The sequence below is a fragment of the Callorhinchus milii genome, unplaced genomic scaffold (genome assembly GCF_018977255.1).
Source record: "Callorhinchus milii isolate IMCB2004 unplaced genomic scaffold, IMCB_Cmil_1.0 Scaffold3, whole genome shotgun sequence".
Classification (NCBI taxonomy): Eukaryota; Metazoa; Chordata; class Chondrichthyes; order Chimaeriformes; family Callorhinchidae; genus Callorhinchus; species Callorhinchus milii.
This window is the reverse complement of record NW_024704744.1, coordinates 2,997,511-3,069,362: the sequence shown is the minus strand read 5'-3', so window position 1 is coordinate 3,069,362 and position 71,852 is coordinate 2,997,511. Positions and strand designations below refer to the sequence as shown.

At 47.2% G+C, this 71,852-nt stretch overlaps 1 protein-coding gene and 1 non-coding gene across 2 annotated transcripts; one reads left to right on the top strand and one right to left on the bottom strand.

Annotated features, from left to right (window-relative positions):
• Window positions 1-13,077: 13,077 nt before the first annotated feature.
• trnag-ccc lies at window positions 13,078-13,151 on the bottom strand. The gene has a single exon. It is a non-coding gene; the product is annotated as a tRNA-Gly (tRNA).
• A 5,262-nt stretch (window positions 13,152-18,413) lies between these two features.
• Window positions 18,414-66,363, top strand: phactr2 (phosphatase and actin regulator 2). Its single transcript, XM_042333386.1, has 12 exons — window positions 18,414-18,499; window positions 34,512-34,679; window positions 45,535-45,615; window positions 50,074-50,214; window positions 50,547-51,000; window positions 51,888-52,087; window positions 52,690-52,846; window positions 61,582-61,637; window positions 64,443-64,504; window positions 64,952-65,089; window positions 65,595-65,671; window positions 66,030-66,363. The coding sequence occupies exons 1-12, from the start codon at window positions 18,457-18,459 to the stop codon at window positions 66,043-66,045; spliced, it is 1,593 nt and encodes a 530-aa protein (XP_042189320.1). The 5' UTR covers window positions 18,414-18,456; the 3' UTR covers window positions 66,046-66,363.
• Window positions 66,364-71,852: the final 5,489 nt, after the last annotated feature.

Sequence of the window (71,852 nt, the reverse complement as noted above, 5' to 3'; positions counted from 1 at the left end):
ATTCACCGAAATGGAATATTTTGAGTTCCGAGCGTGGAGTCCTGTAGCGTAGTGGTTAGCGCGCTCGGGGGCGAGCGAAGGGACCGGGTTCCATTCCCGGGGGAGGGCCAAACCTTAGACAGGTTTGGCTTTCCGGGGATAATAATCCCTCCAAAAAGAAATGTGTTCACTCAATCCACGGCTGTTTGGGACCCCGCTGTGGGCAATTGGCTTCCACATTTCGCCCTCAAAATATGCAGTCAATCCACTTTACAGTATATGCTGTGAAGCGCTTTGAGACGTCTCCACAATGTGATAAGGCGCTATATCAAATGCAAGGATTATTATTATTATCCTTTGGGGATCATGATTTTGTACGTGTGAGAGAGTGAGTGAGTGTGTGAGTTAATGTGTGTGTGTGTGTGAGTGTGTGCGGGGTTTTTATGGAATCGTCATTTCCTCACGTGGTTCGGAACTTGAGATGAATGGCTATGCGAGAGTGGGAGGGGGGGGAGGGATGCTGTTTATCCATCTCTCATCAGCATGTAACCAAGCTAATGGCCAATAGTCATCCTTAGAGACCTGGTCAGTTTGTGTTGCAGTTTGTATTGCAGGGAAGAGAGTAGACAAGGGCGGTGATAGGGGACAGCAAAGGCTAGATGCTGAGATGTATTGTACAACACAGAGTTCATGCAGTTCCCTGGCGTCTGACGAGAAACCTCTATCTGAGGGTGAGTGAAATTGAAATCAGTTCTGCTTTTCTTATTTCATGGGGGGGGGGGTTATGTTTGCAATTAACATGCATGAACATAAAAGGGTAGAGGAGGTGTTGGTGCTGATTGATCGCTGAGGAAATGTCACTTTGGATGTTATAGTTAATAATAATAATATTTTATATTTATTATCACTGTTTAATAATAATAATCTTTGCATTTGACATAGCGCCTTAGCACGTCGTTCAGACGTCTCAAAGCGCTTCTCAGAATATACTGTTAAGTGAATTGACTGTATTTTGTGGGCAAAATGTGGCAGCCCAATTGCGCACAGCAGTGTGCCACAAGCAGTCATGAAGTGAGTGAACAATGTTTTGGGGGGTGGGGGAGGATTATTATCCTTGGAAAGCGATCGCCGATCGACTAACAATCGGGTTCCTACTGACTGCTAGGTAAACAGAGGTGTGCGGAGAAAGGAAACTTGCCTAAGGTTTCTCCCTGCCCAGGAATTGAACCCGGGTCCTCTCGTTTGCGAGGTGAGCGCGCTAACCACTGCTCCACATTTGGTGTAGCGCCTCATTATTACAAAACGTCTGAAATCTCGTCGCAGGATTTACTGTGGTTTGATTTTTATATTAGAAACACAGTGACCTCTGTGTTTGTTGCTCTCTGGTAACCTGCGCTTGATCCAAAAATCTGCCACTCAGTCAATAATAATAATAATAATAATAATCCTTGCATTTGATATAGCGCTTTTCACGTCGGGAGGACGTCCCAAAGCGCTTCACAGAACACACTGTAAAGTGAATTGACTGTATATTTGTGGGCGAACGCGGCAGCCAATTGCGCACAGCAATGTCCCACAAACAGTCGTAGATTGAAAATGACCAATTTAATTATTGTTTTTTTTTTTTGGAGGGATTATTATTATCCAGGATCTGGGCTTGAAACACATGGATTGGAATTTCGTTTCCCGCTGGGAGATTTCTACCGATCAAACATAATCCCCACTGTCAGCCCTGTGTCCCCTGCTCTCGAGCTTACTGCAGATTGGTTGAAATCACCAAAGCTTCAAAGGTCTTCCCCCCACCCCTGCCCACACCTCTCACTGTCCTCTCCCTACCTGCACGGTCCCACCTCCATTAATATTAATAATCTATGCATTTGATATAGCGCCTTCTCATGTCTTCGAGACCTCTCAAAGCGCTTCACAGAATATACTGTAAAGTGAATTGATTGGATGTTTTGTAAGTGAAATGCGGCAGCCAATTGCGCACAGCAGCGTCCCACGAATAGTCATGAATTGAGTGACCAAATTATTATTATTACTTTTTTTTTAAAAGGATTTGTTACCCCTGGACAAACGTTCCGCAATCGAATGACAACCGGGTTCCTACTTACTGCTAGGTAAACACAAGGCATGTGGAGTAAGGAAACTTGCCCAACATTTCACCCTGCCTGGGAATTGAACCCAGGTCTCTCGCTTGTGAGGGGAGCACTCTAACCACTGAGCTACAGGATTCCACTTCCCATCCCCTCGCAACCTGGCCACTCCCTTTACTTAGCGAGCACCAACCTGCTCCATGTCCCCCACCCAACCCAACCCGCTCCACCATCGGCGGTCAGGCTTTCAGCTATTCTACCCCCCCCCCAACCTCGGAACTCCATCCCGGAGCCCCTCTGACTCGTTCCCTCCTTCACCACATTCAAGATCCATCGCAGCCAACTCCCTGCTTAATGGGCTTCCCAAGTCTTCCCTCCACAGGCTGCAGATGATCCAGAACTCTGCAGCTTGTGTCCTCTCCCGCACCAAGCTCCGTGACCCCATCACCTCCACCCTTGCGCGGTTCCATTGGCTCCCCATCCCCCAGAGAATAGACTTCAAGATCCTGGTCCTTGCCTTCAAAACCCTCCATGGCTGGGCTCCTACCTACCTCTGTGACCTGCTAACCCCATTTCAACCTGTCCGCTCCCTCCGCTCAGCAGGCTCCAGCCTGCTCCATGACCCCGCCCGGCCCACCCCATCATTGGCGGTCGGACATTCAACGTTTCTGCCCCCACCCTTTGGAACTCCATCCCACATTCCCTTCACCTTGCCCACGCCCTTGCCTCCTTCAAGGGCCATATCAAAACCTTCTCTTAAGTCACCCTCCTACCCCTCCCTCCCTGCGCTCCAGCCTCCCTTAAACCACAACTCGGGTCCAAATCCTTTACTGTCCAGCGCCTTGGGATGTCCTCCCAACATGAAAGGTGCTATACAAATGTAATTAGATGTTGTTGTTGTTGCCTTCTAAGGTCCTTGTTATAAGTAAGCATGTGAAGCATTCGAGTCTGATCCGTTGCTGCTATGAGCCAGGGTTGCACCATCTGAATTATTGATGCATTTCATTGCTGCAACCACACGTGAGTCACTCAGTTGACTGCTGATGGGAGAGCCCTCTCACCATACACTGCTTCCCTGCTCTGCAATAACCAACTTTGTGTCTCTCCATGTTTCTGTGGCCTTGTGTACCACAGAGTCCTGTAACATAGTGGTTAGCACGCTCACCTCGCAAGCGAGAGGACCATGTTTGATTCCCAGGCGGGGCAAAACCTAAGGCAAGTTTCCATACTCCACCCGACTCTGTTTACCGAGGAGTAACTAAGAACTCACTTGTTAGTTGATTGGCGGATTATTTTCGGGGGTAATAATCCCTTCAAAAAAAAATTGGTCACTCTGTTTATGGAACACTGCTGTGTGCAATTTGCTGCCACTTTTCACCCACAATATACACAGTCAATCTTTTTACAATATATTCTGTGAAGCGCTTTGAGACGTCTCGAGGATGTAATAGGGCACTATATCAAATACAAGGATTATTATTATTATTATCTCTGCATGTCTCTGTGTGTTCCTGTATATGTGTCAGTTGTCCGTGTGTCTCACATCTACTCAATGGATAGGGCTGAACTTGCCAAGGGGGAAGCTGAGAGAGATCGAGGGGTGTTGGTTGACTCATCGGTCACTATGCCAAAATAATGTGAATAAACAAGGCAATTAAATCTGCTCAATTTATTGCTGGTCTACTATTGCTAAATCTGTTCAATTTAGATCTCCAGATGTCATACTTAGGCCCTGGTCAGACTGAACCTTGAATACTGCCAACAGTCCTGTAGCTCAGTAGTAAGAGCACTCGCTTCGCAAGCGAGAGACCTGGGATCGATTCCTGGTAGGCAAAACCTTGGGCAAGTTTCCTTACGCCCAATAATAATCCCTCAAGAAAATAAATCCACGAATGTTTGTGGGACACTGCTGTTCGCAATTGGCTGCCGTGTTTCACCCACAAATATACAATCAATTCACTTTACAGTATATTCTGTGAAGCGCTTTGAGACATCTAGAAGATGTGAAAAGCGTTATATCAAATGCAAGGATTATTATTCTTATTTATCATAGTTCTGGTCACTGGGACATAAGGGGCTGCCCAGGCCCTAGAGACAGTGCAGAGAAGAGATGTCTCAATGACTTGTTAAGGCGCAATATCAACAACAACTTGCACTTGTATAGCACCATCCACGCAGGGTAGTGTCTCAGAGCGCTTAATAGTGGTGGAGCCTGACTCCGAGCCGGAGTAGGAGGGGAGGTGGCTGTAAGCACGTTTGAAGAGGAAGGTTTTCAGGCAGGACTTGATAAAGGGGAGAAAGAAGGGGAAGGCGGAGGGATTGAGGGAGAGTGTTCCACAGTTTCGGGGCATAGTGGCTGAAAGCGTGACCTCCGATTATGGGGCGGTGGGTGTGAGGGACAAGCAGGTGGCCGGTGCCAGTCGAACGGAAGCACCAAGGGGTGGAATGGGGAGTGAGGAGGTCGGAGAGGTAGGGAGGTGCCAGGGGATTTGAACACGAGTATAAGGATCTGGAAGCTGATCCGTTCGATGATGGGGAGCCAGTGGAGCCTGGGCCAGAACTGGTGACAAATGCAATGATCATTATGATTATTATTATTACTATTATAAACACTGGAATTTCCATGTGAAGATGGGATGAATGGTACTCGCAGTCTGGTTAGGATATTCTTGAGCATGGTGATGGGTTCCCGTTTGTGTCAAGACCAAAATAAAATCTATTCCCACTGCTCTACTGGATAGCCTTTTGTTGGGAGAACCTTGAATTGTCAGGGGCTAGCATTTGGATGGAACTTAAACTTATCTGTGCCTCTTCAGGTGAACGTTAAAGATCCCATGTCACTTGTTGTTGAACAACTTGCTCTATATAGTGCCCTTCACATCAGGTGGCGTCCCGGAGCGCTTAACAGTGGAGCCCGATGCCGAGCCAGGGATAGGGGAAAGGTGACCTGAGGCACCGTCGAAGAGGCAGGTCTTCAAGTGCGACCTGAAAATGGGGTGAGAGGGGGCAAGGCGAAGGGATTGAGGGAGGGAGTTCCATAGGTTTGGGATGTAGTGGCTGAAAGCACGGCTGCCGATGGTGGGGCGGAGTTTCAGGGGGCAAGGAGGCTGGAGCCACTCGAGCGGAGGCAGCATGTAGTGGTGTAGGGAGAGAGCACGTTACAACAACAACAACAAGATTCCATTTATAAAGCGCCTTTCACGTCAGGAGGACGTCCCAGGAGGACGTTAGAGAGATGGTGGGGAGGGTGGGTTGCCAGGGGGTGAAGGGAGTTTCTCCTGGTGTTCTGGCCAACAAATCTCCCAGGTAAAATTTCATTCACATCATTGTTCGCGGGACATTCTGCTGTGTTCAAATTTTTGCGTTCATCTACAAATACCCAGGGACTGATAACTCTTTAAAGTGAAATCCTGGGAAGCACTTTGAGACCTTTCAACGACATGATAAAGTGATGCATCAAATGCAAGGTCCCACACATAGCGTGAAGTGAATGAGTAATTTCACCTGAGGGGATTGATTGCTGGCAAAGATAGCGGAAAGAAACTCCCTTCTTTTTCCGAATGGTGCAGATGGATCATTTTAACGTCCACCTTAGACTGTGATACTTGCATTCGTGACGTGGGATTTGAACCCATTGCAGGATGAGATTGGGAAGATTTTAATTGAGGTCTGTGGGGAATGCGGATTCACCAGCTTCTATGCCAGACACCAGCCTAAAAATACTTTAAATAGTAAAATTCGGAAGTCTAAAAAAAACAGCAGCCAAAACCCCGGCCCCCACATAATGCTTTATATAACACAATCACGTTGACTGTGATCAGCCTGAGGGAGAACCCATTCTCCCTGTGTTAGGGGAGGAAGAGGGGAATGTGCTCGATCACAAATGTATCATTAAGGACAAGTTTATTTCTATGCTTATCACTGCCTGGAATGAATGAATGGAACGTGTTTAGTAATATTGTATTGCCTCCTTCTGCGCTCTAAGATTCTATAGCGGGGGAGTTGAACTAGTTGGTAGCTCTTTCAAAGAACTGGCAAACAGGCAAGATGGGCCGAATGGCCTCCTTCTGCACTGTAAGATTCTATGATTTTATAATTTTGACCCCCCCATCACACCCCGCTTTCCTCCCTGAGCATCTGTCCTGATGTTGCCCTTAACCAGGAGTGGAGTCCTGTAGCCCAATGGTTAGCATGCTCATCTCACAAGCAAGAGGACCCGGGTTTGACTCCCAGGTGGGAAAGAACCTGAGCCAAGCTTCCTTACTCCACACACCTCTGTTTACCTAGCAGTAAACCCGGTTGTTAGTCGATGGGCAGATCGCTTTCCGGGGATCATAATCCCCCCGCCAAAAAAAAATGCGGTCACTCAATCCATGACTGTTTGTGGGACAATTGGCTGGCGCGTTTCGCCCACAAAATACACTTTACAATATATTCTGTGAGGCGCTTTGAAACATCTCAATGATGTGATAAGGCGCTATATTAAATACAAGGATGATTATTATCATTATTCACACCTCTGAACTCGCTCCCTCTTTGCTCTCTTGCCCCTCGAGGAATTGTCATGGGTTTTACTCTCTCAGTCCTATTAAGCAACTTGTACTCATCTACGAACCTCTCCTCCTCCTTCCTCCTCTGGAATGTCTCATTCAAGGCTGGAGATGCTCCAGTTTATCTAAACAGCTCTTCATAGCTCATCTCTCTAACACTGGGGATCGGGCTATCAAGACTTTCAATCAAGGTCACACCCCCAGATCAACAACAACAAGATTCCATTTATAGAGCGCCTTTCACGTCGGGAGGACGTCCCAAGGCGCTGGACAGTTGGGTCAGGACCCGAGCAGGGGGGAAATGGTCAGGGTGAGGGGAGGGAAGGGGGAGATCAGATGCCAAGCTATTACCATTAAACAACTTGGGACGACCTCCCGATGTGAAAAACGCTGTATAAATGTAACTTTGCATTGTTGTTTGTATTGTATTATTATTGCACCTATAATGTGGTCAAGAAGGCAACATTCACATTTGGTTTTGCAAATATCGCCTCCTACTGGTGACCAGAGGTATGATTTGCCACAAGCAGATCTCGTCAGAGTTCACCTACTTCGAGTCAGTGTGATACACGTCTGCTCATTGTAAGGGCATAAAAGGAATGGGAAAAGTGAACAGTCACTAGGATGCTACGTCCTTCAGATGAGGTATTAAACTGAGGTCCCGTCTGCCTGTTCCGCTGGATGTTAACGCTCCCATGGCACTATTTGAAATGGAAGGAAGTTTCTCGCTCCCGGTGTTCTGGCCAACAATCACCCAAAATAAAACTGGTCATTCGATCCACGACTGTTTGTGGGACACAGCAGTGCGCAAACGGCTGCCACATTTCGCCCACACGATAAAGAGTCTTTACAATATATCCTGTGAAGCGCTTTGAGATACCTTGACAACGGGATAAGGCGCTATATCAAATGTAAGGACTATTATTATTATGTTACCAGGACGAGCAGGTTTCAGTCATAAAGAGAAACTGGAGAAGTCTTGGCTTTTTACACTGAAGCTGAGAGCTTTTGAGGGAAGACTTGATAGAGGTATTCACCATTGTGAAAGGTTACAATCAGGTAAATACACTAATAATATAATCCTTGCATTTGATATAGTGCGTTAACATGGCTTCGAGATTATTATAGTGAGATAATCTCCAGTGGTCAGTCACGAGAGACTCAAATTTAAAATCTTCACAGAATATGTAACATTTCATCCTGTATTAGCGTGTATTAGCACTGTATAAACACAAGTCTATTTAAGTTCATCCATCTAACACTGGGGATTAGTGCATTGTGACGATAAACTGTGCTCCCATCTGTGCCTGTTCAGGTGCAAAATGCAACTGTGTCAGCCGGGTTCAGTGGTAGTACTCGTGCCTCTCGCTTCTGAATTAGAAGACTGCGGGCTCAAGCTTCACTTTGATTTCACATTCCAGGCTGATGCTCTAATGCAGTGCTGGGGGAGTGAAATGTTGCCAGAGGTGCTGGTCTTCAGATGAAACGTTAAACCAAGGTCCTGTCTGCCTGTTCAGGTGGATGTTAAAGATCCCGTGACACTGTTGGAAAACAGAAGGGGGATTTCTGGTCAGGTGCCCTGACTGACAATCCCCCAAATAAGTGATTATTCACTTCATGGCTGATTGTGTTCCACAAACTGGGCTACTGCGTTCCCCTACAAATAATAATACAGTCGCTACACTTTACAGTAACTCCTGCGTTGCACTTTCTTCTGAAATACAAGAACTATCATTTTATATCAAATACAATAATAATAATAATCCTTGCATTTGATACAGCGCCTTATCACATTGAGACATCTCAAAGCAACTCACAGGATATACTGTAAAGTGAACTGACTGTGTATTTTGTGGGGGAAACGCGGCAGCCAATTGCACACAGCAGCGTCCCACAAACAGTCGTGGATTGAGTGACCAAATTATTATTATCTTTTGAATGGATAATTAGCCCTGGAAAGCAATCTGCCAATCGACTCACATCCCGGTTAGTAGAGGCGTGTGGAGTAAGGAAACTTGCCTAAGGTTTTTCCCTGCCCGGGAATCAAACCCAGGTCGAGTCGCTTGCAACAGCAACAACAAGCAGTTGCTGTTGTTCCCATTTCATCATGCAACCCTCCAACCTCACACCCCCTCAAACCTCACACCCCCTCCAACCTCACACCCCATTCAGCCTCACACCCCCTCCAACCCCAACTCTTTCCAATCTTATCCAACTCTTTCCAATCTTTTCAACCATGCCTTTGGTCACCTTCCACCCCCTCCCCCAGCTCAGCCCCGGGATCCGTTACTGTGAAGCGCTCTGAGACGCCGTCCGGCGTGGAAGGTGCTATATAAATCCAAGTGGAGTCCTGTAGCTCAGTGGTTAGAGCACTCGCTTTGCAAGCGAGAGACCTGAGTTCAATTCCAGGCAGAGGGCGAAACCTTGGGCAAGTTTCCTTACTCCACACAGAGCCTAATAATAATCCCTCCAAAACCAAACAATAATAAATTGATCATTTTCAATCTACGACTGTTTGTGGGACATTGCTGTGCGCAATTGGCTGCCGCGTTTGCCCACAAATATACAGTCAATTCACTTTACAGTGTGTTCTGTGAAGCGCTTCGGGATGTCCTCCCGATGTGAAAAGCGCTATATCAAATGCAAGGATTATTATTATTATTATTATTATTATTATTATTATAAGTCGTTGTAGTTATCCCCTGCTCCAACTTTGCCCCTCATTGTACCCAAAGTAACCCCCATTGCCCTGATTGTGGACACAACAACAATAATAATAATCCTTGCATTTGATATAGCGTCTTATCATGTCTTCGATACGTCTCAAAGTGCTTCACAGAATACACTGTAAAGTCAATTGACTTATATTTTGTGGGCGAAACACTGCAGCCAATTGCCCACAGCAGTGTCCCACAAACAGTGGTGGATTGAGTGACAAAATTATTTTTTTTTTTAAGGATTTGTTACCCCCCCGGAGTAAGGAAACTTGCCCAACATTTTGCCCTGCTGGGAATCGAACCCGGGTTTCTCGCTTGCAAGGCGAGTGCTCTAACGACTCAACTACAAGATTCCATGCAACAACCACAATAACAAATTATGTGTATATTGCGCCTTTCACGGAGGGAAGACATCCTAAGGCGCTGGACAGTCAGGGATTTGCACCCGAGCTGGGATTGGGATCAGAAGGGGTGGAGGGTGGGGAGGCTAGGGTTAAGAGGGTGACCGAAGGTGCGGTCGAAGAGGAGGGTCTTGAGTCAGGCCTGAAGGAGGCAAGGGAGGGGGCGAGGCAAAGGGATTGTAGGATGGAGTTCCAAAGGATGGGAGCGGAGAGGTTGAAGGACTCACGAGTGACAAATAACACATCCCAGGCAGCAATTTGCACCTCTATAATTCCACGATGGTGCTATTCGTGTGCTACAGCTCCTGCAATTATATTTGTTTTGCTGCCACACTGAAATATGCATAACCTCATCCCCATAAAGCCATTTACTGCACCTGAAAGTGACTCCATTATTTATAGCCATATGAGGAATGTGTGGGTGGGGACACATTATGAGATAGCCATAAGACATGAATTATTAATGATATTCGGAGGCAGATATAGAAAGTATTCAATTATTAGAAAAAAATGATTATGAAACTATTTCTACACTGCACGCATCTGGTTTCAGGATCGAGAAAATAAACAATATTTTTGGACGAGAGGGCACAGGTTCAGGGTTTATTGAAGCCAATTTCTGGTTTGTCCATATATTACTAATGGTAATAATCCTTGCTACTATGCAACCTATAGCCAATTTATGCACAGCGATGACCCACAAACAGCCCTGAAGTTGTGCCCAATTTTATCCACTGTGTTGTGGACTAATCCATATAGAATTAATTACTATCAACATCTCCATTATTGTAGCATGCAACTATCAGGATCATAGAAGGTTAAATAGATGGACCTTGGTCTTTTTCATCCAGCAATTCCTATCTTCCTATCTGGGGGAATTGTCGGCCTGGATACCAGGAGAGAGAAACTCCCTTCTCTGCTCGGGTGGTGTTCATGAGGTTGTGAGTTCAAGCCTAAAGCTTGGGACTTTGTAAAGCGCAAAAGTAGACCACTTGGCCCATCGAGTCTGTGCTGGCTCTCAGAGCAAGGTGTTCATTCAATCCGATTGCCCTGCCTTATTCCCATACCTCTTCAAGCCTCCAGCCTTCATATACCTATCTACTTCACTCTTGAAACCCACAATGGATTCTGCCTCTACCACCTTATTTACTTGGCCACACCTCAACAACTCTCTGTGTGAAAGAGAGCTTCAGAACTTTTCTTTGGGTCAGCCGTGTGTCTGACATGTACGGAAACCCATCAACATGCTGAAGAGTATCCAAACCAAGCTGAGAATTCCATGCATCCCAACTACACATGGAACTGTTATTTCCCCACATTGGAGACTTCGACCTCACATTCCAGTCTAACACTCCAATGTACTGTCTGTGTCAGTGCAGTCCTGTAGATTAGTGGTTACTGCACTCTCACCTCATGCAGAAAGGACATCTCAAAGCATTTCATAGAATATGCTGTATATTTTGTAAGCAAACGCAGCAGAAACTTTGCTCACAGCAATGTCCCACAAACAGCCGTGAAGCAAATGATTGATTTTATTTGGGGGGGTTGTTGGCCAGGAAACCGGGAGAGAGAAACTCCCTTCTCTTTTTTGAACAGTGCCATGGGATCATTAATGTCCACCTGAACAGGCAAAGACTTGTGCTTTGGGGTTGGGCCATTCCATGTCCTAATAAAATCTCTTTTTTTGGTCAGCCGTGTATCTGGCGCATGCGGAAACCCATCACCAGGCTTATGAGTATCCAAACCAAACTGAGAATTCCATGCATCCCCCAAACACATGGAAGTCCCAGAGATTGACTGTTTGTGCTTTAGAGGAAATACAATAATAGCGCCCTTCATGTGGGATAGTGCCTCAGGATGCTGGGATCGCGTGGAGATAATGTTCGGAGGATTAATCCTTGGAAGGGAATAATAGTAATCATAATCTTTGCACGTGATATATCACCTTAACACATCTCAAAGCACTTCACAGGATATACTGTAAAGTGAATTGACTGTATATCTGTGGACAGCCAATTGTGCACAACAAACAATTATGGATTGAGTGACCAAATTGTTTTTTTGAGGGGAGGGATTAATATCCCCGGAAAGCGATCCGTCAATCGACGAACAACCGGGATCCAATTTACTACTAGGTAAACAGAGGCGTGTGGAGTAAGGAAACTAGCTTAAAGTTACGCTCGATCCGAGAAGCAAGCCCAGTTCCTCTTGCTAGCAAGGCAAGTTGCTCTAACACTACACTACGGGATTCCGGGAAGAGCTGGGAATAGTTTTACTCTCCAGAATCATGAAGAATTTTCTTAGCAAAAGCAACAACAGCTTGCATCTATACAGTGTCCTTCATGTGGGGTAGCATCTTGGAGCACTTAGCAATGGCAGAACTTGGTGGGGAGTCCAGGAAAAAAGGGAGGTGACTGTAGGCAGGGTTGAAGAGGAGAGTTTTCGGGTGCGATCTGAACGGAAGTAAATAGGCGGTGAGGCGGAAGGATTGAGACACAGCTTTCAGACAACGAAGTATTGTAAAGTGAATTGACTGTTTATCTTGTGAGCGAAACCCAGCAGCCAATTATGCACAGCAGTGTCCCACAAACAGTCATCCCTTCGAGAGCTGTCTCTTTGTTCAAATCCCTTTTTCTCTCTGGCACCTCCCTACCTCTCGAACCTCCTCACTCGCCAATCCATCACCCGGCACCTCCGCTCAATTGGCATCGGCCTCCTGCTCGTCGCTCGCACCCTTTTCCCCCTATCGGAGGTTGAGCTTTCAGCTACTACACTCCAAAACTCTGGAACACTCTCCCTCAATCCCTCCGCCTTGCTCCCTCTCTCCCCTTTTTCAAGTCCCACCTGAAAACCTTCCTCTTGGACCGTACTAACGATCACCTCATTATCACAAAGGAGTGACAGGCATATGGAAGCCAGGCCACACACAGATGGGGGAAGAAAGAACTATTATATTCACAACAAGCAACAAGTTGTGTTTATATAGCACGCTTCGCTTCAGGTAGCGTCCCGGAGCGATTGACCATGGCGGAGTCTGACAAATCATATTTACATGACGCCTTTCACATTGGAAGGACATCCCAAGGCACTGGATAGTTAAGGGTTTGCACCAGAGCTGTGGATTGGAATCCAGAGAATATACTGTAAGGTGAATTGGCACTATATTTTGTGTTTGTCCCACAAACAGGATCGAGTGACCAAATTATTATTCATTTATTTCTTTGAAGGGAATTATTACCCCCAGGAAAGCAATTAGCCAACCAAAGAACAACCAGGTTCTTACTTACTGCTACGTACACAGAGGCGTGTGGAGTAAGGAAACTTGTCCAATTTTTTGTCCTGCCCGGGAATCGAACCCAGGTCCTCTCGCTTGGGAGGCGAGTGCTCTAACCACTGAGCTACAGGACACCACAACTAATAATCCCTGCATTATAATGCTATAGTGTTTATACATTATTTTTGCAACTAGCATTCTTTAAAATAGCACATCTAAGTTGTTATTGAATTACTACTTATTAAAGATCTCTTAATAAGATAATCGTGTCAAATAGTAAATAACGAGTTATGTGAAAGTCGTGAACATGGAATTTTGTTTTGTGGGACAGTCCTAACACTGAGGTCCCAAAAGTACTTTAACTGCCAATGATGTCTGATGGTACTATCAAGGTTCATCATGTTTCCTCCAGTTCATGTGGAAACCCAGCACTCTATTTATGAGCATCTAAACCAGACAGAGAGTTACAGCGTTGCCACCTACACATGGAAATTGCCGGAGCTGGAATGAAATGTGCAGTATTTCCCCAGAGGGATGTATCCTGATTACCTGATTCAACAAAGTCTGTGTGTATACAGCAATGTCCATATTGACTGGAAAGTCCGTCCTAACCAACAAAAACAGCAGTGACCTATTTATGATGTGGGGAGGAATGTACCAGTGCTGGTCATTTCATCTCAACTGATAATATCGTGTTGCTATGTAGAGACAGCATTGTGATATTGTCTAATAACTATAAAGATTATTTTGTGACTTGCATCATTAAAATAACACATCTATGTTGGTTATTGAATTTTTAAACTTATTAAAGATCTCTTAATACATAAATACTCCTGGAAAGTGATCCTCCGAACGACTAACAACCTACTTACTACTAAGTAAACAGAGGTGTGCGCAGTAACGAAACTTGCCTACCAATTATTCTATATACTGTAGAAACAAACCAAACTGCTGCATTTACATTCCAGCCCTTCAATCACTCCTGGGGTGTGTTATTCTACGTTCAGAGGTTTGTATGTAGAATAACACACCCCAGGAGTGATTGAAGTGATCTAATCCATTAGATTCCAGCCTGTAACTCGCTTGTGGGGTGTGTTATTCTGTATGTTATTCGGCCTAGTGCTCCGCCACTGTCAAGTATTCTGGGACACTACCCTGTGTGAGGGGCGCTTTATAAATGCAAGTTGTTGTTACATAAACCCCTGAACCACTCGATCAAGATTCCAACCTGTAACTCACTCTGGGGCATGTTCTCTATAATAAATAATAATAAATAGTTCTTGCATTTAATGTAGTGCTTTATCCGTCATTCTAAAGCACTTCACAGAATATGCTATAAATTGAAATGATTATATTTTTTGTGGGTGAAAAGCATGTACGGATGGGATGTAGCTTCATCACCAGTTTATTTCTGTACACCGTGGTTCTACAGGTTGTTCCATTTTCCTTCATTTGATGAATGCCTTTTCACGTCAAAACGTCTCAAAGTGCTTCATAATAATCACTGTGATGTGTAGTGACTGTGTATTTTAAGCCTACGCAACAGCCAGTTTCCACACAGTAAAGTCCCAACAGTGAATGATCACTTTTATTTGGGGGGATTGTTGGCCAGGACATTGGGAAAGAGAAACTCCTTCTCCTTTCAGAGAGTGCTACGGGATCTTTAATGTCCGCCTGAGCAAACGGATGAGACAAAGATTTTATCTGGAATAATAATAATCATTGCATTTGATATAGCACTTTATCACATCTTTGAGACGTCTCAAAGTGCTTCACAGAATATACTGTAAAGTGAATTGACTGTATATTTTGAGTGCATCTTTCATGTCGTGGAGATGTCTCAAAGCACTTCACAGGATACACTGTAAGTGGTTTGACTGTTTGTGGGTGAAACGTGGCAGCCAGTTTGTGCACAGCAGTGTCCCACAAACTGCCGTGGATTGAGTGACCAATTTTATTTGAGGGATTGTTGGCCAGAATATAGGGAGAGAGAAAAACTCCCTTCTCTTTTCGAATTGTGCCGTTGGATCTTTAACATCCACCTGAAAAGGCAGACGGACCTCAGTTAAATGTCTCATCTGAAGGACGGCACCTTCAACAGTGCAACACCCCCAACTTAGATCATAAGGTCAAAGGCCCCAACACAGAACTTGAACCTAAAACTTAAAAGACCAATCTTTCTGACCATGTCTATGGTCTCCTCCCATCTCTCCTTTTTATCCCCCCCTTCCCCTCTACACTTTTGCCCACTTTCCCCTTCTCCACCCTGTCTTTATAAAGTGCTCCATCCAGGTTGTTATCCTAGGTGAAAAGGTGCTTTATCAATACAATAACAAGACATTGCATGTATACAGCGGCTTTCACGTTGTGAGGTTGTCCCAAGGCACTGGACATTAGGGGTTTGCACCTGAGCTGGAGGTTGGGATCAGAGAGGAATGGAGGGCAGGGAGGGTGGAGGAGCAAAGATGACTGAAGACTGAAGGTCTTGAGACAGTCCTTGAAGGAGACAAGGAAGGGAGCGAGAAGGAGGGATGGAGTTATAATAATAATCATAATAATAATCCTTGCATTTGATGTAGCGCCTTATCACGTCGTTGGGACAGTCTCAAAGTGCTTCCCATAATGTACTGCAAAGTGGATTGACTGTGTGTTTTTGTGGGCGAAACTTATTGCTGTGAATTGTAGTGTTTACTTGTTGTCGAAATGTACTGCGTGGGAGGTGGGGAGTGGGGGTTAGAGGCGGATTGAATCGTCACCTATTACAGAGCCGTGCGGTGGTGCAGAGATGTAGAGAGAGAGCCTCAGTAAGCCAGTACGTACGCACATCTAGTGTACAGATTCCTCAGGAAAAGATTACAAGTGTAGGGCAGGAAATACCAAACGGATATATCGTTTCACATGTAACCGTTATTGTTACACTGACTCTGAGTCAACTTGCAAAAACAAGTCCCATTCTGTCCATCTTGTGACATTGTTGTATCTCTTTTCAAAATGTATTTGTGTAATTTCCTTTTTGGGGGAAAGAGACAATGTGCCTTTTGTCCTCTTTATCCTTCCCCGAAGCGTTCTTTTCTTTTATCTCTGCTGATGTTCATCCATCTCCCGCACTCACACTCTCAGAAACTCATCCCCGATAGTGCTCTGTATTCCTGATTGTATCTCTCCTTATCTTAGTATAATAATAATAATCCTTGCATTTGATGCAGCGCCTTATCACCACGTCGAGACGTCTCAAAACACTTCACAGGATACAGTATAAAGTGAACTGATTGTGAATTTTGTGGGCGAAACGCGACGGACATTTACACACAGAAGGGTCCCACAAACAGTCGTGGATTGAGTGATCAAATTATTATTTTTTTGAAGGGATTATTACCACCGGAAATTGATCCATTAATCGACTGATAACTGGTTCCTACTTACTGCTAGGTAAACAGGGACATGTGGAGTAATGAAACTGACCTTACTCCGGGACGCTACCCCACGTGAAGGCACTATATAAATGCAAGTTGTTGCTGTCGTTGTTGCCTGAGGTTTTGCCCGGCCCGAGAATCAAATCCCGGTCCTCTCGCTTGTGAGGCAAGTGCTCTAACCACTACACTACAGGACTCTGTGTTAATCTAACTCCTTCACACTATGGGGTTCAGTAATGGCTACTTTACAACCACTGTATTACTGACTATCTCCTCTGCCCATCTCCACCATAGCAGATGTCCTTCCGGTGTGCAATGTGCTATACCAAATGCAGAAGTTAATTTTTTTGTGTGTCAACGTATTGAAGAGGAAGCGTGATGCGTAGGTGAGGTAGACGGGAATTGGAGGGGTGTGGGAGAGGGGATTAGGAGGTTGTGTGGAGTATGAATACCATCTGTAACCCCGTATTGTAATTATATCAATTAAAAGTTAAAATGAAACCTATAATCTTTTTAAAAAAGTGAATAAACAATGACTCCCCTCTCTGAGAAAGGTCCGGTTGGCTCAAAGTCTCTTTCTTTTCTGCTACAGAGAATTTAGCAAGATTCCGCCAAAGTGAACAGCCTCTGACATAAAAGCACAGGAAGATAAAAGCAGCATTTAAGCTTAAAATAACTTAAATAAGCAGCCTTTGTGTTGCAGTGTTGCATGTGCGATGGCAAGAGCTTGGGGGAGGGAATGGAATGGATTGGAGAGAGGGGGAGGAGGAGGAGGAGGAAAGGAGGAAAGGAGGAGAGCGCAAACTCTTTCGCAAACGAGAAACTTTCCAAAAGTGCTGTCGTTTGAGTGAGTTGGAGTCCCGCTTGCGCAGCTCAACGGCGAACAGCGAGGAGGAGGGTGGGGTGTGGGTGTGGGGGGGGAATCTGACAGAGAGGCAGAGAGAGCGAGAGGGGTGGGGGAAGAGGAAAGATATTAAGCAAAGTGTCTGCCTACAACCTCTGACCCTCAAATTAATCTGCATACAGGAATGACAAGCATTTCAACTGAGTGAGTGAGTGAGTGAGAGAGAGAGAGAGAGGGGTTTTTTTTTGTTGCTCTGACTGCTGTCCCGGTCAGGTCCAGGGAGGCAATGCACGGTGCGGGGGAACGAGCCAAACCCAAAGGGAAGTAGTCAGACCCCCCGCCCGCCCCGCGCCCCCCTCTCCCTCTCCCTCGGAAGACGGCGAGACACAGAGAGGAAAGGTGGTTTGAATAACCCCCCGGCACTCGCTACACAGCGCCTTTCACCCCGACAGGACGTCCCAGAGCGCTCGACGGAAACGCGCCGTCAAGCGGGTCGGGCTGTGCGCCCGCGGGCGAGCGCGGCCGCCGACGGCGCAGTCCCGCAAACAGCCGTGGATTGAAAACGACCGATGTATTATCGTTTGGGGGGGGCGTCTTTTTTTTGGGGGGGGAGGGGTGGTGGGGGGGGGAAGGGGTTATCGTTAGGCGCGTGGAGTAAGGAAACTTGACCGAGGTCCGGCCCGCGCCGGGAATTGGACTCAGGTCTCTCGCTCTGACCACTGGGCTACAGGACTCCACCCAGAGGATGGCACATACACCCTGAGGGTAGCTCAGACCCTCAGGAAGCGACTTAGACACAGACACAGACACAGAGGGGGAGAGGGAGAGAGAGAGAGAGAAAGAGAGAGAGAGAGAAAGAGAGAGAGAAAGGCGCTGAGATGTCGGTGCGGAGTCTCTGGGAGAGACTTTGTCCCTCACAGACTTTCTCTGGTGGATTTTCAAGTACAATATAAAAGCCTCTCCCCACCCCCCCACCCCCCACCCCACCCCCTTCCCCCCCTCTCTCTCTCTCTCTCTCTCTCTCACTTTCTCTCTCTCCCCCTTCCTCCCTTTCTCACTCACTCTCTTCCCTCACTCTCTCTCTCTCTCCCTCCCTCCCTCACTCTCTCTCTCTCCCTCTCTCTCCCTCCCTCCCTCCCTCCCTCTCCCCCCTCTCCCCCCCCACTCTCCCCGGGTGTGAGGATGGGTCAGACTTCGATCTCCAGTCTCTCACAGCCCCCAAACGGTGAGTGCAAGTTTGCGGGGTTTTCGCATTCGTTCGGAAGTCTTTCTCTCGTGGTGTTTTGTCTGGGGGGGGGGGGGGATGGGGGGAGGGGATGGGGGTGTGTGGGGGGGATGGGGGTGTGGGGAGGGGGGGTGGGGGGGTGGGGGGGATTAGGGGGAGGGGGTGTGTGGGGGGGATGGGGGAGGGGGGATTGGGGGTGTGTGGGGAGGGGAGGGTGTGGGGGGGATGGGGGGATGGGGGGTGTGGGGGGGAGGGGATGGGGGGGTGTGGGGGGGAGGGTGTGGGGGGGATGGGGGTGTGGGGGGGAGGGGATGGGGGTGTGGGGGAGGGGAGGGTGTGGGGGGGGTGGGGGGATGGGGGGTGTGGGGAGGGGGGGTGTGGGGGGGGGGGGGGATGGGGGGTGTGGGGGGAGGGGATGGGGGTGTGGGGAGGGGAGGGTGTGGGGGGGATGGGGGGTGTGGGGGGGGGATGGGGGTGTGGGGGGGGAGGGTGTGGGGGGGAGGGGGATGGGGGGTGTGGGGGGGAGGGGATGGGAGGGTGTGGGGGGGGAGGGTGTGGGGGGGATGGGGTGGGGGGGATGGGGGGTGTGGGGAGGGGAGGGTGTGGGGGTTGTGCAGTGGATGGAGTTTGTGGTAAATCTTGCTGGAGGTTTGCAGGAATTTGCTCAGGGGTTTGGGGGGGAAAGAGTTGGGGGTTGATGCAAAGTGGGTGGGGGTTGGGGTGGGGGTTGGGGTGGGTCATGGGTATGTGTGGGGGGTGGGGGGTTGAGGTATGTATGTATGTGTGGGTGGGTGGGTGGGGTCTGCGAGGGTGCTTTGTGTGCAAAGGGGATGAAGCGTGTGTGTGTGTGTGTGTGTGCGTGTGCGTGTTTGGGGGTGTGGGGCGGGCTGGGGGTTTGTGGGGGGGGGGGGGTTTACGTGCTCCGAGACGCTGCCCCGTGTGAAGGGTGCGATATAAATACAAGTAGTTTGTTCTTGAAGAGTGCGATAGGGGTGTGTGCGCGTGCACATGTATGTATGTATGTATGTGTGCGTGTGTGTGTGTGTATGTATTGTGCGGAACTAAGGCGAGCCGTGGGTCAGGGATGTGTGTATTTGGTGTGTGTGTGTGTGTGTGTGTGAAGGAATAATAATAAGCCTTGCATTTGATATAGCGCCTTATTGGGTCGTTGAGACGTCTCAAAGGGCTTCGCCGAATATACCGTGAAGTGTAGTGACTGCATATTTTGTGGGCAAAACCCCGGCAGGCAATTGCGCACACTGCGTGAGGGGATGTGCGTGAGGGTGCGGAGGTATATGTGTGGGGGGGTGGGGGTGGGGGGGAGGGATGAGGAGGTTTGCGTGTATGTGGGGGAGGGGTGATGATGTGTGCATGTGTGTGTCTGCGTGGAGGAATAATAATAATCTTTGAATGAGTGGAGTGGGGGGGCGGGGGGGGGGGGGGATGCGTACGGGGATGCGTGTGTGGGTGAGGGCCGAGTGTGTGCGTGTGGAGTCAGGGGAGTAGGGATGTTTGCGCGTGTCCGCGTGGAGGATGAGGGTGAGGCGTGTGTGTTTTTGGCGGTGTGGTTGTGTATGTCCGCGTGGAGGGGATTGAGGCAGGGAGACTGGCGTGAAGTTTGTGCGTTGGGGAAGTTGTTTTGTTTTGTCTCGGTATGTCTCGTTTAAGTGTCCTTTTTCTGTCTTCCTTCCCATGTGTGGTTTCAGTACTCGTTTCTCGTTTAACTCTTCCTACTCGCCTCGGCCTCGAGCTCCTTTGCAAGCTGTTGGTGTTGTGGTGTGCGACGGGAAAGGGGAATATATCTTTCAGTAATCAATTCACGTGCCCTGTAATCATGTGTCAAGTCATGGAATCGTGTAGGGTATTGGTTAGAGCGCTCGCCTCGCAAGCGAGAGGACCTGGGTCCGATTCCCGGGTGGGGTAAAACCTTTGGCAAGTTTTGTTTCTCTACTGTTTACCTTATCAGTAAGTAAGAACCTGGTTGTTAGTCAATTGGCGGGTAATTTGGTCACTGAGTCCAGGACTGCTTGTGGGACACTGCTGTGCACAATTGACGGCCACGTTTTGCCCACGAAATGCACAATCGATCACTTTAGAATACATTCTATGAAGCACTTTTGAGACGTGTTAAGGCACTGTGTCAAATGCAAGGATTCTTACTATCGTCAGTTCATGTGTGATGCTTGTCAGTGAGTGGCTGTGGGGCGTTTGACGGGGTAGTTTGGGGAGTGGGAAGGGGGGAAACTGATTACACCTTAGCACTTCCAGCACAGAATTTTGAAGAATATTGAAGGACCATCAGCCTGGCGCAGTTGGTAACGCTCTCTCACCCCTTGGTCAGATGATTGTTGGGTTCAAGACCCACTTTGGGACTTTAAACTTGGGATGAAATGTTTAACCAGGGCTGCGCTCTGTTCGGGTGAACGTTAAGAGATCCCATGGCACAAGAAGGGAATTTCTCTCCCGATGCCCTGACCAGCAATCAACCAGATAAAATTGGTCACTTAGCTCAAGGCTGTTTGTGCTACATTGCTGTTGAGTTTGCCTACAAAATACCTTGTCCCTCCACTTTATGTAAATGCTATGAATTGGTGAAGTGCATTGAGATGTTCTGCTGACGCGAAAGGTGCTGCATCAGACACAAGGATTATTATTTTTTGTTATAAGAAGGAGAATTCTAGTTTGGGAGGGAAATAATCGTAACAAATAATCTTCGCATTTGATATAGCGCTTTATTGCGTCTCAATATTACACTGTAAAGTGGTTTGAATGTGTATTTTTGTGGGCGAAACGCGGCAGCAAATTGCGCACAGCAATTCCAGAAATTCCAGAAATGGACCTGAATGGAGAGGAAGAGTGGTGTGTGTGTGTGTGTGTGGTGGGGGGTCTTTGTGAAGCACATCGGGTAACCATTACTTTTTTCACGCGACCGAACACTCCCAATAACAAGCCGTGAATATCTGCGTGTGTGTTTTCTATTTGTTTTTCATTTTGATTTAAGTTTAGCGGAGAGGTGGAGGTGAAAGAGGCTAAGTTCTGAGAAATCTTATAAAGTTCTGCAGTGTATTGGTTAGCGCGCTCGCCTTGCAAATGAGAGGACCTGGGTTTGATTCCCGGTCAGAGTGAAATGTTAAGCAAGTTACTCCAACGCCTATGTTTTCCTAGCAATAAGTCAATTGGCGGATTGCTTTTCCGGGGGTAATAATCCATAAAAAAAAGTCACTCAATCCACAACTGTTTGTGGGACACCGCTGTGTGCAATTGGCTGCTGCGTTTTGCCTACAAGGTATACAGTCACTACACTTTACAGACGTGAAAAGGTGCTGTATCAAATGCAAAGATTATTATTGTTATCATTATTATTATAATAAAGTCATTGGCTATTGGCCTCGCAGATTAATTTGGGTTAGATGTAAAGAAGTAGTCTTATTCCTACAAAAAAAATCAGGTTAAGGAAACATTAACTAGTTAAAGGATGTTGTGGGGAACTCCCCAAGTTAAGCAGAAATGGACAAACCTTTTATAAAATATTGTTGAGTTGAGTGTCTCAGGGATTTGGGGGTTCGGGGAAGAGGATAAGAACATAAGAATTTGCTGGGCGAGAGCAGACCAAGGTCCACCTCGTTCTCCTTCCACCATCCTGGCAGTCGCTTGACATGTCATGTCCCAAACTATACATCCCGAGATATTAATTATTGTCTAACAGAAATCTATCTAATTTGTTCTTGAAACAAACAATATTTTCTGCTTCTATTGTCTTGTCTCCCCAGGGCGCCTGTTCCATAAGTTTACTACTTGCTCACGATTTGAGGAGGTGGAGAGCGCAGGGAATGGGATTAGAGCAGAGAGCCCCAGTTGGGGAACTGGCATCAGCACAGACACGATCAGAACAATTTTCAAACCTTTTATTGCATCGTTCGTTAACCTTTTCTGTTCCAGTGAAACAGTGCCAACGTTTCATGTCTCCCCCACATAACTTATTACCTCTCATCCCTGGATAGAAGTAGTATCAGACTGGCTCAGTTGGTAGCGCTCTCGCATCAGTCTGATCAGGTGGGTGTTAAAGATCCCATGGCACTATTTGCAAAGAGTAGGGCGTTTCTCTCCCCTGGTATCCTGAACCAACAATCCCCCCACAAATAAGATTGGTTTGGGGAGACGTTTGCTGTGTCCCAAGTTGATTACCCACAAATAGTCACTCCCTGCTGGTAATTACGAAGCTCTTTTTGACGTTTCGACATTATAGGTGTATCAAATTTTCACGTGGTTTTAAAATGGGATCTTTTAACGGCCACCAGAACAGGCGAACAGGACCTCAGTTTAATGTCTTATCCAAACGACGGCGGCAATGGCCCCCGAGCACTGTGTTGGAGTGTCAGCTTAGACTATGTGATTCCAAGCCCCAACATGGGGGCTTGAACCCACAACCGCCCGACTGCGAAGCGAGAGCGCTATCACTGAGCCGGGCTGACTGACGCGCGACTCTGAGTGGGACAGGCAGAGCGTGATGAGTCATTGCTGCTTTGGTAGTCACCTGAGCCAAAGGCTACTGTCAATTTGGGTAAAAGGGAACCATTTGCATGGTTTGCGCGGTTCGTGAGGGTGGTGATCCCACACACTGCTTCCTGGAATAGAGCTGCAGGTTAAAACATGATCCCAAATTTGCCTCGTCTTTATCTGTGAGACGCATTTTGTTTGGCTCAGTCGGGTTTGCCTTATTTTGCCCACAAAATACACTCAATTCACTGTACACGATATCCCGTGAAGCGCTTTGAGGCGTCTCAATGAAGTGATAAAGTGCTACATCAAATGCAAGTATTATTATTATGCTGGTCGCTTTGATACTCTGGACGAGAGTCTGAGGACAAGGCCATGTACCAGGACTCCTCTGTTTCAATGGGTTTATTTTTCCTAATGAGTGTCTGAGCAATGCCCAACCCTGCGGTCAGTGGGCAGTGTAAAATACTTTTGTTTTTTTTGTGAATGTGGAGAAAGAGTGGGGGAGGGAGGGTAGGTTTCCCTGAGCTGGTCTCACCATAGGATCGTTGTTCATGGCAGAACAGAGGAGGCACTGTACAGCTCCAGCCATATATATGTATGAGTGTTTATAAACCCCAATCTGGCTCCATGATTTAAAGTCTGTGTCTCTGTGTTGTGTGTGTCTGTGCGTGCCTGTGGCTGGGTATGAGTGCATTTGTGTGTGTGTGCGTGTGTGTAAATCTGTCTGTGGGTGCTCGTGTGTGTGCGTGTGTGTCTCTGACTGAGTATGAGTATGTGCGCGCATCTTCTGCCTGTGTGCGCGTAACGTGTGTGCACGCATCTGTCTGTGCATGTGTGTCTATGTCTCTTTGACTCTGTGCATCTATCTACGCGCATCTGTGTGTGTGGTGTGCGCACGTGCCTCTCTCGCTCCCAGGGGCGGATTAACACGCAAGCCTGCGGGGCCCGTTCCTCGGGGCCCCAACTAAGTAGCCCTGTTTGTGGGCGGGGTGGTGGGGGAGGGAGGTGGTTGTAGGCTCGCTGCAGGCAGGCTGGGCTCTCCACCCCCCAGCCCAGCGTATGGTGGTAAGGGAGCATGCGGCGTTTCTGTAGGAAACTGACAACGAGAGCGAGATGCAGAGCCTGGCCTGATCGAAGCCCCTGACCCGGCTCCTGGCCCCCTTGCCCCGTGCGGAGTGAGCCGGAACGTTCTTGGTGTCCAGGGCTCCAAGGAATCTCAATCCTGGCTCTGTCCGGTCCTGTCTCAGCCATTAATACCTCTCTTCCCCACTCCGATTTCCGCCGTTAGTTTATTTCTCTCTCTCTCTCTCTCTTTCTTTCTCCCTCTCTGTTGCTTCCTTCTCTCCGCTGTACCCCTCTATTCATTCCCTTGCACACGATGAAACCTGCTGCCTGCACAGAGCAGGGATTAACAGCCAGAGTTAGTGACAAGTCTGAGACGCGATGTTGCCAAACAAGCTTTTGAGCTCAGTTTCAGTCTGGGTGGGTGGGGGTGTTTTGGGGGGCGGAAGGGGAGAGAGAGGTTGTGGATGGAAGAAAGAGTCTGGGTGGGAGGGAGGATTTCCTGCTGTTTGCCCTAGAATACATATTTTGGATTCCTGGTGGCTCTGTCAGTAGTAAATGAATATGAATGTAGGGCCCATGGAATTAAGGGGAATATATTAGCGTGGATTGAAGAATGGCTAACGGGAAGAAAACAAAGAGTAGGGATAAACGGGTCCTTCTCAGATTGGCGGGATGTGACTAGTGGAGTGCCACAAGGATCAGTGCTCGGGCCTCAACTATTTACAGTCTACATCAACAATCTAGATGAGGACATCGAACTTAATATATCCAAATTCGCGGATGACACTAAACTAGGAGGGAGAGTAAACACCAAGGATGACATTAAAAAAAATGCAACGAGATAGAGATAGGTTAGGGGAGTGGGCAAATAGGCGGCAGATGAAGTATAATGTAGGGAAGTGTGAGGTCATCCACCTCGGTGGCAAAAACAGTAGAGCAGATTATTTTTTAGAAGGGGAGAGACTGGATAGTGTTAGCGTTCAAAGGGACTTGGGTGTCCTACATCAACCACAAGAAGTTAGCGATTAAGCAATTAGGAAGGCTAACGGTATGTTGGCATTTGTTTCAAAAGGGTTGGAATATAAGAGTAGGGAAGTCTTGCTGCAACTGTATAGGGCCCTGGTGAGACCACACCTAGAGTATGGTGTGCAGTTTTGGTTTCCTTATTTAAGAAAGGATGTACTCGCCTTGAAGGGGGTACACTGTAGATTCACTGGGTTGGTACCTGGGATGAGGGGGGTGAGTTATGATGATAAGTTGAGCAATTAAGGCCTATATTCTCTAGAATATAGAAGAATGAGAGGTGATCTTATAGAAACCTATATGACTATAAAGGGACACGACAGAATAGGTAGTGGGAGACTTTTTCCCCTGGTTGGAGAAACTATAACTGGGGTCACAGTCTTAAAATTAGGGGTAAGCCCTTTTGCACTGAGTTGAGGAAAAGCTTCTTCACTCAGAGGTTAGTGAATTTATGGAATTCTTTACCCCAAAGGGCTGTAGATGCTCAGTCCTTGAACGTATTCAAGACTGAGATTGATAGATTTCTTGTGGATTAAGGGATATGGGGATAAAGCGGACAGGTGGAGTTAGAATGGATCAGCCATATCTTATTGAATGGCGGGGCAGCTCGAGGGGCCGAATGGCCTACTCCTGCTCCTAATTCTTATGTTCTTATGTAGTGTGTGATCGGGAGTGATTGAGTGAATTTGCTACCTGAGTAAGCAATAATTGTGCAGTGAAACACACATAAGTCCGATCTATAAAATCATCTAATCGCCTAAGTCGTACATCTGCCCGAGTCCCTTTCAAGAGTTTATATTCTATGCGAGTTTGACATAACTCACACTTTGCATAATTCATGTTAAATGTGTGGTCCCAACTGATAGGACTTGTGTGAGGTTTACTGTACTTCCAAACCCACTCTTACCCTATGTCCGAGTATGTCTGCGAAGGTGACTGGATGATACAATAAGATGTGAACTCACAGTCTAAGCTAGTGCTCCATCGTAAGATAACCAGCACGGTATTATCAGAGGTGTCGTCCTTCAGGTGAAATGTTAAACCAAGCTCCCATCTGCCTGCTCAGGTGGTTGCCATTGATGTCCCTTTGTAAGTCTGGCTCAATTTGTAGCACTCCTACATCTAAGTCACAAAGTTAGCTTATGGGTTCTTTGAACTTGTAGCCTATCCTGATTAGCTGGGGGAGCGCAATATTGTCGGAAGTACTGTCCTTCAGATGAGATGTTAAACCGAGAACTCATCTGTCTGTTCCGGTAAATGTTAAGGATCCCATGGCACTACTCAAATAGAGAAGGAAGTTTCTTACTCCTGGTTTCCTGGCCAACAATCCCCAAATAAAATTGGTTATTCGCTCCACGGCTGTTTGTGGGACACTGTTGTGCACAATTGGCTGCCATTTTACGCCCACAAAACATAGTCAAAAACACTTTACAGTATGTCCTGTAAAGCACTTTGAGACATCTCAGCAAAGCAATAAGGTGCTATATCAAATACAAGGATTATTATTATCATTATCATCGCTAGTTCAAATCCTACACCCTGCACCAAAACATCCTCTTCCATCTCTGGAACCTTGCCTGCCTACAATAACATTAATAGTAACAATAATAATAATATTTGCATTTTGTATAATAATAATTATTATCCTTACACTTGTGTGTCAGCGTGACACATGGTAGCACTCTGCCTTGGAGTCTGGAGGTTGTGGGTTCAAGCCCCACATCAGGAATCACATCGTCTAAGTTGACGCTCCAATGCAGTTCTGGGGGACCGGTTGCATTGTCGCGGGTGCCGTCCTTCGGTTAAACCGAGGTCCCATCTGCCTGTTCAGGTGCTCTTTAAAGATCCCATGACATTATTCAAAAAGAGAAGACAGTTTCTCTCCCCTGGTGTCCTGGCCAACGAACACTTTACAGTAAAAAAAATTATGTGGAGCCCTCTGACAGCAATGGTGCTGTATGAATTGTAACCATTGTTATATTAATGCTTTCACCCACAAAACACTGTCACTGCACTTTACTGTAAATCCAATTAAATGCTTTGAGAGATCCTCCTGCCTAAGGTTTTGCCCCGCTCGGGAATCAAACCCAGTTCCTCTCGCTTGTAAGATGAGCGCACTTACCGCTACATTACAGGATTCCGAATGCTTTGCATTTCGATGCCAATGACATTCGATTGGATTCAAGAGCAGGGAAAATATTGACCACGAATACAACTTTAGAGGAGTTGTGGGATATTTTGCGGGGATTCAGCACTTTCGTTTTGAAGCGGAAATCAATGCAATGGTTATGGATTTCATAAGGCATCGATGCCTAAATTATGATGTGCAATAATTCATAATTCCATTTGCTGCATATCATGTCGAAAAATTGCATCGCAGGCAATTGCTGTCAAGTGTAGGTACTGTCCATTTGTTGGCAAGAGATCCATGAAATAATTCCCAAACATCTAATCCAGCAAGTAATTGGAAATGATTAACCCACTGCTCTCGTTCCTTCACCCCCACTCGGCTTGGACACCAATCTTATTTCCGTGAAGAGACGGAGACGTTGAGGCCAAAGGATGCAAGATATCCGTTACAGTACTTTGTTGCATTGCAGAGGGAGCTTCACTGTGTGGTGTGTAACATGGGAGTGCTGGATGGGCAGTATAGAGAGAGCCTTACTCTGTGTCTAATATGTTCTGTTCCCGATCTGGCAGTGCTGATGGGAAATTAGTAAAATCCAGATAACATCTAGTTCGGTAATGCGTCGCAAGGTCAATGTGATAACTGACGGGGATGAGCAGATATTTCATGGAACAGGATACTTCCTATATTGCTGGCGCTGTAAAATTGTCAGGAAATGGGCTGGGCTAGGAAAGGAAATGTGATGAGGTCACTTAGAATTTCCTTGATTTTTCTTTGAGAAATGGAGAGCAATTTAGCAACGGTTTTCGTTTGTGACGCAGTTGAGAGAAGGGAACAGGAGGCTCGCAGTTCAGCTGTTGTGTGTGGCCAGAGTTCTGGAGCTCTCTACTCTAATCCCATCCCCCTGCAGTCTCCCCATCGAGTCTGAGCTGGTGCTCGTTTCCCCCACTGGCGTTCTCATGTGCCTCAGGTGGCACTTTCTTAAAGACCTCCTGGAAATCCAAATGCATTATATCCACTGCATTCGCTTGTCCCCTGTGGAGGTAGTGTAGTGGTTAGAGCCCTCGCCCCACAACGAGAGGACCTGGGTTCGATTCCCAGGCAGGGCAAATCCATAGGCAAGTTTCCTTACTCCACATGTCTGCTTACCTAGCGGTAAGTAGGAACTCACTTGTTAGTCGATTGACGGATCAATTTCCGTGGGTAATAATCCCACAAATGCAAGGATTATTATTATTAAATGCATATACTAGAACTTCAGCTATTTGCTACCTAGTTTCTCTTGGGAATAAAGAATAATGATTTGGTCACCTAATCCACGACTGCTCGTGGGCCATTGCTGTGGGCTATTGGTTGCCACGTTTCACCCACAAAATATACAGTCAATTGACTTCACAGTATATTCTGTGAAGCGCTTTGAGACAGCTCAAAGACGTGATCAAACACAAGGATTATTATCACTTATTGGATGACGTGTCGTTGAGATGTCTCAAAGCGCTACACAGGAGTAAAGCGGAGTGACTGCATTTTGTGGGCAAAGTGTTATTGTAACTTGCTATCTGACCAATAAAAGTAAAACTGCAATCATATTTTCCTTTTTCTCCTTTCCACCCTTGAATGTGAGGCAGGGGGAGGGGGAAGCTCCAATTATTCACGACTTTCCACTTAATTGTAAAGTTCTCCTCTCTGGTATCATTGTTAGTGAATCTCCAATGTGCCCTCAATAACTGTAGTGTCTATTTATGTTGTGTGATGTGAAATTGCGCGTAGGATTCAAAGTTGTTTGATGGTAAATTTGTATTTTTTTATTAAAAAAGATTGCCTCATCACATGAAAGTGCTTCACAGAAATAACTATTTGTAGGCGAACACAGCAACCAATTTGTGCACCGCAATGTCCTGCAAACAGCCAATAAGTAAAGGAACAATTTTATTTAGGGGATTGTTAGCCAGGACACTGACAGAGAGAAATTCCCTTCTCTTTCTTGAATATTAATAAAAATAATAATCCTTATTATCACTCACCTTGTCACATATCGAGACATCTCGAAGCACTTCACAGAATATACTGGAAAGTGATTGTATAACTTGTGGGTGAACAGTCAAATTGCACACAGCAATGTCCCACAAATAGATGTTGGCCAGGACACTGGGGGAGAGAACTCTTTCCCTACTCTTTTCAAATTGTCCTTTGGGATCTTTAACATCCACCTGAACAGGCAGACAGTACTTTGGTTTAACATCTCATCTGAAGGATGGCACCTCTTACAATGCAACACCCCCCAGCACTGCATTGGAGTGTCAGCTTAGACTATGCGATTCCAAATCCCGGTCTTGGAGCTCAAACCCACAACCATCTGAGGCGAGAGCGCTACTGACTAGCGGTGTTCCTAAATGCATTCTTTAAATCAGGAATGGAATGTGTTGGGGACAATTTAACCCAGCGTTTCTTTCCTCTCCCTTTTAGTATAAAACCTTACATTGTCGGCTTGTTCTCTGATGATCGGGGTAGCTTGCAGACCCACTTTTTTTCAGAGCCCCTCGTAGGTCCGTGGAGATATCGCTCTACCACTCAGCCACTACACCCTGAAACTCTGGAACACTCTTCCTCGATCCCTCCTCATTGTGCCCTCCTTCCCCATCTTCAGATCGCACCTGAAGACCTTCCTCTTCACAGAAATAGCTATTTGTAGATGAGCACAGCAACCAATTTATGCACAGTTTATGGTTGTCTCCCTCCCTCCAGCTCAGTATCGTGCTCCACCACTATCAAGTAATCTGGGACTCTACCCTGCATGAGGGGCTATATATCAATGCAAGTTGTTGTTTCTGTGCTTCCCCTGGAAGGAGGGCCTCTCCTTTTCTCTTTCCTTCTCTTTCTTTTTTTCCCTTCTTTCTCTTCCTCTTTTTTTCACTCACTCGCCCTCCCTCCCCATGTCCACTCCGAAAAGACTGCCCTTGAGGAACTCTCATGAAATGTGCTGCACAGGATTCAAGGCAGCTGTGACCTCTGGGTTTGGGTGATATCTGATCCTTGTTAACTCCTGGAGGGGGAGGGGAGATTTAGTCGTGCCCGGGGAGGTATTAAGCTCCAGTTTATACAGCACTGACAATGTCCCAGTATTGTCGTGGTGATTGTTTCACAAGTGTCTTAATCCCACCCTTGACCCTGGATATCCCAGCAAAGCCAGGGCAAAACCAGCCCCTTCTCTGGGAAGATCTAACTTGCCAAAGTTTTAGGTAATCCTCCTTTTGGGGGTTTGAGGGGGGTAAGCAGGGCTTCCTTGGAGCTGAATTGGCTCCAAGGTGACATGTTTGGCAATGGAATATGGTAATCGAGCCAGCCCTCTGTGGTTGGTAACTTTTTTTTTAATGTTTTTGGTTGGCCGGTGTATGACGTGCGGAAACCCATCACCACGTTTAAGAGTGTCCAAACCAAACTGAGAATCCACGCATCCATCAGGGATGACTCCCCGCCCCCACTGACTGCTCTGACCTTCCAGGTCCAGCCGATGAACCGAGCCGGGCTGTGCTGTCATCAGCAGTGCCCTGGCATACTGCGGACCCGCCTGGCTCAGGAACCAAACTAGAGACCATCACAGAAAGTGGGCTCGATTCTGACATTCCTTTAATTATATTTTTATCATTGCAAGCCAATACCTTAACGAGTAGGTTGGCTTAGCTGGATAAGCAGAGGGTGCCTCACTAGCAAGAGCTTTCAATGGCAAACTATGCTGCTTAAGATTGCCTTCCTGGAGTCCTGTAGAATATTGCTTAGAGACTTACCTCGCAAGCAAGAGGACCTGGGAGTAATAATCGCTTCAAAAATAAACAATAATAATTTGCTCACTCAAACCACGGCTGTTTGTGGGACGCTGCTGTGTGCAATTGGCTGCCGCGTTTCGCCCACAAAATACGCAGTCGATTCACTTTACAGTATATTCTGCGAAGCGCTTTGAGACGTCTCAATGACGTGATGATGTGCTATGTCAAATGCAAGTATTATTGCTTTTAAGGAACACCGCAAATTTTAACCCTGTCTTCCGTACCCTCTAATGAATCTACAAACTGCCGAATAATGCAAGTTTAAAATGACCACTGAGTAAGAGTACAGGAGCAAGGCTTTGTATAAGCTGCTTCTTGTATTACAGTAATAGTAATAATAATGCTTGCATTTATCACGTCTTCAAGACGTCTCAAAGTGCTTCACAGAATAAACTGTAAAGTGAATTGGCTGTATATTTTGTGGGCAAAAAGCAGCAGCCAATTGCGCACAGCAGTGTCCCACAAACAGTCGTGGATTGAGTGACCAAATTATTTTTTTTGAAGGAATTATTACCGCCGGAAAAGCTAGCTGCCAATCGACTAACAACCAGACTCCTACTTACTGCTAACGTTTCTCCCTGCTGGGAATCCAACCCAGGACCTCTCGCTTGTGAAGCTGGTGCCCTAACCACTAAGCTACAGGATTCCATAAGCTGCTTCTCGTATAAGCTGCCTGTGGTATAAACAGCCTCTACTGTTAGTTCTCCTCGGGTAACCTGTCCCAGTGACTTGGTTGCCTGAGGACATCACTGGTCGGTTGTAACAAGATTACACGCTCACATCTGCTCTGTAAACTTACCACAAGAGCTGACAGACAGACCCTGTTGTACACCAAAAAAAAAACTCCAAACTCATCAATTACATTTATGGGCATTAAACAGTCTCAGTTGTACATTCATTTATTTACATTTATATACTGTAGCTCCTTATTTGTCTGGAGCAAGTTTTATTTTTAATTTACTCCCAAGCCTGGGGGCGAGGATTCCTCCTGCTCGGCTCCTGTTAATATAATAAGGATACTAATCCTTGCATTTGATCACGTCTTCGAGATGTCTCAAGGAGCTTCACAGAATATATTGTAAAGTGGATTGACTGTGGGAGAAACGCGTACAGCAGTGTCCCACAAATAGTAATGGATTCAGTAACCGTCCAAATCAAAAGCCCTAAAGGGTAGTGTGGTTCTAGCTGAACGAGCAGCGGGGAAGCTTGCCAGACAGCGGCAAGCTCTGTGGCTTTTAGCTGGTTAGACTCTAAACATTTATCCCCATCTGACGCCCTCTGCCTCCCACCGCCAAGCCTTAGCTCTTGCCAACCTGTGCCTAATCCACTCGGGAATTAGGTAAGCCGGATGTGTCTCTCCAGGGAGAGAGTGCACATTCCATAAGCGAAACAGAGCAATTTTCATGTGTAGATGACATTCTGTGGTGTTATTTGGAAAGTGAAGTTGTTTTCAAAGGGCGTGGGGGGAGTTGTGCTTATCTGGGTCTCGCTGGGTAGGGATCCGGAGCAAGGATTCCTGGCGGAATTTCTCTCAATTTATGCACAGTAACGGCCCACAGACAGCCATGGAGTAAGTGACTGATTTTGTTTTGGGGGATTGTTGGCCAGGACACGGGGGGGGGGGGCGGGGGGGGGAGAGAACAACAACTTGCATTTATTTATATAGCGCCCTTCGCAGGTTAGCATCTCAGAGCGCATCGCAGTCACCGTAAGCACGATCAAAAAAGGAAGGTCTTTAGGCAGGATTTGAAGGTGGGGAGGGAGGCAGTAAGGCAGAGGCACCGAGGGAGAGAGTTCCGGGGAAACTACCTTCTGTTTTTGAATACTGTTATGGCATCTTTAACACCACCTGAACAGGCAGACGGGACCTCGGTTTAATGTCTCTTCCGAAGGCCGACACCTCCGACAATGCACATTAAGTTCATCCAAGCTCTGTCTGAGAGGTGAGAGTGCAAGCGTCGGAGCTATGCCCCCTGCCAGGAATTGATGAACCTAGGGGGAAGCTTGTTAGTAGGAAAATGTTAATCAGTTAGTAAAATGCATGTGTGTATTGGATAGTAGGAAAATGTGTGTGTGCACGCAAAGGTCTATTTAGAGGAGAATTAGATAATCACGTGAGGAGGCAGAGTATTAGAGAGTATGGGATAGGAGCCAGGAATTGGGATTAGGATGGATGGCTTCATTGAAGGAGCAAACACAGATATTAATGCAATGTCTTGAATGGCCCGTTGCAGTTTAGCATTGTTGTCGATCTGCGTTGGGTGAAAAATGGTTAATGCGCATTCTAAACAGCCTATATCAGGCTCTGCAAATATTTGTGTTACTCCCAATTAAACTCTGGCCTTGAGACATCTCCTCTTGATTTAATCTTTCCTTTTTTTTCTCTCTCTCTCTCTCTCACACTCGCTTCTGAATTTTGGTCTTTGATGTTTAATGTATGAGGGGCTTGTTTTTTTCCTCCATCTTCTGATCAAACCTGTGACCAGTGGATAATAGCAGTAGTTATAATAAAAATAATAATCCTTGCATTTGATATAGTGCCTTTCACATCATTTGACATTCTGAAGACTCAAAGCTCTTCAAAGATTTTACTATGTGACTAATTAATGATGATAATCCTTACATTTTTGTAGTTTCTTTTACGTCAGGAGGACGTCCCAAAGTGCTTTGCGTAAATATACTGTAAAGTTTAGTGATTGTATTTTGTGAGTAAATGCGGGAGCCAATTTGCACACAGCAAATGTCCCACAAACAGCCTTGAAGTGACTGACCGATTTTTATCGGGAGTTTGTTGGCCAGGACACCGGGAGAGAAAAACTCCCTTCCCTTTTCAGATAGAGCAAATGCTATGAATTTGGTAGGCAGCTGAACCACAAAGAGACATTGTTTGCAGGAACTTTTTTGTGTGGACTGGCAGGGGATGGAGAATCTTTATGGGTGGGCTGGGGGACGAGACACACGTGTGTGTGTGTGTGTGTGTGTGTCCTGGCTAACAATTGCAAATATAAAATTGGTCACTCACTCTGTGGCTGTTTGCGGGACTTTGCTGTGCGCAAACTGGCTGCTGTATTTTGCACTAAACGCTGTGAAGCGCTTTGAGACGTTTCGCCAACGCTGTACCAAAAGCGAGAATTGTTACTGTATTTATTATAACGTGAAAACCGGTGCCACCGACACTTGCCTGCAAAGTCACTACACCCGATGGCATTTGCACGTTGAAGTGCTTTGAGACATCTCATGTTTAATCAAGCGCTCCGAGACATTACCCTGTGGGATGGGCGCTATATAAATCCAAGTTGTTGTTGTTGCTGTTGGTGGGTGGGGGGCGGAAAGGGAGAAGGTGCCCTGAAAATTCCAGCAGGTTTTTGTCTCCCACTGTCCTGATACCCGGTTGACCACAAACAAAATCCCGGAGCTGTGACGTAGCTTGTGATTTATTTCTCTCGTCTTGCTTTGTGTTTTTGGTTTGCAGTTGACGTTCTAGAAAAGCCCTGTGTCACGGGCTCGGAAGTGCCGCCTCCCAGATCGGAGACTCCGCCGCTGAAACGGAAAAGCAAACTGGCGTCCATCGGCAAGATCTTCAAACCCTGGAAGTGGAGGAAGAAGAAAGCCAGCGAGCAGTTCCGGGAGACGTCCGTGTGTGAGTACCCAGGTGCCAGTGTCGACAGCAACAACGGATTACACTTGTATAGCGCCCTTCACGTCGGAAAGCCGTCCCAGGGCGCTGGATAATCAGGTGTTTTTAGACACGAGCTGGGGTCAGGAGGGGTGGAGGGCAGGGCGGTTGGGAGGATGGCCGAAGCGGAAGGTCTTTAAACGTGACTTGAAGGAGGCAAGCGAGGGGGTGAGGCCGAGTAATTGTGGGATAGAGTTCCAGAGTGTGGGGGCAGAGATGCTGAATGCCCGACCACCAATGGTGGGGCGGGAAGTGTGGGTGACATGAAGCAGGGCGGTGTCTGCTGAGCAGGGGATGCAGGCAGGCTGATATGCAGTTAAGAGGTTGCAGCGGTAGGGGGGAGCAAGACCGTGGAGGGCTTTGAGCAACAAACAGCAAATTAAGTTTGTATAGTTGCCTTTCACGTCGGTAACACGTCCCAAGGCTGCATGTTGTTGGGTAGCACACTCGCCTCTGGGTCAGAAGGAAGTGAAGTCCTGTAGCGTAGTAGTTAGAGCACTTGCCTTGCAAGTGAGTAGACCTGGGCTGGATTCCTGGCAGGACAACAACAACAAAATTCCATGTGTATAGCGCCTTTCATGTTGGGAGGGCGTCCCAAGGCGCTGGATAGTCAGTGTTTCGAACCCAAGCTGGGGATCGGGATTGGAGAGGGTGGAGGATGGTGGGGGGAAAGCAGGGTGAGCGAAGGCACAGTCGAAGAGGAGGGTCTTGAGATGAGTCTTGAAGGAGGCAAGAGAGGGGGCAAGGTGGAGGGACTGCGGGATGGAGTTCCAGAGGGTGGAGGCAGAGTGGATGAAGGCCCACCTGCCAATGGTGGGGTGGGCGAAGCGGGTGACATAAAGCAGGCTGGAGCCTGCTAAGCAGAGGGACTGGGCAGGTTGGTAGGGGTTTAGGAGGTCACTAAGGGGGAAGCAAGACCATGGAGAGCTTTGAAGGTGAGGACCAGGATCTGGAACTGTATCCTCTGCGTGATGGGAAGCCAGTGGAGTCGGGCAAGGATGGGGGTGATAGGGTCACAGAACCTGGTGCGGGAGGGGACATGATCTGGATGATCTGCAGCCTATGGAGGGAGGATTGGGTGAGGCTGACGAGCAGGGAATTTGCATAGTCAAGCCTGGAAGTTATAAATGCGTGTCTGAGGACAAAACCTTGGGCAAGTTTCCTCACTCCGCACACCTCTGTTTACCTAACAGTAAGTAGGAACCTGTTTGTTAGTCGATAGGCAGATCGCTTTCCGGGGGTAATAATCCCTCAAAACAAAGTAAATAAATGTGATCACTCAATCCACGACTGTTTATGGGACACTGTTGTGCACAATTGGCTGTCTCGTTTTGTCCACAAAATACACAGTCAATCCACTTTACAAAGATGACACCTTAAACATGAGGTTCCGTCTGCCTGTTCTGGTGGATGTTAAAGATCCCATGGCATTATTTAAAAAGAGAAGGGAGTTTTTCTCTCTCCCCGTGTCCTGGCCAACAATCCCCCAAACAAAATTTGGCCATTCACTCCATGGCTGTTTGTGGGACGCAGCTGTGTGCAAATTGGCTGGTGCGTTCATCCACACAAAAAACAGTCACACCAATTTACAATATATGATGATGATAATAATAATAATAATAATAATAATAATAATCCTTGCATTGTTATAGTATCTTATCACGTAGTTGAGACGCACTTCAAGGAATATATTATAAAGTGGATTGACTGTGTACTGTGTGGGCGAAACATGGCAGCCAGTTGCATGCAGCAGTGTGTCCCACCAACACTCGTGGGATGCAGTGATCACAGTTATTTATTTAGTTGTGAGGGATTTATTGCTACCAGAAAACGATCTGCCAATTGACTAGCAGCCAGTTTCCTACTTACTGCTAGGTAAACAGAAGTGTGTAGAGTAAGGAAACTTGCCTGAATTTTGCTCCCCCACAAACAGTGTCTCACAAACAGCCATGTAGTGAGTGACCACATTTTTTTTTAATATCCTGTGAAGCAATTTGAGACGTCCTCCTGATGCGAAAGCTGTTGCATCAAACGTAACTGGTGTTATGATTGCTGGACCGACCGGCCAGTGGCTTGGTGACTCAGATGAGCTCCAGCGTTGACGGAGATCCCCAGTGGGGTTTGAATGGGTCAGAACGCTGCCCTTTTTACCTCTTCAAAGAGAGAGGAGTTTCTTCTGGGGCCTCTGATAATGCAACGTTTTCAGGGCTATGGGGAGAGCGCGGAGAATGGGATTGATTTGGTTAGCTCTTTTCAAAGAGCCGGCACAGACATGACAGGCCGAATGGCCTCCTTCTGCGCTGTATAATTCTATGATACTCTGAACGTTGATTGGTCCTGCACTGCACTGGAGTGTCAGCCTGAACTATTGTCATTACCTCATGGAACCCGTGTGTTAAGAGCTGCCCTCAATGTATATCATTTATTAAAGCAAAAAATACACAGCCAATAAATTTTACAGTAAATCCCATGAAGCGCTTTGAGACATCTCGAAGACATGATAAGGCACTATATCAAATGCAAGGAATATTATTAGAAGAATTTTCGGCCAGGAAAAATTTGTGCCTGAGCGGAACTCTGTTCATGAACCCCAAAATATATTCTTCATTTCACTTCCTGAAATTGTATGGATAAAGTTTGCACTCGTAAACTGAAAGCGGTTTTCTTCCACCATGATCACAAATAACCCTCTTCCCCAAAGTGTTTCCTTCCTCTTTGAAAGACTGAGAGGTCACCCTGATTAACCCATCATCTTGACTCTCGTTCACCTCAGATTCAGTGGTGAATGTGTTCAGTTCGTTCCAGCTGGTGGGTCGAGCTCGGAGTTGCCTTGCTCCCTTCGGACTGTTTTTGCAAATTTGCTTTGGTCGATAACCAGAGGACACAGGTTTAAGATAATTGGCAAAAGAACCAGAACAACAGCTTGAACTTATATAGTGCCATCCAGCAGGTTGTCATGATCTGAAATGCACTGCCTGAAAGCGAGTTGGAAGCAGATTCGCTAATAGCTTTGAAAAAGGAATTGGATATGTATTTGAAAAGGAAAATTTTGCAGGACTATGGGGTAAGAGTGGGGGAGTGGGATTAATTGGTAGCTCTTTCAAAGAGCCGGCAAAGGCATGATGGGCTGAATGGCCTCCTTTTGTGCTGTAGGATTCTATGATTCTAATCCTAAGCAATTTACGCTTGTACAGTGCCTTGGGAGGACGTCTCAAAGCACTTCACATGATTCACTGTAAAGTGCACTAACCGTGTACTTTGTGAGGGAATCTGGCAGCCAATTTGTGCACAGTGACCATTCCCCCCCCCCGCAAACAGCCATGGAGCGAATGAACAATTTTATTTGGGGGATCAATGGCCAGGACACTGGGAGGAACTTTTCTCCACAGGGAGAAACACTCAATAATGTTATAAGGCACTATATCAAATGCAAGGAATATTATTAATAATGCCATAGGAACCAGAACAACAACTTGAACTTATATAGTTATAATAATGCCTTTAATGTCCACCTGAACAGACAGGACCTTGATTTAACATCTCATCCGAAGGACGGCGCCTCTGACAATGCAGCGCTCCCCTCAGCACTGTATTGGGAGTGTCAGCCTCGACTGGGTGAGCTCAAAGTCCACGTGTGGGGTCTGGGTACACAGAGTGCCACCAACTGAGCCAAGCTGTGATGCTTATACTAATAATCCTCACTTTTGATACAGCGCCTTATCGCGTCATTGAGACGTCTCAAAGTACTTCACTGCTGTACCCATAAGAAGGGAAGAGATACCTCATCCTGCAAATATGCGCGTGAGTAAGGAGGGAGGCGTGTGGGACATGAGATGAGCGCGTGGAATAGTCTACCAGCAAACGTGGTGAAACAAGAGGCAACATGATTTCAAAAGGGCACCAGACAAATTCTCAGCAACTAAAAGGATTCAGAGTTACTGTATGAGGTTTCGAGATGGACACTGTGCAAATCGTGTGGGACAGTGGATGGGTAGACACATGGCACCTCTTTGTACTCCTGCCTGAAATTGTTACCGTACCACTAGACTAACTGTATTGCTTTGTTACGGTGTCAGTACTTTAGTGTGTTCTCAACGGGTTACAGTATTATTAGATTAAGAGGTTCTTTCGGATGTTACTGGGAATAAGATATTTTTACGTTCTGAGGAGTAACTAACTGAGTTATAAGGCTTTTTGTTGAGATTAGAGCTAACAGGATTGGAGGTCGTTGCTAAAAGTCATGATCGTGTTAATACTAATCTAGAGTAACAGTCGCAGGTCAGCGAGTCATTAATGAGAGGGCACAAAATTGAGGTAATCATAAAATGGGGAGATGAGAGAGAGAGAAAAAAGGGGTTGAATAAAAGGGCAAGAGAGAGAAAGATGTTTTGGTCAGATGGGTGTCTGACACATATGGACATTGTGTTTGAGTATCCAAACCAGACTGTGCGTGAGAGAGAAGTAAAATCTTTATAAGAAGGTAGTTGACACATGGAATTCTCTACCATCAACTTGTTGAAGCAGTCTGTAAATTCTTTTGAAAAGGGAATTAGATAGACCCTCGAGACAGAGAATATACAGGTGCAATAATATTATTATTATGAGTGGTTTGGATTAGATTAGGCAATTCGGGGAGAAAATGCAGCGTAAAGGAAACGTACGGAGTTGTCAGAGATGCCGTCCTTCAGATAAAAAAAAGGTTAAACCAAGTCTGTACCTGAACAGGTACATGTTAAGGATCCCTCAACACTATTAATAATAATAATAATAATAATAATCCTTGCATTTGATATAGCGCTTTTCACGTCGGGAGGACGTCCCAAAGCGCTTCACAGAACACACTGTAAAGTGAATTGACTGTATATTTGTGGGCGAACGCGGCAGCCAATGGCGCACAGCAATGTCCCACAAACAGTCTTAGATTGAAAATGACCAATTTATTATTGTTTTTGGTTTTGGAGGGATTATTATTAGGCTCTGTGTGGAGTAAGGAAACTTGCCCAAGGTTTCGCCCTCTGCCTGGAATTGAACTCAGGTCTCTCACTTGCAAAGCGAGTGCTCTAACCACTGAGCTACAGGACTCCTTTGGAAAAGAAAAGGTAGTTTCTCTCTCCCGGTGTCCCAGCAGACAATCCCCAGAGTAAAATCAGTCACTCACTCCACGACTGTTTGTGGGACACCGCTTTGTGCAATTGGCTGCTGCATTTCGCCCACAAAATACACAGTCTCTCCACTTCACACTACATCCTATGAAGAGTTTTCAGACATCTCAATGACGTGATAAAGTGCTATAACAAATGCAAGGATTATTATTATATTAAAGGGCGTATGGGGATAATGCGGGGCAGTAGGGTTGAACGGACAGGTTATGCTGAGATCAGTTGCAGACTTGACGGGCTATAAATTTTTTTCTTGCAACACCCGCAAATGTTTCCTCGCATTAGCTTTGATACAAACGGATTTCCTCACTTACTATTGTGCTCAGACAGTTACTCATGATCGGTTATCGGTTTGAGCAAAGCACCACAACCACCTCTCTCCTCCCCACTCCAGAATAAATCCGGTTTCCTGATCTAGGCTGCGGCAATCCTGTACTTCACTCAAAATAGGAATACAAACATCAGGTTATGAAGTTGGTTTCCTCTAATTTAATTTTAACTCCAAGCTGCCAAGGGCTGTTGATTGTGGTAGTGGTTTGTGTGTTACTGTGGTTAGAGCACGCATCGTCCAAGCAAGAGGACCTGAGTTCGATTCCAGGGCAGGGCAACACGTTAGGCAAGTTTCCTCGCTCCACATTGCCTCCGTCTGTCTGACATCAAGTCCTGGATGAGAGCCAACTTTCTACAGCTGAATGTCAGCAAGGCTGAGACGCTCCTATTCGGCTCGTGCCAGTACCTCAGGCACTGGCAACATCAGCATCCACACTTGCACACTCCACCTCACCAAGCCAGGCAGGAACCTGGGCATCTTGTTTGACCCTCAACTGCCCTTTCTCCCCCACATCCGTGCCTTGACCTGCTCTGGCTTCCCCACCTCTGCAATATTGCTCGGCTCCGCCACTGCCTCACCCCTCAGGCTGCCAAAACCTTCACATACTCATTCGTCATCTCAAGGCTCAACTATGGAAACTCCCACCTTGTCGGCCTCCCCAACTCTTCGCTCCACAAGCTGCAGATCATCCAGAACGCTACAGCTCATGTCCTATCCTGCACAAGGCTCCATGACCCTATCACCCCCACCCTTGCCCGGCTCCACTGGCTCGCCATCCCTCAGAGAATAGAATTCAAAATTCTCGTCCTCACTTCCAAGGCCATCCACAGCCTTGCCCTCTCCTACATCTCTGACCTGCTGACCCCCCTATCAACCTGTCCATTCCCTCCATTCAGCAGCCTCTGGCCTGCTCCATGTCTCCCGTTCGATGTGCCCACCCTTTGGAACTCCATTTCACAATCCCTTCGCTTCGCTCCCTCTCTTGCCTTCGTCAAGGCATGACTGAAGACCCTCCTTTTCGACTGTGCCTTCAGCTGCCCTCCTACCCCCTCTGCCCTCCCTCATCCCAACCCTGCCCTCCCACGCTTGGGTCCTGATCCCTGACTGTTCAGCACCTTGGGACATCCTCCTGATGTAAAATTTGCTTTACAAATGTAATTTTGCTGCTGTTGTTTGCCTAGCAGTGAGCAGTAACCTGGTTGCCTGTCGATTGTTAGATTGCTTTCCGGGAGTAATAATCCTTTCAAATAAATAAATAATTTGGTCACTCACACCATGACTATTTGTGGGACACTGGCTGCCACGTTTTTGCTCACAAAATATAAAGTAAATTCACTTTACAGTATAGTCTGTGAGATGTCTCGAAGACCTGATAAGGCACTATATCAAATGCAAGGATTATTACTATGACTGGGGAAAGCATTCAATGTCAAGCGATGCCAGAATCTCAGGAGCTGGCTAAAGGAGTGATATATATATATATACACATAAACACACACATACACTAGCTGTAACTGTTGCAGTTTCGCTTGCAACCAAAAGATCTAATATGGAATGTAGATTGACACACAGACGGACGTTTTATCTTTACCTATATTCATCTGGGAGGGCTCGTGTGGGAGGACTCATTTTGGCCGCGCTGTTCTTTGAGTGGGCAACTCATTTTGCTGGACTATTGCAATCCTTTCAGCATTGAAGTGCAGCCGCGCTGTTCTTTGTTCTTCAGTTTCATTTAATGGGCCTTCTCTCTTTTGTCTCGCTGTGTTTCTTATCCTTGAAAGGTTTGATTTTCACTTAGGCATCTTTATACTGATAAATATAACTGTATAATTTATAATCACTGGGATGTCCTCCCGATGTGAAAGGCACTTTAAAAATGTAATGTTGTTATTGTTGCCGTGGTTTAGCTTTGTCTGCGTTCTTTATTTTGTTCCTGCTGTCGCTTGGCTATGTGACGCAGGAAGCCACTTTGGCTCGGGGGCCACCATGTGTAACTGCAGCGAAAAGCGCAAAACTGAAATACATTTTAGGTCATAACTCGTGAACAATAGGAGATACCTGAAACCAAATATGCCCGTGTCACTCCCAGTTGCAAGACCTTTCCTTTGAGGTATAATCATGTCTCTATGTCAATTGGTTATTGAGATCCTTCTTGCAGCCCAAACAGATATTGCCGTTTTATCAGTATAGATTATAATATATTAATGATGTGATCATGCTCTATATCAAATGCAAGGATTATTATTATTATGTTGGTGTGTCAGCCTGGCTCATTCGGTGGCACTCTCACCTCAGAGTCGGAAGGTTGCGGGTTCAAGCTGTGTTGTCTGTATTGTCTGAGGTGCCATCCTTCAGATGAGACATTAAACCAAGGTCCCTTCTACCTGTTCAGGTGGATGTTAAAGATCCCACGGCGCTTTTCGAAAAGAGAATGGAGTTTCTCTCTCCCAGTGTCCTGGCTGACAAATAAATTTGGTCATTCACTTCATAGTGGAGTCCTGGGGCTCAGTGGTTAGAGCACTCGCTTTGCAAGTGAGAGACCTGAGTTCAATTCCAGGCAGAGGGTGAAACCTTGGGCAAGTTTCCTTACTCCACACACCTAATAATAATCCCTCCAAAACCAAAAACTATAATAAATTGGTCATTTTCAATCTATGACTGTCTGTGGGACATTGCTGTGCGCAATTGGCTGCCGCGTTCGCCCACAAATATACGGTCAATTCACTTTACAGTCTATTCTGTGAAGCGCTTTGAGACGTCGAGAAGATGTGAAAAGCGCTGTATCAAATGCAAGGATTATTATCATCATTACAGTTGTTTGTGGGACATTACTGTGCGCAAATTGGCTGCTGCATTCAAACACCCACACAAAAAAAGCAGTCACTGCACTTTATAGTATACACTGTGAAGTGCTTTAAGACGTCCTCCTGATGCGGAAGGCACTGCATCGAAAAACAAGCATCATTATTATTTGTTATTTGCTTCCTTTAGTTGTGAGAGCTGTTGAGCCAGCGTGGAATTTCCCCAAAAGAATGTGTTAGGTCCAGAAATGGAGCCTTTTGGTTTCAGAATCAGTCGAATCTAAGCAGCTCAGGAAATCCTGCTACATTGTTGGTCATGGGGAATGTGGGGGAGGGTGAAGAGAGGAAGAGAAGAGAATTGGCTGCAAAAGATTAATATCAGCAAAAAGGCTCCGAGCAGGACTCCCAAGTCAGTTTAAGGTTACAGCTCGGAGTGTGAAAGGGAAATTAGTTTTTTTTCCCCCCCACCCAGAGGCTTATCAGAATATAATTAATCATAACAATAATAATTCTTACATTCAGCACAGCGCCTTTCACGTCAGGACGTCCCAAAGCGATTCACAGGATTCACTGTAAAGTGCAGTTGCTATCGTAATAATTAATAATAATCCTTGCATTTGAGAAAGCACCCGATCGCATCGTTGAACCTTCTCAAAGCACTCCCAGGGTTCATTGTAAAGTGCAGTGACTGTGTTTTGCGGTTGAATGCACACAGCAATGTCGCACAAACTGCCGTGAAGGTGAATGACAAATTTTATCTGGGGCATTGTTGGCCAGGACACTGGGAGAGAAACTTCCTTCTCTTTTCAAAGAGCGCTGTGTGATCTTTTAACATCCGCCTGAACAGACAGACGGGACCCTCAGTTTAACGTCTCATCTGAAAGACGGATGAATGTGCCTGACAGAGCTGTGTCAATTGGGACAGGGTGAGGGAGTAAAAATTGTTTTTTTTTTGTCAGTTGTGTGACTGACGCATGCGGAAACCCATCGCTGTGCTTAAGAGTATCCAAACCAGACTGAGAATTCCACACGTGACCTACACATGGAGATTTCCCTGTGTTTGTGTCTGGAGTGGAATACTGGAGTGCAACCAGCTAAAACAGAGTAGCTTGCCAATGATTGCACTGTCTGCTAAGCTTCCCTTTCATTGTCCCAACTAGGACCGGTCCTGTTAGCTCCACTTAACCCTGCAAGCCAGTGCGGGAAGAGTCTCTGTGACGGTGTGACTGACTGCCGATGAGCCAGTCTGGCTGATCTGTCATCAGCATTGTCCAGAGAAATAGATAAACACGAGCTGAGCTGGTACACAGTAGGAACAAGAGATTGGGATAAACCCTGCCTGTGGTCACCTCAACAACAGCAACAAGATTTCATTTACAGAGCGCCTTTCGCGTCGGGAGGACGTCCCAAGGCGCTGTACATTTGGGTCGGGACCCGAGCAGGGGGGAAATGTCAGGGTGAGGGGAGGGAAGGGAGGGAGTGAGGAGGGGATAGAGAGTCGAGAGGGGAGCTGAAGGCTCGGTCAAAGAGAAAGCTCTTGAGACCGGCCTTGAAGGAGGAAAGGGAGGAGGCGGCAAAGGCACTGGGGGATGGAGTTCCAGAGCCTCCCTTCTCTCCTTGGCGTGGTGTCAAACTCCACCATTGTTGAGCGTTCCAAGACGTTACCCCGTGTGAAGGACGCTATATAAATGCAAGTTGTTGTTGTAAGGAGGAAAAAACGCCAGCTATGAATGCAACGACTTGCATTTACACAGCGCCCTTCACGCAGGATAGCGTCTTAGAGCACTGCACAGAGGCGGGGCTGGACGCCGGGGGAGGTGATCATTGGCGGGGTTGAAGAGATAGATCTTTAAAAAAGTATTTGAAGAAAGATAAAGAAGGGGCGAGACAGAGAGCGTGAGGCGAGGAGGGCAATGAGTAAAAGGTCTAAGTCTGTAAGGCACCTTTCACATCACCTGGGCGGCCCAAAGCCCTTGACGTATTAGCTTACCCGGAGAGGAGTGTGCCACCTGCTGGCACCGATTGATCATAATAATAATAATAATCCTTATAATTGATATAGCGCCTTATCACGTTGTTGAGCGCTTCACACAATATACAGTAAAGTAAGTTGACCGTATTCTGCAGACGAAACGCGCAGCCAATTGCGCACAGCAGTGTCCCACAAACAGTCGTGCATCGAGTGATCAAATGAATATTATTTTATTATTTATTTAAAGGGATTATTATTATCCCCAGAAAGTGATCTGCCAATCGATTAACAACTGGGTTCCTGCTTACTGCTAAGTAAACAGAGGCGTATGGAGCAAGGAAACTTAAGATTTCGCCCTACCTGGGAATCGAACGCTTGCGAGACAAGTACTCTAACCACTACACTACACCTGACTGTGTGTTTTGTGAACAAAATGTGCTTTATTTAACACGAGGAATGCTTCAACGCTACCACAAACGCTTAGCCCGATTATCTTACCGCTGTACTGATGCGCTGCTTTGTGTAGAACCTGAACATCTCGCTCTCTGTGTCTCAGTGTTGGAAAGAAAAATCTCGATGAGGCAAACACGGGAGGAGCTGATCAGAAAAGGAGTGTTGAAGGATGGCTGTGAACGAGGTGGGTAATTGTCCCGTTGGGTGAGTGACTCTTGTCTATTTATTCGGGGATCAGCGGGTGTCTGGCACGTGTGGAAACCCATCGCCGTGCTTAAGAGTATCCAAACCGAGCTGAGAATTCCACGCGTCACCACCTACACATGGAAATCCCAGAGATAGAGTGTTGGAATGAAATCCCAGAGATAGAGTGTTGAAATGAAATGCGCTCTCTCTCCCTGGAGGGATGCCTCCTGCTGACCTAATTCCGGAAAGGGTTCGGCACAGGTGGGCAAGAGCCAAGGCATTAAACTATGGGTTAAAAAGCACGTCTCAAAATGTACCACTTTGACTGCGCTTTCGGTCATCTTTTCCGCTCCCCACCCACATCCAGCATCGCAAGGCGCTTTGAGACATCCTCCCGACATGCCGCGCAAACTTAAATTGTAAGCCAAGGCCCTGTTTGTCTGCCTGCCTAGGTGGGTGTTAAGTATCCCACAACATCAACGACATTTACACAGCGCCCTTCACATTGTAAGGATGTCCCAAGGCACTGAACAGTTAAGAGTTCCCATCCCAGCTGGGGCTTGGAATCAAGATGGGTGGAGGGTAGGGGGGAGTGAGAGTGGGAGTGTGGCTGAAGGCAAGGTCAAAGAGGAAGGTCTTGAGACTGGGGTTGAAGGAGTGGGGGGAGGTGGAGGGATTCGGGGATGGAGTTCCAGAAGGTATGAGCAGAAAGACAGGAGGTCCACCCATCAATGGAGCAGACGAGTGCCAGCCGAGCGGAGGGAGCGGGCAGGTTCGTATGGTGCTAAGAGGTTGCAGAGGTAGGGAGGAGCAAAACTGTGGAGGGCTTTAAAATTGAGGATGATTTCACGGCACACTTCAGAAATAGAAGAGAGCGTCCTGGGCAGCCGTGCGTCAGATAAATTGGCTGCGGCTGTTAGCAGTGACCTCGCTGTGAGGAGAATGGCAACGGTTATTACAATTGACAGTAAACTACTCAGAATGTGCTTTTGAGACGTTTTGACGTGCTGTGAATGTGAGAGTTTTTCTTCCTGTGGAGCCAAGTTACTGGTAATTTCACACAGCTAATAGGCCAAAGGGCCTCGTTTTTCTCTGGGTTTTTATTTCCCCTTTCTTCTTCCCCATGCATTTAATAATAATCCTAGCATTTGATACAGCGCCTTATCATGTGGTCGAATGTGGATTAACTGTATTTTGTGGGAGAAAAGCAGCAGTAAATTGTGCACACAACAATGGCCCACAAACATGGATTGAGTGACCATATTTTTTTTTGGTCGATTACTATCCCCAGAAAGTGATCCACCACTTGACTAACAAATTGGTTCCTACTTACTGCTGGGTAAACCGACGTGTGGAGCAAGGAAACTTGCCGAAGGTTTCACCCGGCCCGGGAATCGAACCCGTGCTCTGTGTGTCTGTGGTGCGTGTGTATGTGGGACATTTTTTTCCTCTCACGTTCCAACACACGTGCGCATCTTGCATACCGCAGGGGATTGGAAACTCCTCAGCGCAGTTTCTGAATGGGGTCTTTCATCCTATTACAGTCTTAAGAACATCCAGCTACTTTTATTCTAGGTGTTGCAAGAGGCGACCGCATGTGAACTTTACAGAGAGAGAGAGAGCGGCTTCTTTTGGGCTTTCAGTCACCCTGGCAACGTATCAATTATCCCCCATCGTCAGAACCTGTGTTCCATCACCGACTCACAGATTTGCTCTTTCAATTTCTGTTGTCATTTTAAAATATCAAACCTCTTTTTCTTCCCCCTCCCACCGCTCCCTCTCCCCATTAAACCGTGCTCCTGTGGAATGGAAGGAGAGTGGGTTCAAGGCGGCTGAACGTTGGGCCATGGCTGACTCACTGGTTCCTATAGCAACGCCTGTATTTGCTTCTACATAACAGCGTACACCATCGAATCCCTCGCAATGCGACCGTACAGTCACACTTAAGTTTACGGCACAGGGTCACGGGTCTGTGCTGGTGCTCACTCCCCCACTGGAGCCCTCTACTCTAATCCCATTTGCCTGCTCTTTCCCCCATCATGTTCAGGCTCTGGTCACGATCTTTCAATCCTCTTTGGATACTGGAGTGGTGCCAGAGGACTGGAAGGTTGCAAACCCCTGTACAAAAAGGGACAGAAGGATAAACCTGAGAACTACAGGCCAGTCAGTCTAACATCAGTAGTAGGGAAACTTCTGGAGACTATAATCCGGGACAATATAAATTCTCACTTAGAAAAATATGGTTTGATAAAGGATAGTCATCACGGATTTCTTAAAGGCAGATCGTATCTGACAAACCTAATAGAATTTTTTGATGACGTGACTGAGAGGGTGGATGAAGGTAGTGCAGCAGACGTAGTTTATGTAGATTTTCAAAAGGCTTTTGACAAAGTGCCACATAAGAGATTCTTAAACAAGAGAGAAGCCCACGGTATTAAAGGGACTGGGGCAACATGGATCCAGAACTGGCGAGAAACAGAAAGCAGAGAGTGGTAGTAAACGGTTGCTTTTCTGACTGGAGGGAGATGTGTAGTGGTGTCCCTCAGGGGGCGGTATTGGGACCACTGCTATTTCTGATCTATATTAATGATCTGGACCTGGATATAGGGAGCACAATTTCCAAATTTGCAGATGCTACTAAGCTGGGAAAAGTAGTTAATGGTGAGGAGGATAGCACCAGACTCCAAGAGGACTTACACAGATTGGTAAAATGGGCAGAAATGTGCAGATGAGGTTTAATGTGGAGAACTGCAAAGTGTTGCATTTTGGAAGAAAGAATGAGGAGAGGCAGTATTAGCTGATGGTACAATCTTAAAGTGGGCAAATGAACAGAGAGACCTGGGAGTCCACATAAGCAAATTTCTGAAGGCGGCAGGACACGTAGATAAAGATGTTTTTTTTAAAAAAAAGCATACGGGATACTAGGTTTTATAAATAGAGGCATAGAATTCAAAAGTCAGGAGGTTATGTTGAATATTTATAAAATGCTGGTTGGGCCTCAGTTGGAGACTGCATTCAGTTCTGGGCACTGCATTAAGGAAAGATGTTTGGGCATTGGAGAGAGTGCAAATGAGGTTTACCAGGAATGAAGGACCTTAGTTATGAGGAGAGGTTTAGCGAAACTAGGATTATTCTCCCTGGAGCAGAGAAGATTAAGAGGGGATCTAATAGAGGTTTTCAAGATCATGAGAGGAAACTGGGAATAACTGCTTCCACTGGCAGGTGGGTCAGCAGCCCGAGGACATCGATTTAATAATAATAAGATAGTTGTTAAAAGAAACCGAGGGGAGGTTAGGAATTTTTTTTTCACCCAGAGCGTTGTTCGGATCTGGAATGCATTACCTGAAAGGGTAGTGGAAGCCGATTCAATAACAACTTTTTTAGATGGGTATTTGAGGAGGACAAGATTGCCGGGTTATGGAGAGAAAGCGGGCCAGAGGGATTGAGTTGGATTGCTTTTTTCAGAGCTGGCGCAGACGATGGGCCGAATGGCCTCTTTCTGTGCTGTATGATTCTATGTCTGCTCTTTCCCCCATTGTATCTGTGCTGGAGCTCACTTCCCCACTGGAGATCTCTACTCTGATCCCATTTGCCTGCTCTTTCCCCCATCGTGTCTGTGCTGGTACTCATGCCACACTAATCTCCAGAAGGGAGGGCCAGTGCAGAGTAGGGATGAGAAAGTCTTGAAGCAAAGGTTGCAGACATTAAATGAGCTGCCTCTGAAGGTCACAGTTTGAGCCGGTCAAGGTATTGAATAAACAAATATTTGATGAATAAGGTTTTATTCCTTGTTCTTTCTTGGAATATTTTCAAATTGCTCTTCCAAGTAATGAACTAATAATGGACACTGCACTTCAACCTAACTCACTGTGAGCCTTGGGATTGTCCCCCTGATGTGGTAGGCGCTAAATTAATGTAATTGTTTATTGTGTGAAGCTCTTTGAGATATTCCATTAGCCGATCAGCCCCATCCTCGCCCGGATTCACTGGCTCCCCACCGCCCAGAGGATCGAATTTAAAATCCTTGTCCTCACTTTGAAAGCCCTCCACAGTCTTGTCCCTCCCTACCTCTGTAACATACTGAAACTTTACCAACCTGTCTGCTCCCTCCAATCTGCAGGGCTGGCCTACTCCACTATCGAAGGTCAGGCCATTAACCTTTCTGCCCGCCCACCCTCTGGGACTCCATCCTGGAGCCCCTTGTCCCCTCCCTCGCCTACTTCAAAGCCCGTTACAAGACTTTCCTCTTTGACCACTGCTTCGGCCATCATCCTTATCCTCCTCTCGACACCAACCCGAAGCTTGGTTGCAAACACTGGATTGTCCAGTGCCTTGGGACAAACTCCCATACAAATGCAAGTTGTTGGTGTTGATGTTGATGAGTTTGGTTCGTACATGGACACCAGATCATGGCTGCCCCAAAGTAACCCCTTGAATGTTTGTGTTTTGTTGTCAGATGGAGAGGGGCACAGGGCGGGGACAAAGAATGGCCTCCCTTCACCCATCAATATCGAGACGGTGACCAAGGAGCACCCGACGACCCCAGACACTGGTTGTTTGGCTGAGCAGACTGTGCCCACCCTAACACAGGTGGCAGGTATTCATCACAGAGCAATACAGAGCGACCGATGGAGCAACCTTCTTTATAACATCATCGGTGACCATGCTCTCAGCCATTACCTCCAGATCTTCCTGCCTCAATCCCTCTGCCTCACCCCCTCTTTACTCATCTTCAGATCTCACGTGAAGATTTCTCTTCGATCACCCCTACGGTCACCTCCCACTTCCTCACCCGGGCTCAGCGTTGGCTATTGCATTTCACCCACAAATACACAGTCAATTCACTTTACAGTATATCCTGCGAAGTTCTTCAGACGTAATGCAAGGATTATTATTATCGTTATTTAAGCCATTCTTCTCTGATTTCAGATCACTCTGCCGAGCCGGAGATGACAGGTGATTCATTCCCTCCTTCATTGACTCCGTCTCAACCTCCTTCAGAGGGACACTGTAAGGACATCCAGGACACATCATCTCCCCCTGGGCTGCCTGACATTCCCAGCAAACCCGAGGACCACTCGGAATCTCCTACCCGAACTTCACTCCCGACTAGGCTGGGTTCTGCTGAACCGTCCGAACCTCAGCCGGAGAAACCCGGGCAGATGAGAAAACCCGCCCGTGGAATTCCCGGGAACGTTTGTGTTTGTGACTGGGAAGCCATGCGACTTCCTGCCTCCTCTGACCAAGGACAGCACTTTCCTCGGGATGCTCCCATTCCTGATCCCGTCCGACCCGTCAAGCCTGAGCCAGAAACGGGAGAGATGGAGCGATCCGCCGGGAGCCTGGAACATTCTCAACAAGAAACTGGAGAAACACTAAAATGGTACGTGTGACTCAATGGGTGGGAACCTCACCTCTTGGTCAAGTGTTGTGGGTTCAAGTATACCTGACCTGTGGACAGGAAGACAGTGGCAATGCTCTCACACATGTTCGTGCTGAGTTGTGTTGCCTACCGGGAAGCTTGGAGGGAGTTCTTGATACCTGCCATCCACCAAGTGAGGGCTCAACCCCACCCTTGTTGGATATTGGAACCAACTGGTGACTATCTTCCTGGGGGTGGTGGTAAGTGGTGTCTCCTTGGAGTGGAATTGGCTCCAAGGTGACATCCTGAGCCAGTCGGGTCCACAGTACTCCAGGGCACTGCTGATGACAGCACGTTAGCAGGACGTGGAAGGGCAGACCAGTCACTGGGGGCAGGGAATCCTCCCACTCAGTTAGCATTAACCCTGCAACCAAAGCCCTTACAGGTAGGGTGGTCCTAGCTGGACAAACAGCGGGAAAGATTGCCAGGCAGTGCTATCAATGGCAAGCTATGTGGTTTTAGCTGGTTAGACTCCAGCACTTACTCCAATGCACACTCTGGGATCCCCAAGTCTCGGCTCTTGCCAACTTGCACCTAATACTCTCTGGAGTTAGGTCAGCAGCAGGCATCCCTCCAGGGAGAGAGTGCACATTCCATTCCAACAATCTATGTCTGGGATTTCCATGTGTAGGTGGGAGGCGTGGAATTCACAGCTCGGTTTGGATACTCTTAAGCACGGTGATGGGAGAAAGAGCAAGAGAATGGGATTAGAGTAGAGAGCTCCAGTGAGGGAGTGAGCACCAGCACAGACATGATGGGGTGAATGGCCTCAGTGTTCTGTAGTGACTATACATGGTGATAGTGACCAGCACTGGTCAATGATCTCACTTGGGCCTTGTTGTGGGCAGCACTTCTGACCAAAGCAACGTGACGAACGAGCACGGAGAGGGGAGGCAGGAGAGCCGGGTGCTGATTGATGATTCCACGCCCGTCGCCATCATCCCTCCCGCTGAATATCCCGAGAGCGTCAGCAGTGACTCTGACTCCGAGGGCCCGGTGCTGTACAGAGATGAGCCCGAGGATGAGGAGGACGATGAGTGTTTAAACAGTAAGATTCCACATTTACACACACGTATACACATACACGAACAGACATGCACATACAACAACAAAATGACATTTGTAAAGCAACTTTCATGTCAGGAGGATGCCCCAAGGCGCTGAAGAGTCAGGGATCAGACCCGAGCGTGTGGGGGGTCAGGGTTGGGGAGGGAGGACAGAAGGGGTCAGAGAGCGGCTGAAGGCACAATCAAAAAGGAGCGTCTTGAGTCGTGCCTTGAAGAAGGCAAGAGAGGGAACAAGGCGAAGAGATTATGGGATGGAGTTCCAAAGAGTGGGGGCAGAGAGGTTGAAAGCCCGGCTGGCGATGGTAAGGTGGGGGTGGTCGGGCGGGAGACATGGAGCAAGCCCGAGCCTGCTGAGCGGAGGGAGCGGACTGGTTGATTGGAGGTCAGCAGATCAGAGATGTAGGAGGCGGCAAAGCCCTTCCATAATGTTTTGCCCTGCCCGGGACCTGAACCCAGGTCCTCTTGCTTGTGAGGCGAGTTCTCTAACCACTATGCTATGGGGCTCCACTTAACTCTCTTGGCGTCTTTGTGTGTTTGGGGACTCTTGCCTCCCCTGGTAACCCTGAGTGACCTTTCCCGGCAGGCTCGCTCGCCAACAAGATCCGACGGAGAGACACGCTCGCCCTCAAACTCCGCAACCGGCCGACAAAGAGGGAACTGGAGGAGAAGAACATCATACCTCGGTCCTCAGATGAGGAGAGACTGGAGCTGAGGCAGCAGATTGGCACCAAGCTCATCAGGTACTGGCTGGGCTGGGGGCAGGGAGGGGTTAATCCTTCCATCGGGTCCAAGTCTCCTCTCAGAGCAAGCTGCATTTTTATTATTACTAATAATAACAATAATCAGCCTTGCCTTATCATGTCGTCACGACGCCTCAAAGCGCTTCAGAGGATATACTGTAAAAAGTGGATTGACTGTATTTTGTGGCCGAAAACGGACGCCGTTTTGATTATTTTGCACATCAAGTCTGACAAGCAGTCCAGCCTTTACTCCCCCACCCCTGCCCTTCACCCCTTTTTGATCCCAACCCACAGCTCGGGTGCCAACCCTCATTGTCCAGTGACTTGGGACGTAAGGCACTGTATAAATGCAGTTTGTAGTTGTTGTTGTTGGAGGACTGTTTGCTCGGGCAACGGGAGAAACTCCCTTCTCTTTTCTAACAGTGTCACGGGATCTTTTAAAGTCTATCCGAACAGGCAGATTGATCTTCAGTTTAAGACCAGTGGTGGCCAATCTTTATGGTCGGCACAACAAGATACAAGATTTTCATTGAATATTCCTTGATTCATGCCATAAATTGAGCAATATTAAATCGAGAAAAAATAGAATACACATTGCCAATCAAACACGGACTTACCTGGAGTGGTGTGAATGTTCGGGGGCCACTTCCGGCCGGTGTGCCATAGGTTGGCAACTCATACGAAAGATGGAACCTCCGACAAAGCAGTGATAAGATAGCAACTAGGGGGATCTAATACAACAACAGCTTGGATTTATATAGCCCCCTCCACATCGGACGGCATCTCAGAGCTTCACAGTAACGGATCCCGGGGCCGAGCCAGGGGGAGGGGGAAGAAGGTGACTAAATAGCGGTAGAAAAGAAAGGTCTTCAGCCAAGACCTGAAAATAGGAAGAGAGGGGTGAGGTGAAAGGAGTGAGGAAGGGAGTTCCAGAGCTTCGGGGTGTAGTAGCTGAAGGTACGGCAACCAATGGTGGAGTGGAGGATTCGGGGGACAAGGAGGAGGCCAGACCCAGTGGAGCGAAGGCAACGGGCACTGTTGTGAGGAGAGAGGATGTCAGAGAGGTCGGGGGGGTGCAGAGGAGTGGAGGGATTTGAAGACAAGAGTGAGGATCTTGAAGTCGATCCTCTCTGGGATAGTCAGCCAGTGCAGTCTGGCCAGGACTGTGGTACTCGGGGAGCGGAGTTTGGTGTGGGTAAGAATGCGGGCGGCAGAGTTCCGGATGAGAACTTAGGAGGAACTTTATAGAGAACTTAATAGAGAATTTAGGAGGAACTGCTTCACATAGAGGGGAGTGAGATTGCGGAACTCGTTTTCTGAAGTGGTGGTTGAAACATATAGTGCAGATACGTTCAAGAGGAAGCTGGACCTTCACATAAGGGAGAGGGGAATAGCAGGATGTGGGAGGGAGTAAGGAGTGGGTGGAGACTCGTGTGGATTACAAACACCAGCACGGACTGGTTGGATCGTGCTGGACAGTCTTTGTAATCTCTCCTCTCCCCCACCTCACCCCCTGTACTGCGCTGGAGCGTCAAGCTAGACAGTGGGGCTTGAACCCACAGCTTGCTAATTCCATTCCAAACACGTGAATTTCCACGTGTGGATGGGATGCTTGGAGCACTCGATTTGGTTTGAATGCTGTTAAACAATGTGATAGGTTTCCGTATAGGTCAGACAGGCGGGTGACCAGAAAAAATAACCTCAACAATTTTCTGACCCAGGGGTGACTTTGCTGCTATCAAAGCCTGGGATAATAATAATATCCCTTGCATTTGAGATAGCGCCTTATCACATCGCTGAGATGTCTCAAAGTGAAGGGATATATCGTAACGTGGATTGACTGTGTATTTTACGATGCACAGCAGTATCCCACACACAGCTATGAAGTGAATGACCAATTTTATTTGGAGGATTATCATTGGACAGACCCCGGGAGAGAGAAACTCCCTTCTCTTTTTGAATAGTGCCATGGGATCTTTAACAGCCACCTGAAAAGACGGCACCTCAAACAAGGCAACTCACCCCAAGTGTGCATTGGAGTGTCAGCTTCGACTGTGATTCTGACGTGGGGCTTGAACCCAGAACCTTCTGACTCCGAGGCGAGAGAGCCACCACTGCGCCAGGCTGACGCACAACAGGGTTATCCCTGTGCTGATCCCGCTCGCTGCTGTTTTCAGCAGCGAGTTGTGTGGTACAAGAGGAACGCTGTTGTTTGGTGGTGGTGTTTGTGGTGTCAGCTCGGCTCACTGGGTCGGTCAAATACTCACCCAGTCTAACCACAATCACAGCACCCTCTGTTGGCCAAGTGCGACGTCAGCCTGTTGGAGTTGCGTCATGTTGTTAATAACCCTAATGCTCTCCAGGGAAGCAGGATGTGTCCCTCTAGGGAGAGGGACCAATCTATCTCTGGGATTTCCATGTGTAGGTGGGATAATCATATAATAATAATAATGCTTGTGTTTGATATAGCGGCTCATCACGTCGTCGGGACATCCCGAAATGCCTCACGTTGGGTGATCTCAATGCTCGCTCAGACCACAGTCATCTCTGGTTACATTGGGCTTCATTGGCATTGGTGCTGCCCTTCATGCCAACAACAACAACTTGCACTTATACAGTTACCTTCACGCGGGGTAGTGTCTCAGAGAGCTTAACATCGGCAGAGTTTGCCTCCGAGCTGGAAAGAGAAAGTGGTGACCGTAGGCACGGTAGAAGAGGAAGTGTTATGTGTCTGTTGTGTTTGGAGAACTTTCTTTGTATGAAATGGCTCTATTGTCATTGTTGATTCACTTCACTTTCTGCCTCCCTGCTCTGACTGCTCACTAATAACAGTAATAATCCCTACATCCCTCAAACAGCCACAAAGTGAATGACCAATTTTATTGGGGGTGGGAGGGGGAGGAGGGGGTTTGCAGCAATCAATGGATTGTTGGCAGTCAGTGCAGAGACAATATAGGAAGATGGGGAGACTTCAACTCATCATGTCTGTTTGGCCAGTTTAGTAGATCCTGTGTCAGTCTGGCTCAGTCGGTAAAACTCTTACCTCTGAATGAGAAGATTATGGGTTCAAGTCCCACATAGTCCGTACTTGATGTTCCAATGCAGCGCTGGGGGTGTGCTGCATTGTTGGAGGTGCTGTCCTTTGGAGGTGTTGTAGGCTCACTGTTGTGAAGGTCAATTACAGGATGGAGACTAGGAAGCATTTATTTATAGTGAGGATTTGTTTACAGTTTGGAGCAGGGTAGTCGAGTGGTTGAAGCCAGGGCATTTGTGGTAGTGTTAAAGAGTTCCTTGTGTTAAATAAAGCACATTTTGCTCAGAAAACACACAGTCAAGTGTAGTGTAGTGGTTAGAGCACTCATTTCGCAAGCGAGAGGACCCGGATTCAATTAATAGTAATAGTAATAATCCTTGCATTTGATATAGCGCCTTATCACATGGTCGAGACGTCTCAAAGCACTTCACAGGATATACTGATATACTAAAGAAGTTTTGACTGTGTGTATTTTGTGTGTTTGAAATTGGCAGCCAATTTGCACACAGCAGTGTCCCACAAACAGCTATGGATTGAGTGACCAATTTTATTTGGGGGATGGTTGGCCAGGACGCCGGGAGAGAGAAACTCCCTTTTCTTTTCGAATAGCGCCGTGGGATCTTTAACGTCCACCAGAACAGGCAGATGAAGATCTCTGTGTGCAATTGGTTGCTGTTGGTTGAGCCCGGTTTAACATCTAAGGAAGGCACCTCTGACAATGAAACACACCCCTAGCACTGCATAGGAGTATAGATTTTTATATATATATATAATATGTGTGTGTGTGTATGTATGTGTGCATGTGTTAACCGTAGCAAGGGAACAAAACAGAGTTTAAAAAAGCGAGAGGTCAGATGAGCCAGGGAAAGGTAATGGAGGAGAGAGGGAAGGGGGGAGACTGAAAAGAAAAAGTGAGGGGGGTGGGAACGAGAGGGTAGGTGGGAAATAGAAGGGAGCGATGAAAGATAAAAGTGGGGGAGAAAAAGAGGGATAGATGGGGGCGGGGGAAGAGAAATGGGAAAGGAGGCGAGAAGGTGGAGCGTTTACTTTCCATGGTCAGTGTTCCTTGGCTTCTCTGTCTTGACTTCATCAATCGCAGTTGCACAGGAACATGTCCCTGCTGTTTGTCCCTCTCCCTCACCTCAAGGTCCAGGTGCAAACTCAAGCACACACACGCACAGACACACACAATCACAGAGACACACATACACATGCACACAGACACATAGACAAAGAGACGCACAGACACACACATGGAAAGGCACAGAGACACACACACACACACACAAAGAGATGCTCAGAGACACGCATAGACACACACACACACACGCACAGACACACGCGTGCTCTGCCTCCCAGTGTCGTGGGAATTGGCTGTGACTTTTAAGAGGGAAAGATTGACAATAATCACAATAATAAGTGCTAATGAATATGATGTGGAGCCTGTGTTGTCCCGGAGATGAGCCAGGCTGCGTTTGTCTGGCTTCCGCCCTCACAGTGGCTTTGTGAGTGACGTGTCATGGGAGTGGGAGGGCAGTGTGGGCGGCCGGTGATGTACGTGGTGAGTGATGCGATGAGAAACAGACTCTCGCTCTCAATCGCTTGCTCGCACGTGCTCGCCCGTCCTGACCTGCACACGCACAAACACACACACTCCCTGATGCATACACACAAACATGTACACTCCCTGACACACTGACACGCACACTGACACGCACAGTGATGTTTTGTGAAGTTGTGTGAAAGTGCACGCTTTCCCCAGGGAGGGGATTGAGTTAAGATTGTGTGTGAATGTGTCCCGGAAGGAGGCTGAGATTGAGTGTGTATGAGTGTGCGTCCGGGGAGTAGCTGAGGGTGTGTGTTGAGTGTATGTGAAAGAAGTTGAGTGTGTGTGTGTGTGGGAAGGGACCCGAGGTCCAGTGTGTGTGTGTGGGTGAAGGGATCTGAAGTTCAGTGTGTAGTGTGTGTGATTGGCGAGGGAGCTGAGGGTGCGTGTGAGTGAGTGTGTGTTTGTGTATCTGGGAAGGGAGTTGAGGGTGTATTCTGTGTGTGTGTGTGTGAAAGGACCTGAGGTTCAATGTGTGTGTGTGTCTGTGTGTGTATGAGAGAGAGAGAGAGAAGGGAGCTGAGGTTCAGTGTGAACGTAAGGTTGTTGAGGGAGTTGAGGGTGTGTGCACTTGTGTGTGAAGAGAGCTGTGGTTCAGTGTATATTGTGTGTGTGTGTGTGAGGTTGGCGAGGGAGCTGAGGGTGTGTGTGAGTGAGTGTGTGTGAAGGGAGCTGAGGTTCAGTGTGTGTGTGAGTGAGTGTGATTGGAGTTGAGGTTCAGTGTTTGTGAGGTTGGTGAGGGAGCTGTGGGTGAGTGGGTGGGTGGACAGAACGGGGAAACACTGCAAAACACCAGCCAGCTGCCAACCACACAATCCCCCACACACCCCAGCCAGAGAGTTCAGTGCCTGAATTTCAATAGACTTCATTAAAACAACATTCTCTCTGTGTGTCTGTGGTGTTAATGGAAATCCTGTCACAGTAACCACGGGTTATGACACTTGGGAGCTGTGTTTAGAGCAGAAATCTCCCACCCGCCCACATCCCTCCAGCGCTGTGATAATGTACATTTTAATGAGCGTGGTAGGGACTGTACCTGATGGGTATTTCTGTTCACCAAACCAAGCTGAGAATTCCATGCACTCCACCTACACATGGAAATCCCGGAGATAGGTTGTTAGAATGGAATGTGCGCTCTCTCCCTGGAGGGACTCATCCTGCTTACCTAATCCCGGAAAGTATTAGGCGCAGGTTGGCAAGAGTCGAGGCTTGGGGACCCCAGAGCGTGTGTTAGGGTAACTGATGGAGTCTAACCAGCTAAATCCACATAGCTTGCCATTGATATCACTGTCTGGCAAGCTTCCCCGCTGCTTTCCAGTGCCTTAGGTCTTCCTCCTGACGTGAAAGGCGCCATACAAATGTAGTATTGTATTGCTTGTCCAGCTAGTCCACCCTACTTATTAGGGCTTTGGCTTGCAGGGTTAACAGGAGCAGGATGATTCCCTGCCCAGTGCCAGGTGCTTGAAATAAAAATAACTTCACCTGCGATCATTTCCCATGCAGAAAATGAATCTGGCAGCCTTAACCCTTACCCCCCCTGCATAAGCTTTCTATTCTGCTCAGTCGGGTGTCTGACACATGCGGAAACCCATCACCATGCTTAAAACTATCCAAACCAAACTGAGAATTCCCCAAATGTATGTCACCCACACTTGGAAATTTCCCTCTGTCTCTTTTTGGAGGGATGCCTACCTTACCTGCTTACCTAATTCCGGAGAGTATCCTAATGTCCCTTCGCCTCGCCCCATCCCTTGACTCCTTCAAGGCATGTTCTCGAGACCCTCCTTTCAACCGTGCCTTCAGTCACTCTCCTATCACCGAACTCCCTGCCATCCACCCCTCCTAATCCCAACCCCCAGCTCGGATCCAAATCCCTAACTGTGCAGCGCCTTGGAATGGCCTCCCGATGTGAAAGGCGCGATACAATTGTAATCTGTTAATGTTTGTCATTGTTTTATTGGGTGAGTGTTGGTGACAGCCAAAGTTTTGGGGACAAGTTTTGGGGACCACAGTGTGCATTAGGGGTACTACTGTGTATTTGTGGGCGAATATGGCAGCTAATATGCGCACAGCATTGTCCCATAAACAGCCATGGTGTGAGTAAGTGACCAATTTTATTTGGGAGGTTTGTTGTCCAGCACTTCGGGAGGGAGAAACTCGTTTCCTTTATGTTTTGAGTTGTGTCATGGGATCTTTTAATATCTACCTGAACAGGCAGACAGGAGCTCGGGTTAATGTCTAATCCGAAGGACGACATCTCCGACAATGTAATACCTCCACCCCCCCCTCCCCCCCCACCCTCCGCACTGCTTTGGAGTGTCAGCTTAGACTATGTGATTCTGGGGAGACTGGCAAGGCGAGTGTTTGAGAAAACTAGGCGAGACTTGACGTGAAAGGCGCTGGGTCAAATGCAAGCACTATTATTAAATATTAATCATTAATAAATTAGGACTCTTCAACCTTGAAAAGAGAAATCTCGGAGGGGAAACTATTTTTTCAGTCAGCCGGGTGTCTGAACATGTGCGGAAGGAAACCCATCACTGTGCCTAAGAGCATCCAATCCAAACTGGGAATTCCATGTATCCCACTACACATGGAAATCCCAAAGATAGACTGTTGGAATGGAATGCGCACTCTCTCCCTGGAGAAGTCCTGCTTACTTAATTCCAGAGAGTATTAGGCGCAGGTTGGCAAGAGCCAAGGCTTGGGGACTTCCTTCATGATCTGTGTTGATGGCAATTCTGTGACGCTCCCTAACGGAGAGGGTGTTTTAAAGATGTAAGCATATTAACCCTTGAAAATAGCTCCGTTCTTTCAAACCTTGTTCCCTCTTCCCTCCTCTTTCCCCCCATCCCTACACACTCCAAAGACTGGAGGGAAGAGTAAAGATTTACTTGTCACCTCTCCACCTCTACTGTCCCCCACCCACACACACCAACGCACACATATTATCCTCATCCAAAGACTGGGTTTGTAAAAGCTGAATGTGGGACTGAGTCTTGCTGATCCGGGAGGTCCCAGGTTACAATGCCCCCCTCGCCCATGCTGGGTTTGAGATTGTAGGTTCAAACCCCACGTCGGGACTTTGAACTCACTGCTGTTGTCTACACTGATGATCCAGTGCAGTGCAGGAGGGGACGCTGCAATGTCAGAGGTGGCTGTCCTTCGGGTGAGACGTTAAACCCAGGTCCTGCTGCCGGTTCAGTTGGATGTTAGGGATCCCATGGCACTATTCCAAAAGAGATGGGAGTTTCTCTCTCCTGGTGTCCTGGCCAACAATCCCCCAAATAAAATTGATCACTCACTCTATGGCTATTTGTGGGACATTGCTGTACGCAAATTGGCTGCTGCGTTCACAAAATAGTCACTGAACTTTACAGTAAATGCTGCGAAGCGCTTTGAGATGTCTCGACAACACTGTATCAAGAGCAAGGATTATTATTTATTACATTAAAAATGCAAGGGCTATTTATTATTATAAAACTTGCGCAAAACAGGTGCTGCCCACACTTGCCCTCAAATCGAACAGTCACTACACCTGACGGCATTACCGGTTGAAGCTCTTTGAGATGTCTCAGGGGGTATGGGGGGGGGGGGAAGTTTCCAAGTATTTAGAGTGAGGAACGCTTTGTTGTACGGATAGAAGCACCAGCCTTTGTGAGTCAGAGTTTGACACAAACGTGCCTGCGAATCACGTGGATATAATAATTTTAATTGAGCTTCAAACCTCCAAAAAATGGCTTGTGACCTCCCCTTAACTCCTCTCTCCTTCCCCCTCTCCCCCACCGCCCCTCCTCTCTCCTTCCGGAAGCGTCAGAGCTCAGCACAAGGGTATATATGCTGTGTGGCAGGTCTGCAAATGAATCACTGCAACAGAGAGAGACACACACACACTGTCACTCGCTCACAGATACACACATACACAGCTCTTCTGCAGAGAGAGAGAGATACAACGGCTTTCAGGGCATCTCCATCGACTCTGCCACTGACTCCTGCACCCGAACCAGCAGCGAACGCAGAAAGATACAGAGAGAGAGAGAATTTATATCCGAATAGGAAAATGGTGCATTACTCAATTGTGATTGTATTCGGCAGGAGATTGAGCCAAAGACCAACTCTGGAAGAACTGGAACAGAGGAATATCTTGAGACGTTAGTACTTTTGGATTTTATACATTGCAGTTGTTATAATTTACTGTATGTGTGTGTAATAAATATATATGAATGTATCTATAGAATATGTACATGTGTGCACGTCCGTGTGTATGAATATATATGAATGTGTATCTATAATATATATATGTGTAGATATATATGCTGTGAATATATGGTTTATGGATGTGTGGGTGTGCAGTATGAGATGTATGTGTTTATATAAATATGTCTGTGTGTGGGTGGATGTCCGTCTGTATAAATGTACATGATGTGCATATATGATGTGTGTTTAACATACATTCACATGTTTGTGATGTGTGTGTCAGTCAGTGCGTGTGTTGTATAAGTGTGTGTGTTTAAGTATGAGTGTAGGTAGTGTGAGGAATGCAAAGTGCTGAGAAGGGTTACCGCAGTGTAAATCACCCTGACAACAGGGAATCACCCAGGGAATGAGCTTTCCTGCAGGAATCCCCCCACAGACGTCACACAAACCCTCCGTGCATTGCTCGCCGCTCACCCACCACAGCCCCGGGCTGAGCAGGGGTTCTCGCCGGTCAGTGTGATGTATGTGGGGGTCCCTGCAGGAGATACCATTCGCATCCCGGCGGCTTATACTGTAACCGGGAGCATCGCTCACACTGCCGCTTGTCACCGTGTGTCTCGGAGTGTGAATGTGTGCGCGCGTGTGTGTTTAAGTGTGTGTTTCTGCATGTCTGTGTATGTGCGGCTGTCTGTCTGTGCGTGTGTGTGTGTGTGTGTGTTTATGTGAGTGTCTGTGTTCAAGTGGGTGTTTATGTGAGTTTGAGTGTGACAGCGTGTCTCTGAGTGTGTGCAACCGTGGGTGAGTGTGAATGTGAGTGTATCTGTGTGTCTCTGAGTGGTTGAGTGTGAGTGAGTGAGTGAGTGAGTGCATCTGTGTGTGTTCTGCTCAATATAAATGAATCCCCCCCCAGTTCACAGTGCTCTGCAGGAATTAGAATGAACAGATTGTAGGTGTCGTTACATATCTCTAGCTCCAGCAGCTGTTTGCATAGTCACACGGGTTTCACTGTGAGACGCAGATTTTTAACCCAGCTGATTTCAAGTCGGATTATTTCAAGGGAATATTTCTGTGCGTTATCATGCGGGAAGCCCATCAGATTGAATTTCGTTTGATTTTTTCATTTTGCTTTTTGCCGGAGTGGGGTGGCGGGAGGGGAGGGGGGGGGGGGGGGGGTGAGGAGGTGGGGGGAGAATTTGCCAGAGTGGGGAAAAAATAACAAGCAGTGGGAAGGTGGGGAACGAGTTAATTTTTTCAGTCTCCGAAAAAAGGGACGTTTTAAACCACCAGCAGGAAGAATGTCAAAGCTTTCTGAGTTAAAAACAGAACCTGCCATCGCAATTACATTTCTGCAGAAGGGCAGTCCCACAGGGGCAGGAGAGAGATTAATACATGCATTTGATATTGCACCTTATCACGTCATCGAGACGTCTCAAAAGTGCTTCACACAATATACTGTAAAGTGGAGTGACTGTATATTTTGTGAATTGACTGTATCCTGAGATTGAGGACTTCAGAACTGATGTTGGGGTTGGGATTGGGGGGATTTCCTCTTTGGCTGATGTTTTTTCAGTGATGTGCAGACCCCCATCACCACCTCCCTCCCTCCCTCACCCCACGACCGCCCGCTGCAATTTAATTAATTTGATTTCTAAGTGCACCCCTCAGCTCGGTGTATGTTTCGGGGTATTGCTGGGCTGAAGAAATAGAGGGGGCAGATAAAAGGGGGGGTGGCAGAGGGAAGGGTGGGGGGTTCGAGTGTTAATACCCTCAGTGCTACATCACTCCCTTCTCCCTCCCTCCTTCACTCTCTCACCCTCCATCCCTCTCTCTCGCTCCTTCACTTTCTCTCTCTCTCTCCATCCCTTGGCTGCCGAGTTCCGCCCAATATATGGTCAACTCACTTTACAATATATTATGAGAAGCGCTTTGAGATGTCTCAACGATGTAATATGACGCTATAACAAATGCAAGAATTATTATTATTATTACATAAGTGAAAGTGGGAATAACAGTAATATTCCTTGCATTTGATATACGTGTATACGTCCCCCTGCTCTCCCCCCCTCTCTCTTTCTCTCTCACTCAGTCTCTCTCTCCCCACCGCCCCCTCTATGTGTGGGAACCACCTATGAAGCTTCCTCGATTGCAGTATCGATCTCTAAACATCCGTCACTGAGGTTCCCTCCTGACGTACCTCGCCAGCTGGAAACCTCAGCGGCTTTTAACCCCCTCGCAGCCTCCGCCCACCCTCTTCCCTTCACGGCTTCCCTCGTTCCATCCCAATAGTTTGTTTTTTTGAAATTTCCCTTTCCCCGCCGATACCAAAGAGATGGGGAGAAGGGTGGGGGGGTTCATGGGGGTGGGCGAGGGTTCAGATGAAGGAGACCTCGCAGCCCATTTGATCTCACATTTTCAGCTGAGTGGGACCATCGCTATTGATTTAAAAAAAAAATTCTAATAATTTTAAAAAATAATCATTTGGTCACTCAATCCACTGCTGTGTGCAATTGGCTTCCGCATTTCACCCACAAAATGCACAGTCAATCCACTTTACAGTATATCCTGTGAAGGGCTTTGAGACGTCTCAATGATGTGATGAGACACTATGTCAAATGCAAGGATTATTATTATTAAGATATCACATGAATGCTGGATTGAGAGTCGGGAGGGGGGAGGGGGAAATGCTTGGTGTAACATGTACTGACAGAGGGATTTCGCAGCTGACATGTTAACGTTCCCTTTTCCTGTTGTTTAAACAGAACGAAATGAAGAGGAGGAACATGAGGAGAGACTGGAGATCAGGAGGAGGCTGATCCGAAAGGTAAGATCGCTGGCTCAGTTTAACTTGTGTTGCGACTTAACTCTGGTACAGGGTCTCACATCCCGGCATTTCCAAATTTCCAAGCCCCCTCCCACCAGATCCCACTCCCCATCCACCCTCCACCGGGCCCTAACGTGGAATAATGACTGGAATAATTTCAGCCCTCAATATTACCGATCTGATCGAGGAGAAGGGGAATTGTTGATGTCCCAATCCATGTGCATGATTATGGGGAATGGATTTAGAACAGAGAGCTCCAGTGGGGGGGAGTGAGCAGCAGCACAGACACGATGGAGAAAGTGCAGGGGAATGGGATTGGAGTGGAGAGCTCCAGTGGGGGAGCGAGCACCAGCACAGACGTGATGGCTGTTGTATGATTGTAATCTGTTAATGGTCACAGCCTAGCCTCTCTCACACTCTGTCTCTGTCTCCCTCTCTCTCTCACAGCTCAGTCTGAGGCCCACAGTTGCTGAGTTACAAGCCCGGAGAATCCTTCGCTTTAACGAGTATGTGGAGGTGACTGAGGTGCAAGATTATGACAGGAGAGCAGATAAACCATGGACCAGGCTCACGCCAGCGGACAAGGTGAGCACGGACCAGAATATTATTATAATAATCCTAGTATTTGATACAGCGCCTTATCCCGTTGTTGAGACATCTTAAGGCGCTTTACAGAATATATTGTAAAGTAGATTGACTGTGTATTTTGTGGGCGAAACATGGCAGCCAATTGCGCACAGCAGTGTCCCATACACAGTCATGGATTAAATGACAACATTTTGTGGGGGGTGGCGGGGGAAAAGAGGATTATTACCCACGGAAAGCGATTCACCAATCGACTAACAACCGGGTTCCTACTTACTGCTCGGTAAACAGAGGTGTGTGGAGTAAGGAAACTTGCCTCAGGTTTTGTCACACCCGAGAATCGAACCCAGGTTCTCTCGCTTGCGAGACGAGAGCGCTAACCACTATGCTACAGCACTCCAGTTATTATGTACCCCCGCTTGTATTCCAATGTTGTGTAAAGGATAACGTGTTGTACAGTCGTGTGACGTGTGTGTCTCTCTCTCTCTCCCTCGGTTGCTACCAGGCTGCGATTCGCAAAGAGTTGAATGAGTTTAAAAGCCGGGAAATGGAAGTCCATGAAGAGAGCAAACATTTAACCAGGTGAGCGCCACAGCCAACCTCAACCCGTCCATCTCAGTCACTGTTTCTCGCACCCTCCGTTCCACCGTCGGTGGCCGTGCTTTCAGCCACTGCGCCCCGAAACACTGGAACACTCTCCCTCAATCCATTCGCCTTGCCCCCTCCTCGCGCATCTTCAGATCATGCCTGAAGACCTTCCTCCTCGACTGGTCACCTCTCCCTCCCCCCCAGGCTCGGTGTCATGCTCCTCCCCCGTAAAGCGCTCTGGGACTCTAACCTGCGCGAGGGGCGCTATATTAATGCAAGTTCCTGTTGATGTTCTTATGAAGCCCCCAGAGTGAACAGTTCTGATGATTTCCCTCCCCTCGTCTCGTTGCAGGTTCCACCGCCCTTAAAGTCTGGCCGCCGCAGAATTGTGGAGCGATTTAAGACGACCGGAATGAAAAGCTGACACACACTCGGAGAGAGAGCGAAAGTCAGATTTAAGGCGTGCTCCGTGCATGCACGTGTGTTTCTCCCCTGCGCTCTCCCTCTCGCCACGTAATTAACACGTCAGCGGGAGAAGCGACAAAGCAAGGAGAGAGGGAGGGGGGGAGGGAGGGAGGAGGGCTGGGGGAGAGAGATCCTCCCCTCAGGAGGACGGGAAGAGATTGTTTTAAATGTCTATTTTAGTCTTTTTTTTTATAAAAAGATTCTTTTTTTTAAAAAAAAAACCCGACACTTTGGCCGTGAACAACACAGCCGGCGTTTAGTTTAGTTTCGCCTTTCGTTGCGTTTTTGTGTGGAAATGCGAGCAGATTGCGTGTGTGAGCAAGCAAGATGGGGCTTTTGTACTGGGAGTCGCGCTAAACCGGGATTCCCGCTTTTTTTCCCGGAGAGCTCCCGGCCTTTTCCCGCCTGTCTCCCAAGGGAGTTGGAAGAGTGGCTGGAACGTATCCCACCCGACGCTCCAACTGCCCAGTGATGTTCCGGGAATTCTCACACAGGCTTGCACACACACACTTGCACATGCACATTTACACACACACACACACACACACACAGGCAGTGAATCTCGGGGGGCGGAGGGGAGGCGGTGGGGCTCAATGTCTTGCCAGGAGCATCTTTGATGTTACACCAGCTTCACTCTGGATGCGCGTCGCTGATTTGTTTCCTACCCTCGCTCTCTTTTTCTTAATTTAGTGCATTAAATGGATATTTTTGCGGATGACTTAAGTGTCGGCGCTCACTTGCTCGCTCGCATATGTTCTCTCCTGTGTTTGAGAAGCTTTGCACTGGGCTGGGTGGGCGAGAGGACTTGGTCCTAGAGTTACCACATTGGAGGGGTTTGGCGGGAAGAAGGAGGTGGTTTATTAGGCGATATCTCCAGCGTCAGAGAGAGGGAGAGACCACGGGGAGGGGATAAGGATTCGGCTGGGAACGAGGGTAAGCCAAGCATCTGAGTTGAGCTGGTTCAACAGGGAAGCGAAATGGTTGATACCCCACCAAATGCAGTCAATCCACTATACATTGTATTCTGTGAAGCTCTTTGATAAGGCACTATGTTCAACACAAGAATTATTATTATTATTATACGTAGGGTATTGTAAATCTCGAATCAAACCAAGAGCGATGCCAAATTATGATTTAGACAAAAACCAAAGTGAGATGGTCCCGTCTGACCTTTCGATCTCAAAACTTTCTTTGATAACCGTTTGGCCCGCAAATTACGCAGTCAATCCACTTCACGGTATATTCTGTGAAGCGCTTTGAGACGTCTCACAGACGTGATAAGGCGCTGTAATCCAAAAAAAAAAGTATGCCAGGATTAAATCGTGTGGCGTAGGCTTCTGGTTCATAACCCTCTCAGCCTCGCGCACCCTCCCTCTTTGGAAGAAAGCAGATCAGATAAACGTAAATCTGATATTTCAGTGCGATTGATCGACTGTCACTTGTGGAATGACCGGGTGTTAAAAAGACTTTGTGCACGAAACACCTGCCAACGAGATGCAAACCACGTGGGAACAGAGTGTAAACTGTTCACAAACCATTCCTCATTGGGTTGTTGATTGCACAGTGTGTGTTTGTGTGTGTGTGTGTGTGGGAGGGGTGGGGAGGGTGGCTATAATTCCCCCGCATAATACTGTACAACCCTTTTTCCCCCAACCCCACCCCCTGCCCCATCCACCACCTCTTTAATTGTTGTAAATAACTGGAAATATAAAATATAGCACTGGCTGGGCTTTGGGACGCACCCATGATCATCCACGGGCACACACACACGCGGGCATGTAAAAGTCTTACTGTATACAGTGGTAGCCGCTTTAGCCAGATGTCGATTATTTATCCCCTGCCCAAACCCCCGCCTTCGGACCTCCAGCCCACAGTCCCTTCACCTCGCTCCCTCCCTTGCCTCCTTCAAGGAACGTCTCAAGACCCTCTTCTTTGAAGGCACCTCCCTCCTACCCCTACCCTTCCTGCCCTCCGCCCCTCCTGATCCCAACCCCCAGCTCAGTTCTAACTCCCTGACTGCCCAGTGCCTGGCGCTGTGTAGATGTCATTTGTTGCTGTAAATCGGACAAAACTGGCGGGGCATGATCTGTCCGGTTTAAGCGGCTTCCACTGTATTTCCGAAAAATATATATTTCAGGTTTCCACATTCCTCTGCATTTACTCGTCTGTGGATGTTTGTGCGACAAACCAGGTTACCTGTCAGCCTCCAGTATTGTACAATTTTCCTGTTATATAGGTATTTATGTGACTATGTTACCTTATAAACTAATTCTTGGCTCCTGACTTGAGCACAGATCTTAAGTGCCTTAGTATATGACTCAATCTATTCATTATATTCTCTTGTGAAGATTTTTTTTTCTTTAATAAAAGGTTAATAACTTATCGCTATCCTCTGTGTTTTTTCGGTGGGTTGCTTACACTTATTTCTTGTAGCTTAGTGGTTAGAGCATTCGCCTCGCAAGTGAGAGGACATGGGTTCGATTCCCAGGTGGGGCGAAACCTTAGGCAAATTTCTTTACCCCACACGCTTCTGTTCACCTAGCAGTTAGTAGGAACCCAGTTGTTAGTCGATTAGCGCATTGCTTTCCAGGGATAATAATCCCTCCAATTAAAGAAAAATTTGGTCACTCAATCCACAACTGTTTGTCGGTCACTGCTGTGTGCCCCTGACTGCCATGTTTCGTCGATAAAATATACAGTCAATTCACCTTACAGTAAATTCTGTGAAGCGCTTTTGAGATGTCTCAACGATGTGATAAGGTGCTGAATCAAATGCAAGAATTATTATTCTTGTGATGGTGTGAAGTGCTTCACGGAGGTGGCGGATGTGAAGAGGCCGCTCTCATTGCCTCACACAAAGGTCAAAGCTGATTCACAAGGAGCCTGTGTGAGAGCAGAGGGCTGGCGCTTGCTTTCTCATCTCTCCACGGGCAAAGCTCTCAAGGTCACACTCTCGCCACCCTGCCGCACAACAGCAGCGACACAGCTCAGAACGCTCTCCGCATGAACTGTCAGCCTGGCTCAGTTAGCAGCACTCTTGCCTCTGAGTCAGAATGTTGTGGGTTCAACTCCTAACACGATACGTGTTTTCTGCACGTGAGCGGAATCTGTAGCGTATTGGTTAGAGCGCTCGCCTCACAAGCGAGAGAACCCAGCGATCAATCAAACAACCAAAACAAAATGACATTTGTAAAGCGCCTTTCACTTCGGGAGGATGTCCCAAGGCGCTGGACAGACAGAGTTACGGACCCGAGCTGGGGGTCGGGGTCGGGGAGGGTGGAGGGGGGGGAAGCAGGGAGATCGAAAGCACGGTCGAAGAGGAGGGTCTTGAGATGGGTGTTGAAGGAGGCAAGGGAAGGGGTGAGTGGGATGGAGTTCCAGAGGGTGGGGGCAGTGTGGCAGAAGGCCCACCCACCAATAATGGGGCGAGCAAGGCAAGGGACGGGAAGCAGGCTGGAGCCCGCTGAGCGGAGAGCGTGAGCAGGATGGTAAAGGGGTTAGGAGGTCGCAGAGGTAGGGGGGAGCAAGACCACGGAGGGCTTTGAGGTGAGGACCAGGATCTTGAACTGTATCCTCTCTGTGATGGGAACCCTTTATAAGCATATAAGAATAAAAGGTTAGTCAAAGGTAGGGTGGGGTCAATTAGGGACCAAGGAGGAAATCTTCTTGTGGAGGCAGAGGGCACGGCTGACGTACTGAATGAGTACTTTGAATCTGTCTTCACAAAAGAAGAGGATGCAGCCAATGTCACAGTATCGGAGGAGAGGGTAGAGAAATTGGATAAGATAAGAATAAACTTAAGAGGAGGTACTAAAAAGATTGTCGGTGCTCAAGGTAGATAAGTCACCCAGTCAGGACTGGATGGATCCTGGTTAGTGAGGGAAGTAAGGGTGGAAATAATGGAGGCTTTGGCCACAATCTTTCAATGCTCCTTTGACACCGGGGCGGTGCCAGAGGACTGGAGGGTTGCAAATGTCACTCCCCTGTACAAAAAGGGGCAGAAGGATAAATCTGGGAACTACAGACCAGTCAGCTTAACGTCATTAGTGGGGAAACTTCTAGAGACTATAATCCGGGACAAAATACATTTTCACTTTGATAAATATGGGCTAATAAATATGGTCCAACACGGATTTGTTAAAGGCAAATCATGTCTAACAAACCTGATAGAGTTTTTTGATGAAGTAACAGAGAGGGTGGATGAAGGTAGTGCAGTCGATGTAGCTTATATGGATTTTCAAAAGGCATTTGATAAAGTGCCACATAAAAGACTTGTAAGCAAAATAGAAGCCCACGGTATTAAAGGGACAGTGACAACATGGATACAGGACTGGCGGGGAGACAGAAAGCAGAGAGTAGTGGTGAACGGTTGTCTTTCTGACTGGAGGGAAGTGTGCAGTGGTGTCCCCCGGGGGTCAGTATTGGGACCACTGCTGTTGTTGATCTATATAAATGACCTGGACTTGGGTATAGGGAGATCAATTACCAACTTTGCAGATGATACCAAGTTAGGAAAAGTAGTAAACAGTGAGGAGGATAGTAACCGACTGCAAGTGGCCATAGACAGACTGGTAACACGGGCAGACACGTGGCAGATGAAGTTTAATAGTGAGAAATGCAAAGTCATGCATTTTGGGAGGAAGAATGAGGAGAGGTGATATAAGCTGATGGTACAATCCTAAAGGGGTGAAGGAACAGAGAGACCTGAGGGTTCATATCAGTAAATCTACAGGACAGATAGATAAAGCTGTGAAAAAAAAGCATTCGGGACACTGGGCTTTATAAATAGGGCATAGAATACAAAAGTCAGGAAGTTATGATGAACCTTTATATAAAACACTGGTTAGGCCTCAGCGAGAGACTGTGTTCACACTTTAAGAAGGATGTCAAGGCATTGGGGAGGGTGCAAAGGAGATTTACCAGGATGGTATCAGGAATGAGGGACTTCAGTGATCAGGAAAGGCCGGATCAGGAGAGGCCGGCGCAGACATGATGGACTGAATGGCCTCTTGTGCTGTACAATTGTGTGATTCTATGACTCTATCCCGGAGGCCCTCTGGCTCGCCCTCTCCCTTGCATCCTTGTATGTTATACATCGGAAGAACAGCAGGTATCACAGTTCCCTGCCTTTGAAAAGCTTTCATTTCAGCTTGCAGCTTTGTGACTTCTTCAGTATAATAGTAATAATAATAATAATAATAATTCTTCAACCAGGTCTTTTGGATCTAAACTAGCACTTTTCCCTGAAATGTCCCGGTCTCCCACAATGGTAACAAACCACTCGTGTCTTTGCAACTACAGATTCTCCCTTTTCTTTGCCATGGAAATTTGTCTGTCCTTATCACCCTGCAAAGGTCCCTTATTTTTCCACGTCTCTTTCAGTTTATTTGCCACTAATGTGGCTACTTGATGACTTTTTAAATTTTCTTTCTCACCCTGTGTTACCTCTCACTTCATTATCATTCTCCTGGTCACCCATTTCTCATTATGGTCCTCATCTTCCCTATCTCAGGTCTCTTCGAAACTAGCCTTATAAGATAATAATAATGATAATCCTTGCATTTGATATAGCGCTTTTCTAGACATCTCAAAGTGCTTCAGAGAACAGACTGTAAAGTGAATTGACTGTATATTTGTGAGCGAAATGCGATAGTCAATTGCGCACAGCAGTGTCCCCACAAACAGTCGTGGATTGAAAATGACCAATTTA

What these genes read in the sequence shown, in the direction of transcription:
- phactr2 (XM_042333386.1), top strand. Translation starts at nt 18,457, where the DNA reads ATGGGTCAGACTTCGATCTCCAGTCTCTCACAGCCCCCAAACG. An exon ending in ACTGGAGAAACACTAAAATG is followed by an intron (nt 51,001 to 51,887) that starts GTACGTGTGACT and finishes TGTTGTGGGCAG; the next exon opens with CACTTCTGACCAAAGCAACG. An exon ending in ACAGAGGAATATCTTGAGAC is followed by an intron (nt 61,638 to 64,442) that starts GTTAGTACTTTT and finishes TTGTTTAAACAG; the next exon opens with AACGAAATGAAGAGGAGGAA.